The sequence below is a fragment of the Mesocricetus auratus genome, unplaced genomic scaffold, assembly GCF_017639785.1.
Source record: "Mesocricetus auratus isolate SY011 unplaced genomic scaffold, BCM_Maur_2.0 Super-Scaffold_4256, whole genome shotgun sequence".
Classification (NCBI taxonomy): Eukaryota; Metazoa; Chordata; class Mammalia; order Rodentia; family Cricetidae; genus Mesocricetus; species Mesocricetus auratus.
The window spans coordinates 8356951-8429039 of NW_024429182.1; the positions used below are offsets into that span (position 1 = coordinate 8356951).

Below are 72089 nucleotides of genomic sequence, written 5' to 3' on the forward strand. Positions count from 1 at the left end.
GCTGTGAAGAAACAGGGGCTGTAGGGTCCTGGGACACACAGACATCACCAGTTCATTCCTTCATTGTAAGGGATCTCAGAGCTAGGTGACCCCAGCATCCCTTCTGACTCTAAAGGTCATGATTTTAAATAAAGTTGAAACTGGTTTTTGCTACTTCCCTGACCCCATTTGGCATGCAGGCATAAATCCTCATTCTTTGTTCTTAAGTGGCTTGATCAGAGCCGTGATCTTTAATGGGCACCCTGGGCACAGCTAAGTTCTACGTAATTCTTTAGTAATAAAGTGCCTTTCCTTGTTACACATACTCCTTCTTGGCCACCCTGCATCTCAACATCTCTGATAAATTTAAATATAAAATGTTAGGGAAAAAACCCTTTCCAGCTTGGGATAACCTCTTAGTAGATGCCAGCTAAGCTATTTACCTCTTGATAAGAAGTTAGCAGGAAAAAACTGCAGGGAGAATGTTTATTCCATATTTCCTTTTTGATCAGAGTAATTGGTTTTATAATTGCTAGACCTGTGTTGGCACCCATGAACAACTGCCTGCCATTGAGAAGCAGGCCTGGGTTTTAGCGGTTTAATGAATGTTGACAAGTGCTAGGCTTATGTGGCAACATAACACCTCTGGTGATGCAGTGTGCAATTTCCTAGCTTTTCCTACACAAGTCTAACAAATCCAATAAAGGCTGCCTCCTCAAAAGGTGCCAAGAAGCAGGCCTCACTGGTTGCAGCCATTGGGAAAAGATACCGGTTATACTGGCAAGGAAATTACTCAGGCCTTCAAATCAGAATACCCTTGTGGCCCCATGTGATTGAAGGGGAGGAGTTCCCATCCTCCCGAACTTCACAACCACAGCTACCTTAGTCCTGTTTGAAGGACCATCACAGGGACGTCTCTCAGGCATTGCTTGTGGCAGCTGTGTGTTCCTAACTGCAAATTGCAGGCCCAGAGCACAGATTTACCAACACATTGTCTTTGAAAAAAGCTTTTATTTCTTTGTAATATAAACTATATTATAAATATGGATTATAATATAGTTACAACACTTCCAGCTTCCCTTTCCCCCTCAAACCCTCCCATTTACCCGTTCCTCCTTGGTCTGTATAATGTTACTTGCACGATGTTTTCGGGGCTGACCATTTGGTGTTGGATAACCAGTAGCTGTGCTCTTCCCTGGAGAAGACCATTCCCCTCACTTTCAGCACTCCTTAGTTGTGTGTTGTTCTTTGTGTGGGACTGTGGTCTCCTGGTCTTCCCCGCCCACTTCTGCATGACTTTTGGTATCTTCCTTGTTTAGCTCGTGTTTAGGCAGTCTTGTTAGTGAGACTTACCAAGGACGTTGCCTAATGTGTCCTCTCTTCCTGGGATCACATGGCGAGTCTCCACTCTTGACTACATTTCCCAGAATCCTCCTGGACTCCTAGTCCCGCCTATCTTGCTTCCCTATTGGCCAACAGTGCTTTATTAACATACGCACAGAAGGACTTCCCCCATCAGGTCTGTCTTATTTCTGGTCTTTCTCTAAGTGTTAGATACCGGTTCTTTGTCAGACGTGTGCAGTGCATAGATTTCTTCCACAATATCACTTGTGTCTTGTCTTCAGTGGAACCTTTCAATGAGCAGCAGTTTTTACATTCTCTTTCCCTTCTCGCTCCAGGCTCTCAAGTGCGCCAAGAATTTGCGTTTTCTGTTATTGACAACCTTAGCTCTAGAAGCTTTAAATTTGAGTTAACGCTGATTTCTCCCTTAATACTTCATGGCTCATACTTTTGTGTCTTCTCTAAGCAATCACTGTCTCCTACAGCCACAATTCCTTTTTACTGGTTTTCTTTATGCAAAAAGTTGTAAACTTACCATGAAAGCCTCTGATCTGTTTCATGTTAGTTTTAAAATTTTACTTTTAAAATTAAAAGTTTATTTTCAACATGAGACCTACTCTCTTAAGTGTGCAGTTGAATGTCCTTGACTATAAATCCAGTGTTGAACAGTCAATCTCTAAAATATATTTACCTTGCTTAGTAAAACTTCAATCCCCTTGTTTATTAACAGCATGTTGCCTTTCCAACAGCCCTGGACAACTGCAATTCTATGCCCTGATTAAAAAATTTGAGTCTTTTAGACACTCCATTTAAATTCAACCATGCAAGATTTATCTTCTGTGGTTGAATTATCTCACTTAGCACAATGTCTTCAGGGTTCATCTGTGCTGTTGTATACTGTAGAAATTCCTTTTAATTTTGGAATAATTAAAATTTAAATATGTATACCACATAGGTTATTTAGGGTTTATCACTTAATTTTTAGTTATTTGGAGATTTTCAAAATGTCTGCTATTAATTTCCAGTTTAATTCCTTTGTGGCTAGAGAATACACTTGCTTTGATTTCATGTTTTCAAAATACACTGATGCCTGTTTTATGCCTAATATGCAGGCTGCTATGGTGAATGCTATGTGCAAAACTGAATTAATGTGGGTTCTGCAGTTTTGGAAGAAATAGTCTAGCAATATCTGTTAGGTCATGTTGGTTATAGAATAAAACAGGTAGAATCAGCTGTAGCTGCTCCACTGTGGCTGGGAGTAAAAAGACCTTCATTTGCATCTGACAGCAGACGCTGTAATTAAATAAGATTGAAACAGGTTCCAGTGCCAGCTTGAATCAAGCTGCACTGATGTGTATTAGAGATTGCTTCTCACTCAGTGCCTTTAGTTGCTTTTCTTGCTGAAAAGAATGGCTTCTATATAGCAACTTTTTTTTTTGGTCACTGAAAGAAAGTAAAAGAAACATGTAAATTACTTACCTTTTGTCTGATATCGCTTAGAACTGATACATTTGAAATGACTAGAGAGAACTTTACAACTTCTAGATAGTGTTATTTTTTCTGACAGAAAAATTTAATTGTACTCATGGCTAAAACCTGTGGCTGGTTTCTTCCACTCAGCCCAGATGGAATTTTGAAACAGAGGAGGACTTCCTTAATGACAGTGGTTCCCAGTGGTTACAGGTCTTACAGTAGTAAGGACCCATGCACTAAACAGACAGACAAACAGACCCAGAGGCTTAGCCTCTGAGTCCTGAAAACTAGAAACGTACAGTTCCAACCTCTAAAGACTGGAGACTTGCAGCTCTGGATGTGCAGGTGCAGCTCTGGATATGGTGTCAAGTGAGGAGGGAGAGAAGAGGAAAACAAGAGAGGGAATATGGGGAGAGACAGATACAACTAAAGCCATTTGAGTGGTAGTATGGCAACCTAATATAGCAGAGGCTTCCTACAACATGTAGATATGTGAAGGCAATCAAAATGAAATTGTCAAATAATGGGGGAGGCAGAGTCCCAAGTGCGTATCTTTTGCCACCAAATAAAGCTTCTAGTACTGAGATTGGGTTACATCTAATTGAATTGTTGGTCAAAGAGGTCCCATAGGAATAATGGGAATACCAAAACAACCAACACTGTTGCCAAGACGCTAGGTTGCTCTCCACAAACTGACAAAATGGCAAGATCCCATTGCTGAAGATAATACCTACACAACTCATTGGACGTGGAAGGCAAGCTGGTGCCTTCACAGAGCCGTCACACCCCCTTGCTAGCCCCTTAAGTACAGGAAGATACTCTGGATGCTGCCCAAAAGAGAAACATAAACCAACCCAACCCCAAACCCTTTGATCCTCCGTGGTGTCCCACCTGCCACATACTCTGGTGTGAGGTGACACAAAGTTGGTGACAGAAACCAAACAGTATCTGATCTGACTAAGGCCTACTCCAGGAGACGGAACCCATGCTTGGTACTGCTTGGATGACAAAGAATTTGACACTAGATAGCCCAGAGACCTATTGTTAAAGTCAAATACTACTTTTCATAAAGAAGTAGCAATAATATAGAGAAGATCAACCACACTAGACTAACAGTAGAAACCAGACAGAGCCTGTGTTGGCCTTCAGACTGGGTGTCCGACAGTGCAGTCACGTGTGACCCTGCTAGTCAGACTTCTGATCAGTGAGGAAATGGCTAGACAGATCAGGGCAGGCACAAGACATTGTCCATAACACAACCTGCCTAACTAAGTATCCCAGAACTGTAGATGATGAGTAAGCCACAGCTTCAATCCCCAGGTGTGTCTCTACACACCGAGGTAGGTTTTACTGCTTCCTGTTCTCTGGCTCCAGAGATGTCAATATTAGAGTATGGGAAACAATGTTCTCAGATGATAGGAAAGAGTGAGTGAGCTGGAGAAGGAAGGGAGGGAGGAAAAAGGAGACCGTGGCTACTGCTGTCTCACCCCCATAAGAAGCGAAATTACTTACGCATTAGGCTGTAAATGTGCTTGTCTGCAACGTGTTCCGTAAACAGCTTTATAAGATCATCTTTTAAGTCTCTGTTAGGCTTTGATTCTATGTAAAACTTATTCTGAAAAAAAAAGTTTCTATATGTCAACAAGGGAAAGTAATCATCCCCATGAGTGGGAGAACTAATCACAGTTTTAGGGAACAATGTATAAGGGTATCGGTTTAAAATCAATAATAAAATACCCAGCAAACAGCAAAACAAGGGTTAGGGGGTCTGGGTAGTCTATAGGGACTCTGGCAGTGGAACCAGTATTTATCCTCAGTGCACCAATGGGCTTTGGGAGCCCATTCCCTATGGAGGGATGCTCTCTCAGCCTAAATACACAGGGGAAGGCCTATGTCCTGTCCCAAATGATGTGACAGACTTTGATGATCCCCCATGGGAGGCCTCACTCTCCCTGAGGAGTGGGATGGGGGGCTGGAGAGGGGGGATGATTGGATAGGAGGGAGAGGGAACTGAGTTTGGTATGCAAAATAAGATTGCTTTTAATCTAAATAAAATTTAATTAAAAAGGTAGCAATAAATTGGCATTCTGCTCTACTCATAGATCAATGACTTGCTGAGCCACCATCAGAGAAATGTTCTCCTGCCACAGATGGGAGCAAATAGAGAGACCCACAGCCAGACACTATGCAGACAATGAGAGGCCTTGAGACGCTCAGCCCTAAATGGGTGTTTCCATTGAATCCCATGGGACCCCTGCAGAAAAAGAGGCAGGAAGAAGGTAAGAACCAGGGAATGGTGGGCACCAGGAAAACTAGGCCGCTTAAGTCAACAGGGTTGACAGGTGTATGAACTCACAGAGACCGTGGCATCATGCACAGGGCCCACATGTGTCTGCTCCAGATGTGGTCCTATGGCTGGAAGGAGACGTGGACACATGCCCAATCCTTAACTCAGAAGCTATCTCCAATTGATAACTACTTGTAAATGAAAATTTAGTTTTCTCTCAGGAAGTCTTGTTTTTTTTTCTATTTTTCACTTATTTTTTATTTCAAGATAGCTTCATATGTCAATCCCAGCTCCCTCTCCCGCCCCTCCTCCCCTGCACTCCCATCAACTCCCCCAGGTCCCCACCCAATCCCCACTCCATTCCCCAGGGAGGGTGAGACCATCTGTGGGGGATCCCCAGAGTCTGCCATTTCGTCCAGGGCAGGGCCCAGGTCCTTCCCCAAGATAATAGGCGGAGAGAGCATTCCTCACTGTGGGAGGGGCACCCAAAGTCCATCTGTATGCCTGGGACAAACACCAATCCACTGCCCAAGGTCCCACAGATTGTCCAGCCCTCCTCGTTGATACCCACATTCAGGGGGTCTGGATCAGTCCCATCAGATGGTGGTCCAAGAGTTCCCCCTTGTTCAGGTCAGCTGTCTCTGTGGGCTTCACCAGCTGGGTCTTGACACCTTTGCTCATCACTCCTCCCTGTCTGTCACTGGGTTCCAGGAGTTCAGTTCAATGTTTTGCTGTGGGTGTCTGCCTCTGTTTCCATCAGTCACTGGATGAAGGTTCTAGGATGGCATATAAGGAAGTCATCAAACTCATTATCATGGAGGGGCATTTAAGGTGGTCTCTCCACTATTGCTTAGTCAGTTAGTGTCATCCTTGTAGATCTCTGGAAATCTCACTAGTTCCAGGTCTCTTCCCAAACCTATGAATCCCTCTATTATGGTACCTCTCATCTTGTTCTCCTCTATTCTTCCCTCAACTTAATCTTCGTGCTCCCCCATGTTCTCCCCTTCCCTGTTCCTCTTCCTGACTCCCATTCCCTCCCCCCATGCTTCCAGTCTGCTCGGGAGATCTTGGCTCATTCCCTTTACCTGGGGTACCATGCATATCCCTCTTAGGGTCCTACCTGATTCCCAGACTCTCTGACGGTGGGATTGTAGGCTGATATTCCCCTGATCCATGTCTAAAATCCATATATGAGTGAGTATATACCATGTTTGCCCTTTTGTGACTGGGTTACCTCACTCAGGATGGTTTCTTCTAGCACCATCCATTTGCCAGCATTTTCTCTATCCACTCTTCAGTTGATGGGCTTCTAGATTGCTTCCAGGTTCTGGCTATTACAAATAATACTGTTATGAACACAGTGGAACAGACATCCTTGTATAAATGGGCATCTTTGGGGTACATGCCTAAGAGTGGAATGGCTGGATCTTGTGGTAGACTGAGTCCCATTCTCCTGAGGAATCTCCATACTGATTTCCAAAGTGGCTGTACGAGTTGGCACTCCTACCAGCAGTGAAGGAGTGTTCCCCTCTCTCCACATCTTCTCCAGCATAAACTGTCATTGGAGTTTTTGATTTTAGCCATTCTGACAGGAATGAGATGGCATCTCAGTGTTGTGTAGGAGGAAGCCTGTATGCCGCCATTAACCATGTGACTTAATAGAGGCACATACAGATGAGGTAATAAAAGAGCGGTTTATCACACCGCTAACCACACCCACTTTCGGCATGACTAAAGACGTATACAGATGGACGTAAAGACGTATACGTACGTAGGCGGTGAACTATGTCACTAGCCAGGCCCACATTTGGGCATGGCTAGGGAGCGTTACGGGGGAAGGCATAAAAGACAGAAGAACGGAAGTCTTGGTCTCTTTTCCGGATTTCAGCTTCCAGTTCGGCAGCGGAAAACTACTGGGCTCATCTGGGTTACTTGTTTGTTATCTTGTGAGTAATTTCTACAATAAATACTTAGTTTTACTTTCAGTAAGTGTGCCGTTTATCGTTACAGCATCAGTGTTGTTTTGATTTACATTTCTCTGATGGCTAAGGATGCTGAGCACTTTCTCTAGTGTCTCTCAGCCATTTTAGACTCCTCTATTGAGAATTCTCTATTTAGTTCTTTTTAATTGGATCCTTTGGTGTTTTGGAGACTTGCTTCTTGAGTTCTTTATAAATTTTAGAGATCAGCCCTCTGTTGGATATGGGGATTGTGAATATCTTTTTCCATTCTGTGGGCTGCCTTTTTGTCTTGTTGACTGTGTCCTTTGACTTACAGAAATTCTCAGTTTCAAGAGGTCCCATTTGTTAATTGTCGATCTCAGAGTCTGTGCTATTGGTGTTATGTTCAGAAAGTGGTCTCCTGTACCAATTCGTTCAAGGGTACCTCCCACTTTGTCTTCTAAGAGGTTCAGTGTGGCTGGATTTATGTTGAGCTCTCTGATCCATTTGGACTTAATTTTTGTGCATGGTAATAGACATGGATCTATCTGCAGTCTTCTACATGCCAATATCTAGTTATGCCAACACCATTTGTTGAAGATGCTTTCTTTTTTCCATTGTATAGTTTTAGTTTCTTTGTCAAAAATCAAGTGTTCGTAGGTGTGTGGGTTAATATCAGGGTCTTCAATTTGATTCCTTGGTCTGCCTGTCTATTTTTGTGCCAATACCAAGCTGTTTTCAAGACTATAACTCTATAATAGAGCTTGGATTCAGGGATGTTGATGCCTCTGGAAGTTCCTTTATTGTACATTGTTGTTTTGGCTATCCTGGGTCTTTCATTTTTTTCATATAAACTTGATTATTGTTCTTTCAAGGTCTGTGAAGAATTGTGGCGGTATTTTGATGGGGATTGCATTGAGTCTGTAGATTGCTTTTGGCAAGATTGCCATTTTTACTATATTGATCCTACCTATCCAAAAACATGGGAAATCTTTCCATTTTTTTGGTATCTTCTTTAGTTTCTTTCTTTAGAGACTCAAAGTTCTTGCTATACAGGTCTTTCACTTGTTTGGTTAGCGTTATCCCCAGATATTTAATGTTGTTTGGGGCTATTGTAAAGGGTGATGTTTCTCTGATTTCTTTCTCAGTCCATTTATCATCTGTATATAATAGGGCTACTGATTTTTTTTTGAGTTAATCTTGTATCCTGCCACTTTGCTGAATGTGTTTATCAGCTGTAGGAGTTCCCATGTAGAGTTTTTCAGGTCACTTATGTAAACTATCATATCATCTGCAAATAGTGAAAGCTTGACTTCTTTCTTTCCAAATTGAATCCCCTTGATCTCCTTTTGTTGTCTTATTGCTCTAGCTAGAACTTCAAGTACAATGTTGAAGACATATGCAGAGAGTGGACAGCCTTGTCTTGTTCCTGATTTTAGAGGAATTACCTTGAGTTTCTCTCCATTTAGTTTGAGGTTAGCTGTTGGTTTACTGTATATTGCTTTTTATAAAGGGAAACTTTTTCCTTGAGAGCAGCCTTCCCACTAGCCTGGTTCTAGAGCCGCATCAGTCCCAAATAAACACACAGGAGGCTATATTAATTATGAAGCTGTTGGCCTTGCTTGTTTCTTACTGGCTAGCTCTGACTTAAGTAATTACCCCATAATTGTTAATCTAAGTATTTCTCTTACCAGAGAATAGTTCCGGGCTTCCTACCCTATGACGTTACATCGTGACTCTCTTGTGTTTCTCCTTCCCAGAGTCCTCCTGGACTCCTAGTCCCACCTATCTAGATTCCCTATTGGCCAGACAGTGCTTTATTGACAAATGCACAGGACTTCCCCAACAGCTTTTATTATGTTCAGGTATGTTCCTGTTATCCCTGATCTCTCCAGGACCTTTATCATAAATGGGTGTTGGATTTTGTCAAAGGCTTTTTCAGCATCGAGTGAGATGATTATGTTGTTTTTCCCTTGCAATTTGTTTATATGGTGAATTACGTTAATAGATTTTCTCATGTTGAACCATCCCTGCATCCCTGGGATGAAGCCTACTTGATATGGTAGATGATTTTTCTGATGTGTTCTTGGATTTGATTTGCTTGAGTTTTATTGAGTATTTTTGCATCAATGTTCATGAGGGAAATTTCTTTGTAGTTTTCTTTCTTAGTTGTGTCTTTGTGTGCCTTGGGTACCAGGGTAATTGTAGCCTCATAAAAAGAATTTGGCAATGAACTTCCTGCTTCTATTTTGTGGAACATTTTGAGGAGTATTGAAATTAGCTGTTCTTTGAATTTCTGATAGATTTCTGCACTGAAGCCATCTGGACCTGGGCTTTTTTTGGTTGGGAGACTTTTGATGACTGCTTCTATTTCAATAGGGGTTACAGGCCTGTTTAGATTGCTATCTATTCTTGATTTAATTTTGGCCAGTGATATCTATCCAGAAAATTGTCCATTTCGTTTAAATTTTCAAATTTTGTGGAATACAGGTTTTCAAAGTATGACTTGATGATTCTCTGGATTTCCTCAGTGTCCGCTGTTATGTCCCCATTTTCATTTCTGATTTTGTTAATTAGTATGCTTTCTCTCTGCCTTTTGGTCATTTTGGATAAAGGTTTGTCTATCTTGTTGATTTTCTCAGAGAATTGACTCTTTCTTGATTCTTTGCAATACTTTCCTGGTTTCTAATTTGTTGATTTCAGCCCTCAATTTGATTATTTCCTGGCATCTACTCCTCCTGGGTGAGTTTGCTATTTTTTTGTTCTAGAGATTTCACTTGTGCTGTTAATTCTGTAGTGTAACTAACTATTCTCCAGTGTATTCATGTGGGTACTTAGTGCTATAAACTTCCCTCTTAGCACTGCTTTCAAAGTATCCCATGAGTTTGGGTATGTTGTGTCTTCATTCTCATTGAATTCTAGGAAGTCTTTAATTTCTTTTTTTATTTCTTCCTTGACCCAGGGATGGTGTAATTGCTCATTGTTCAATTTCCATGAGTTTGTAGGGTTTCTGCAATTTGTGTTGTTGCTGAATTCTAATTTTAAAGTGTGTTAGTCCGATAATATACAGAGGGTTATTCCAATTTTTTTTATATCTGTAGAGGTTTGCTATGTTTCCAGTTATGTGGTCAAATTTTGAGAATGTTCCATGTGGAGCTGAGAAGTTATATCCCTTTGTGTTTGGATGGAATGTTCTATAGATGTCTGATAATCCCAATTGGGTCATAACTTCTGTTAGTTCTTTTGTTTCTTTGTTAAGTTTCTGTCTGGAGGTTCTTTCTAGTGGAGAGAGTGGAGTGTTAAAGTCTCCTACTGCTACTGTTTGAGATTTTATGTGTGATTTGAGCATTAGTAATATTTCTTTTATGAACGTGGGTACGTTTGTATTTGGGACAGAGATGTTCAGAATTGAGACTTCATCTTGGTGGACTTTTCCTGTGATGAATTTGAAATGTCCTTTTTTATCTCTTCAGATTGATTTTAGTTTGAAGTCTAAATTGTTGGATATTAGGTCCGTTTGATTGGAAAATCTTTTCTCAACCCTTTACTCCGAGGTAAGGCCTGTCTTTGATGTTGAGACGTGTTTCATGTATACAGCAGAAGGGTGGGTTCTGTCTTTGTATCCATTCTGTTAGCCTGTGTCTTTTTATAGGCAAGTTGAGACCGTTGACATTGAGGGATATCAATGACCATTGATTATTGATTCTTGTTTGTTTTGGGATTTTTTGGTGGTTGTGTTATTGTGTATGGATTCCGCCCCCCTTTTCTTTTTGGTGTTTGGTAAAGTGGGATTATATACTGCCTATGTTTTTTGTTGGTTTGAAGTTTGTCTTCCAGTATCTTCTGTAGGGCTAGATTTGTGGATATGTATTGTTTAATCTGGTTTTGTCATGCAATATCTTGTTTTCTCCTGATGTTGCAACGATAAACGGCACACTTACTGAAAGTAAAACTAAGTATTTATTGTAGAAATTACTCACAAAAGACCAAACAAGTAACCCAGATGAGCCGAGTAGTTTTCTGCTGCAGAACTGGAAGCTGAAAGCCGGAAAAAGAGACTGAGACTTCCGTTGTTCAGTCTTTTATACCTTCCCCCGTAATGCCCCTAGCCATGCCCAAAAGTGGGCCTGGCTAGTGACGTAGTTCACCGCCTACACCTTTAGTCATGCCTAAATTGGGTGTGTTTAGTGGTGCGGTAAACCGTTGTTTTATTACCTCATCTGTGTGCACCTATAGTAAGTCACATGGTTGATGGCAGCACACAGTTTCACAATGTTTCCCCCCTACATTCTCCATCTGTCATGTCTATTTGGTGCTCTGTAAGATTCTTGCAGTTTCATAGGCATATCCTTCTTTAGGTTAGGGAAATTTTCTTCTATGACTTTGTTGAATATGTTTTCTGTACCGTTGAGTTGTATTTATTTTTTTATATTTATTTTTTATTTTTAAATTTCAATTTAAATTAGAAAAAAGGTTGCTTCACATGTCAATTCCAGGTCCCTCTCTATTTCCCTCCCCTCCTCCTGTGCCCTCCCACCAACCCCCCCAATATCCCCTCATTTCCCCAGGGAGAGTGAGGCCCTCCATGGGGTGTCCATAGTCTGTCATTTCATTCAGGGCAGGGCCTAGACCCTCCCCCAAGAGTTTAGGGTGAGTGTTCATCTCTCATTGTTGGATGGGAGTCCGAAGTCCATTTGTATACCCGGAATAAATACTGATCTACTACCCAAGGCTCAATAGATCACTTAGGCCTCCTCACTGACACCTGCATTCAGGGGGTCTTGATCAGTCCCATGCTGGATTCCCAGGCATCAGTCTGGGATTCAAGACCTAACCCTTGTCAGGTCAGCTGTTTCTGGGGGTTAAACCAGCCCAGTCTTAATCCCTTCGGTCATCCGGCCTCCCTCTCTGTCACTGGATTTCTTGTGTTCAGCTCAGTGCTTAGACGTGGGAGTCTGCCTCTGCTTCCATCAGCCACTGAATGGAGGTTCTGTTTCCCAGACTCTCTGGCCATGGGATTGTAGGCTGGCACTTCCCAGATATAGGTTTAAAATCCATATATGAGAGAGTACATGCCATGTTTCTCTTTTTGTGACTGGGTTACCTCACTCAGGATGGTTTCTTCTAGTGCAATCCATTTGCCTGCAAATTTCAGGTATTGTTTTTTTTTTCTGCTGAATAGTACTCCATTGTGTAAATATACCACATTTTCTCTATCCACTCTTCGGTTGAGGGGTATCTAGGTTGCTTCCAAGTTCTGGCTATTACAAATAATGCTGCTATGAACATAGTGGAACAGACATCCTTGTTGTATGAATGGGCATCTTTTGGATATATGCCTAAGAGTGGAGTTGCTGGGTCTTGTGGTAGGTTTATTCCCATTTTTTCTGAAGAATCTCCATACTGATTTCCAAAGTGACTGTACAAGTTGACACTCCCACCAGCAGTGGAGGAGTATTCCACTTTCACCACATCCTCTCCAGCATAAATTGTCGTTGATGTTTTGAGAATTCTCAATAGACGAGTTTAAAATGGCTGAGAGACACTTGAGAAGGTGCTCAACATCATTAGCCATCAGGGAAATGTAAATCAAAACAACTCTGAGATACCATCTTACTCCTGTCAGAATGGCTAAAATCAAAAACACCAATGACAATTCATGTTGGAGAGGATGTGGAGAAAGGGGAACACTCCTCCACTGCTGGCGGGAGTGCCAACTTGTACAGACACTTTGGAAATCAGTATGGAGATTCCCCAGGAAAATGGGACTCAGTCTACCACAAGATCCAGCAATTCCACTCTCAGGAAGTCTTAACTGGGAAAACAAACTGCTCTTAAGGATTGGCTGCATGCCAAGGACTAGATGTCCAAGAGAAAATGAACTCAATGGCGTCATTGAAGAGCTTTGTCTCACATGCTATCACTACTGGGGGTCAGCCTTCAGCATTACAGGGCTCAAAGAGACTCCACAGAGTTGGCAGTGTGTACTAAGACTTTTTAATCTGAGGGTGTTAAGAGAAAAACACACTCATTCTCTTTCTTGATGGTTTCCATCTTTATTCTTCTATATTCTCCATTTTCTATTATTATCTCTATCCAGAAATGTAGTGTCCCATCTGTCTCTTTTGATGTTTTCCTTCTAACTCTCTCACTCTTGATGTTTTCCTTCTAACTAATTTTACCTCTCTCTAATTCTATCTCTATTCTGTCCCTCACAGCTTATATTCTCCTACAAAATCTTTCAGGCAATATAAAAATTATAATGTGGTTATATTATGTTTTCCAAGTGAATGAATAAAAGTAAAAAACAGGATAAACAGGATATTTTCCATATCCTTTACATGATTAAGCATTTTATGTATTACAGGTGAAAAACAAATTTTTCCCAAGAACCCACATACATTCATATCCAAGCAACATGTTATAAATTAGCCATGTTGGCAAGCAAGAAACCCTTCTCAGTCAGGTCTGACAGGCTGGGTTTTACAGTTACAAAGACAGGGCCAATTACTTTATTACTTATCTTTTTTATTTTTATTTAAATTTGGAACAAGTCTGCTTCACATGTCAGTCCCAGCTTCCTCTCCCTTCCCTCCTCCCCCACCCCTACCAACTCCCCATCCCCCCAGGGAAGCTGAGGCTCTCTATGGGGGATCCCCAAAGTCTATCATATCATCCAGGGCAGGGCCTAGGCACGCCCCCATGTGTCCAGTGTGAGAGAGCATCCTTCCACGTGGAATGAACTCCCAAAGTCCATTCATTCGCCAGGGATAAATACTGATCTACTACCAGAAGCTCCATAGATTATTGAGGCCTCCTCACTGACATCCACGTTCAGGGGTTCTGGATCAGTCTTATAAAGAATCTTAAAGGAATCACAAACCTTAACTTTCATATATGAAAAAAAAGCCAGGTGTACCTTAAACCTTTAGGGTGCATACCCACTCATCAATAGCTTTTTTTATATCAGGAGATTAAGGGCAGAAATGGGTATAAGGAATTAATCATCACCTTTGGTCATCTATAAGTCCTCACAAGAAAAGTGTTAGGTAGTAATAATTGGGCTGCTTTGCTCTTGTTCCCTGACCTTAAAGAGTTCCTCACTCAACTATGTACTTTTCTAAAAGTTTAGATTGTCTTCTTGGGTTCTTTACCTCAAAGCTATTTGACATAAACATCTTAGTCTAACTTTAACTTATTGTAAAATCTTTGTTTCAACTTGATGCACTCTGAAACTTGTGAACACAGCTCCCAACATTTAGTTTAAAAGAATTTAAATAGTTGGGCTGCTGTGACTCAGTTGTTTTTCTTAACCATTAACCTAAGCCGCAGTCCATATGGCTCCTCAATAGAAACCCCTGTGTTCTAGCTGTGTGACACTTCCTTGTCTTATTTATTTTTAATCATAAAACTCTATTTAAACTAAATCATTCTTATCAGCTTAAGAAGATGTCATCTTCATAGTAAAAATGCCCAGTAGGACGGGATGTTTCCATGAGATAAACACACTACATTTCAGGCAGTGGGGATCTCCCCATACCCGTTCACACATGCCGGATACCAGAGAAAGATGACAGCGGCAAACACGTAAAGCCACAGCAGAAGCAAAAAACATCTTGGAGTCTGTGGTCTCTGGCCTTTCCCATCCAAGACTCACCCATTGGGAAATCTCCTCCTGGTGGGCTGACACCTTGAGCTTCAAATGCCTCCTGCGGCTCCTCTGACACAGCCTCAGGCAGTATGTTGTGTGGGGACTTTTCCTCCTCCCTTTGTCTTTAATTTTATCTCATTTTTGTTTTTGTTTTTACTTACATCTCGAGTTTTAATATATATATATATATATATATATATATATATATATATATATATATATATATCCCTTCTCCTACAGGTCCTTTGCATATTCATCATGGCTTCCAGTTTAGTGTTTTTATGGGATTCCTGAGTGCGATCCTTCTCTTCTGTTCTGTAGCATTCCCTATTATTATGTATTAGTTTTTGTTTTATCTTACTATATTGTATATTATTTTTTATCTCACAGAATACGGTTTGTTTTCTAATGAGAGACACAAAGTGGGTGGATCTGAATGGGAGGGGAGGTGGAACTTGGTGGAGCAGAGGGAAAGGAAATATTAATCAGGATTTGCCATGTGTAACAGAAAGCTATTTTCAAAAAAAGAAATACGTTACAAACGAGTTAGGTTCTCAAGAGAAATGGTATCAACAGCACACACTCTCACACACATATTCACAAACAGGCACCTGAACTGATGTATATGATGGCGGATGTTAAATCCCTTGATATGCCATCTGTAAGCTAGAAAGCCAGGGAAGCTGGCTCTGTAACTTGTGTAAATTTTAAAGTATGACAATATATGGTGTTGCTCATGTTAAGTCTTGGAATCTAAAAACCTGAAAAACAGTAGCTCTGATGTTTGATGTTGAAGAGTAGAGGACTGTTGCTCTGAATGCGCAGGTGCAGCTCTGGATGCACAGGTGCAGCTCTGGATGTGCAGGTGCAGCTCTGGATGTGCAAGTGCAGCTCTGGATGCACAGGTGCAGCTCTGGATGGGTAGGTGCAGCTCTGGATACTCAGGTGCAGCTCTGGATACTCAGGTGCAGTTCTGGATACTCAGATGCAGCTCTGGATGGCCAGTTACAACTCTGGATGTGCAGGTGCAGCTCTGGATGTGCAGGTACAGCTCTGGATGTGCAGGTACAGCTCTGGATGCGCACATGCAGCTCTGGATGTTCAGGTGCAGCTCTCGATACTCAGGTGCAGCTCTGGATGCGCAGGTGCAGCTCTGGATGTGCAGGTCAGGGGCTTTACTGCTCTGAATTTGACTATCACCAGTTCAGCACTTAGCAACCAGTGGTCCACAGCTTGTGCAGCAGCTGGAACTGGTAGCAGTTATAGCTGCTAGTGTTCTGAAATCTCTAGCACCCAGTGTTTGGACTACTGGTTCCAATGGAGCCCAGTGTTCCAGCCTCTGCGCCTCAGGCACTGCAGCTTCTTAGAATTCTCCTTTTGACTGGGGCTGCAATTTCCTGTCAACTCTTCACAGCTTTCTGCGCCTACACTCTTGGTCTTCTGTCTCCTTTTGACTCTCTCCATGGTTTGCTATCTTAACTACCTCCGTTTTCCACAGTTCTGCTCCAATTTGGCTTCCAGAACCCTTCATCTCCTTTCTTGATAGTTCGCTACTGCAATCAGTGTCATCAGCACCATGGCTACCACCTCTGCCACAGCCTGGGCCACCTCCCCTTTATGTTATCAGCCTAGTCTGCTCTTCCAGCGCTGCAGGAGGCAAGAGAAGATTTCTGGGATGAACAGCCTAACACCGGAAGCATCATGGGAGGGCATGTTCCTGTTGATTTGAAAATGAGCTGAGTCTATGGCCATACCACTTCTGAATGTGCGTGTTCTCATCTGAAAATGAGCTGCATAGCCTGTGAGGTATGCATGTGGAGTGCAAAAAAGGGATTTTATTTTCATTAATAACAGCACAGCTCCTAATTCCACTGAACACAGTGGAATAGCACATGAAGGATAGTCACACATCTCTCATCTCACCAATCACTGGCTTCTTGGTGAATTAATGAGGAGGTGAACCCTCTCATACTGAGTGATAATAATGTATATACTATATACATTATATATATGTAAGTGTATATATACATGCAAGAAATCACTTTATCTAGTCTACTATTGATGGGTATTTAGGTGAAATAAAAATAAAAGTGAAGTCTATAGAATTAATTTTTTTTTTGTGAACAGGGTTTCTCTGTGTAGCTTTGGAGACTATCCTGGAACTAGCTCTTGTAGACCAGGCTTGTTTTGAACTCACAGAGATCCACCTGCCTCTGCTTCCAGAGTGCTGGGATTAAGGGCTTGTGCCACCATTGCCTGGCTTAGAATTTTTTTAAATTGTAAGGTTAAAAGTTGATGCTACATAAGATATCTCTGTGTATTGGTCTGTGTATATGTGGGTATATCGAACTCATATGTTTCATACTCTCTGTAAAAGAGTAGAACATATTTCAAAATACTAATCCTTAATACTATCTCAAACTGATTTTTGAAATTTCCTTTCTCCCAGGGGGTTATTAACAACAAAACAACAAAAGACAATGTTTCTTTGAGAATGTTATGGTGTGGGAGATGATAGAAGGAGTTTGGGCAGGTATTGGTGAGGCAATATGATCAATACACATTTTATAAATCTATAAAACTTTCAAAGAATATAGAATATTAAAGAAAAAGTTGCCTTTCCTTTATCTGTAATTCTAATTTTCTCCAGTATCTATGCTCTTAGTAGTCAAACAATAAAACACACATTCATAACATAATGGATGACAAAGTAACACAGACAGAAGTTACTGGCACCTGCAAATACTTGGTGACTCACTGGGCCACACCATGCATGACACACTGCAGATTTCCCCCTAGAGGCAGAAGTCAGTAAACAAGAGACATCTGCTGGGCCATGTAAATAAACATTTACAGATCAGTCTGAGAGGAGTTTGCCAAAGAAATTGGATGATCAGTCCTAGGATCTTCCCATCTAATTATTACAAAAATAAGACGGCTATTACTCACCATAGTGCAGCATATGGAGAAAGAGGAGATGTGGCAAACAAATCAAAACAGGCTCTGTTCCAAGGGTAGAACTTTTACCTTTCTGAACATCACTGTCATGTAATTGCTTTGCTTAATTAAGTATAGCCAGAAATTTATTTGGCTTAATTCCCCAAGGCATCTTTTTTTATTAAGTTAAATTACTTATGAGATAACAGAAAATAATTCCTGTTTGTTTCCAAACAGGCAAACAAGCATACCATAATTAAAACAAAAACAAAACAACCCCCCCAAACCTGAGAAAAAAGACAAGATTCTTAGTTGGGGTCATCCTTGTAAGTAATATTGGAGAGGCTATCTTTTTTGTTTTGTTTTTTTGTTTTTCAAGACAGGGTTTCTCTGTGGCTTTGGAGGCTGTCCTGGAACTAGCTCTTGTAGACCAGGCTGGCCTCGAACTCACAGAGATCCGCCTGCCTCTGCCTCCCAAGTGCTGGGATTAAAGGCGTGCGCCACCAACACCCGGCTTGGAGAGGCTATCTTAAATGTCCTTCCCCTATCATGAGACTGATGACTACCTTAAATGCCATCCTAGAGCCTTCATCCAGTAGCTGTTAGAAGCAGGAACAGACACTCACAGCTAAACACTGAGCCGAGCTCCTGGAATCCAGTTGTAGAGAGGGAGGAGTGATGAGCAAAGGGGTCAAGACCATGCTGGAAAAACCCACAGAAACAGCTGACCTGAACAAGTGGGAGCTCACAGACCACAGTCTGACAGCTGGGAAACCAACATAGGACCGAACCAGGACCCCTGAACACGGGTGGCCTGGGCAGTCTATGGGGCCTCTGGCAGGGGAACCAGGATGTATCCCTAGTGCATGAATGAACTTCAGGAGCCCATTCCCCATGGAGGGATACTCTCTTTGCTTAGATACATGGGAGAGGGCCTAGGTCCTGCCCTAAATGACTTGACAGATTTTGATGATTCCTAAAAGAAGGCCTCACCCTTCCTGGGGAGTGGATGGGGCATTGGATGGGGAGATTGGAGAGGGGCATGGGAGGAAGAGAAGGAGAGGGAACTGGGATTGATAAAGTAATATTTTTTATAATATAAAATACACAAGAAACACACACACACACGGGCATCCAGAAAAACACAAGATCAAAAAACACGAGATGAGAAAACAAAGCAACATGAGATAAAAAGGCTATAAAAATACCATTGAGTTAATTTTGTATTGGCCATCTGCTGCTGGGACCTACCCTTAAGTGTTGTTAATATACCCAGTGAGACAACACTGGAGAAAACTGAACTGCAGATGGCATCTTGGTTGGGGTGGAAAGCCATGCCTACTTGCCCGTCTCAGTGTTGGCGCCCCATCTGGCTTGAACATGTGAAGGCCCTGTGCCTGCTGCCACAGTCTCTGTGAGCTCATATGTGTGTCTGTCCTGCTGTGTCTGGAAGACACTGTTTCCTTATCTCCTCTGGCTCTCGCAGCCCCTCTGCCCTCTCGTCCCTGTAGCTCCCTGAGCCCCGAGGGAAGGGGTTTGATGGAGACGTCTCATGTGGAACTAAAGTCTCTCACTCTCTGCACACTGTCCAGGTGTGGGTCTCTGGCTCAGTCCCTGTCTACTGCAAGAGGAAACTTCTCTGGACATGCCCGAGCAACATATGGACCTGTGGGTATAGCCGGATGCTGTTAGGAGTCATTTTATTGCTATGTTCCTTTAGCAGGACAACATTATTTGGCTTTCTCCTAGGCTCATGATCCATTCAGTCTCAAGTTCTTGGCCACCTGAGCAGTGCCAGACATAGGTTGCATTTTGTACTGTAGGCCTTAATTCTAATCAGAGAATGGTTGATTATTTCCACGTTTGTGCTGATATTGTACCCGTACAGCTTGTGGGCAGGGTTAGTAGCTGGGTTGGTGGTTATCTCTATCTGGGAGCATGCAGAGCAACTTCAAGTATAATACAAATGTTCTTTAAAATCTATTCTGTTTTAAAAAAAACATTCATATGAGCTGGGCGTTGGTGGCACATGCCTTTATTCCCAGCACTCGGGAGGCAGAGGCAGGCGGATCTCTGTGAGTTCCAGGCCAGCCTGGTCTACAGAGTGAGTTCTGGACAGCCTCCAAAACAATACAGAGAAACCCTGTCTTGAAACAAACAAACAAAAACAAACAAACAAACAAAAAACCTACTCATATGGATTGTGTCACCAGGTATTTGGAGAAATTTTTTTATTGTCAAGTATACTTATGCAACGTTGAATTAAAAAAGTTTGAACATGTTTCTTCTTGTGTTTCTAGAATCATGAATGAATCATAGTATTCTAAGTGGCTGAGGATTTATTATGACACATTTGCTAAAGCATGTGACTATGGAGAGGCTGTCTCCAACCTGTCTGTGTGCACACATGTCTAAAATACGTTTGTATATTCAGATCTGAATTGTGAGAAAAGAAAGAAATACAGATTTTCACATAAAGTGTCCTAAGTTTGAAGTTTTGGAAATTAATTAGGATCTTAAGAAACACTGCTTTTGGACCACATAAACTATGCTTGCAAATAGATTTAGGCCACAGGCTGACAATTGCCAACTCCAAAGTCCACAATTGAATCTCTAGCACTTCTGGATGTCTATTGACCATGCATGCTTTGTCTTGTCCATTGTATTTCAAAATATTAAGCATCATGTATATGATGATAACTGTTAATTCACTGAATAATTATAATCAAACATAGTAGTAAGTGCTAAGGGACTTAACTGAAGCTTTTCCACATGGTGAAAAAAAACCCGAGGATGCCAAGATCATTCTTGGATGCTCACACTCAGACTGAGTTAGTCAAGTGGTAGTAGGTAGGAGAGGTAGATGTAAATCCGACCTGACTGCAAGACTGTGGGTATGCTGATAATTCAAGGTTCTCCTTTTCTGTCTTCAGCTGAGATGGAAAATGTACAATAGATGTTCAGTAGATGCTTTTGCACTTCTGTGACTGGATGTTTATAAACTCTTTGAAAATGGGAGCAACACCTTCTACTCTTATAATTTCTTCTACATATAAAGGTCATAGCAATAGAGCATGGTAAATAAATAGTTGAACAGCTGATATTTATTGACAGATTTATCTACAAAGAAGATCCCATAACTCTGAGCCCATGGTCATTTATCAAAAATCACTAACAGATTATTACTACATTACTGAAGAGGCATGGAGTAGTGCAAAAATTACTCAGACTTCAAGTCAAGAAATGTGACCTTGCTACACATCTTGCAACCAATTAGTTTGTCCTTTTCCAATCCATTGTAGATGCTAAGTTATCCAATCCATAAACTGAGCATATTGGAGTAAGAAATCAATGAACTCTTTCCCCAGTATTTAAAAATCCATAACTTTAATTGATCTATGTTACTGTGGAAATCAAGCTAGTTGAAACTAGACTTATGATCTGAATTTGCCTCTGGCAATGTATTAGTTATGGAAGTTACTGTTGCAAGTAATAGAATAAAAAAAGACAACCTTACTATTGCTCCAATTATCCCAAGCCAAAAGGAATGTAGTGGCTTATATAAATCAAAGTCACTGTTGGTGTTAACACCACAGGTATCTCAGAACATTGTCAGAATTTATCATTCTCTCATCATTGAAATAAATACATTTAAAAGTCCTAGGTGACTATACTGTGAAGCCAGAAGGCAAAACCATTGTTGAAACACATCAGTGCAAACTGTGTGACAACTTCCGAGGACAGGATCTCAGCACAGCCTGGGCTAAATAAGGAAGGTAGCTAAATTAGCCAGGGAATACAAGCCAGTAGTCAGCACTCCTCTGTGGCCTCTGCTCCAGTTCCTGCCCCCAGGTTCCTGCCTTGACATCTCTCAATGGTGGGCTGTAAGTTATGAAATAAACCCGTTCCTCCCCAAGCTGCTTTTGGTGATGGTGTTTATCACAGCACTAGAAAGCAACTAGAACGTTCTCTATTTGGCACACCAGAAATTGTTTGGGGGACGTGTCTGAAACACTTATTTTTGGTTTTTTTGAGACAGGGTTTCTCTGTATTGCTTTGGAGGCTGTCCTGGAACTCACTCTGTAGACCAGGCTGGCCTCGAGAATGCTGGGATTAAAGGCACGTCACCAATGCCCGGCTGAAACACTTTCTGTTAAAACTTTCATCTCTCTTCAGGACCCCAAAGATGGACTTGATGGCTCCCTCTGTGGCCATGTGTAGTAGAAATGGTTTCCATTTCCACGAAACTCTGGATGGACAGATAGCTAGACACCCAAATTAAAAGTGAAAGTGAGGAAATTGTCTTGGAACATGAATCTTATGCTCACTTCTAGTCACCTGACCCCATGACCATCTGTCATCGTTTACGCAGTAATGGGGAAGAGAGACTTTTCCAAAGAGGACTGGGGGAAAAGTACTTTGTTTTAAATTACAAACTAGGGCAGTGTGGTCTATTGTGGGAGACCCAGTCATTCTCATCTCAGGCACAATGGCTTCAGATCCTAAGATTTGCCTTTTCCAAGATTAAAGAACACATCAGTGCCACGAAGTATAGCCGCCTGAGGACACCTTTGGTTCACTTAGAAATTTGGGTCTTCATATTAAATAAGAACAGAAACCAGTGTGTGTCCAAATCTAACCCAATTAGCTGCTGACATCTAATTGAAAATTATCTGGCAATAACTATGTGATGGAGGTTCTTGTCATAAAGATAGTAAAATTGGCACAGTAATAATGGCTAAATGAAAGCACTTCAACTTAATGAAAATTGATAAAATAATACGCCTTAAATGAAAGTATAGTACTTACCAGCATTGACTGAAAACTCAGGTTCTGCCCTGCCTGTCTTGGATGCATCCCAAGGTGAACGTCATGACCGATGCCTTTCTGTGCCCTCTTTCATGGATAAAGGCCTTCATCCATGAAACTTCATAACTCGTTTCTAGTCAAAAGAGCTTGGCAAAAATGAAAGGGCTTCTTTTGACACAGGGTCTTGTTACAGAGCCAAGCTGGCCTCAAGCTGGTATTCCTTCTTTCTCAGCCTCCTGAGGGCTCGGAGTATAACACTGTGCCTATCTTAGTATGATGGGATTTTTGGAGATGTAATTAACATACCAAGTATATTGGTTTTGAAAGAATCAAAAGGGATCTTGAGGCTGTGTTGGTAGAGTACTTGTCAACATGCATGGGGGCCTGGTTTTGGTCCCCAGGACTAAAAATGAGGGTAGTGTCACATGCCTATAATTTAATACTCATGAGGTGGGGTAGCAGGATCAGGAGTTGAAGACCCTCTTAGACTCCATACAGAGTTGGAGGCCTGACCGGGTTCCAAGGGACTCATATCAAAAGAAACAATCGAGTAGATTTTTGTGAGTGGGATGGGGACAGGTGAGGATGGGGACAGGAGGGATCAGGTGGGAGAGGGAGGGAAGGAGGGAGACAGTATGGGGAGGGGTGGCTGGAGCTGGGAGGCATTTGGTGGGCAAGGTGGAAACCTAGTGTAGTAAAAATTTCCTGGAACCCGTGAGGGTGACCCTAGCAAGGACTCCTAGTAATGGAGGATACAGAGCCTGAAACAGTCATCTTCTGTAACCAGAAAAGGCTTCTAGTATTGGCACTGGGACACCACCCAAACCACAAAATCTTCAGCCTACAATCTATCCTGTCTACAAGCTGTGCCAGGGCAATGTTGCCTTAGAGCTTGCTGGAGTGGCTAACCAGTGACTGGTCTAACTTAAGGCCCATGCCGCAAGAGGGAGACCATGCCCAACACTGCCTGCATGCGCAGAAGCCAGAAGCTGAATGGCCCAGAGAGACCAAGTGTAGAACTAAATCCGACTGGTCGAATATACACTCTGCTATACACGTATTGATGCCTAGCCCAGTCATCATCAGAGAGGCTTCCTCCAGCAGCTGATGGGAGCAGAAACAGAGACCCACAGCTAGACACCAGGTGGAACCAGGGAACCCCACAAGGATTGTAGGAGCCAGAGGTGTTGAGGACACCATGAGAACATGGGTCATAGAATCAACTAAGCAGGGCTCATAGAGGCTCACAGAGACGGAAGCATCAATCATAGAACCTGTATGAATGTGAGTTAGGCCCTCAGCATCCCTGCTATAGTTGTTTAGTTTGGTGTTTTTTGTGGGACTCCTAAAAGTGGAAAAGGAAATGTTTCTGACTCTTTTGCCCGCTCTTAGGACTCTTTTCCTCCTTGCCCAGCCTTGATGTGAACATTTCAGTATGTAGCCCTGGCTGCCCTGGGACTAGCTGTGTAGACCAGGCTGGCCTCCTGAGTGCTGGGATTAAAGGCATGTGACATGTGATGCCGGTATCTTGCAATTTTTCTATTTTATTGACAGGAATCTTTTTTCTGTGGTCATAGGACCAAGAACCAGATCTTTATAGACTTTAGGAGCCCATTCCCTATGGAGGGACTCTGTTGCAGCCCAGATACATGGGGGAGGGCCTAGGCCCTCCCCAAAATGGTGTGATAGACTTTGATGATCCCCCGCAGAAGGCCTCACTATCCTTGGGGAGTGGGTGGGGGATGGGTTGGGGGGTTGGTAGGGGTATGGGAGGATGGGAGGGCGCGGGAATGGGAGATTGATATGCAAAATAAGATTGTTTCTGAAAGAAAAAAGGAGAAGTATTCAGTTGCCATCTCTCTGTCACAGCTTGGCGTCTCAGTTGTCAGGGTCCTCAGCTCTTGGTGACTTTGGGCTTACCTTCTTACTGCCACTGTTGAGTCTCCAAGCCCCAGGATCTTGGGTGATTTTTTTACGACTGGTAAAAACCTGTTCTTTACATCATAAGACCATAAGCTGCCCACAAGTGAGTGTGGCATGATTGTATTTTGGCTGCTCTTCCACCAATCATAGCCTTGGACATCCTCAATTTCCAATTCTTACCAATCGTATGCTTTGTATAAGGGCCAATCACAAGCCTTGCACAGGGACAGTCTACTTTGCATCAATTACATACTTTGTGCTGAGTCATAGGGGAGGTATCTTTTTTCCTCCCAAATCTTGTTGAGACCTGTTATTATAGCAGATGAGCCCTCCCTCCCTCCCTCCCTCCCTCCCTCCCTCCCTCCCTCCCTCCCTCCCTCCCTCCCTCCCTCCCTCCCTCCCCCCTCTCTCTCTGTGTGTGTGTGTGTGTGATGGGTAGATGCTTTCTTGGAGCAGCTTCAGAAAGGGTCATTGGAAAGTCATAGCTGAAGTAAAGCTTTCTGACACTGGTATAGACTGGAACAGGGTTGACTGGAGGCAGGACTCATCAAGTAGAAATGAATGATATCTGCAGCAGCCTGGATTGTAGTCTATCAGTGGTTGGAGTATAGTTTCCTCAAGGTGTTTGTGGAATGTTCAGGAGGGATACCATAATGACATTCTGACTAGTTGTTAAACAAGTGGTCTTCCGGGCTAATAGAAAACCCTTAAGTAACATGGGCACAAGGTAAGGGTCTGGTAGATGCCAAAGAGTCAAACCAGCCTTCCCATATAGTATAGTTTATTCAAAGAAAAATAAAACTAAAGGATGTTTGTAATAATAATCTCATTCTTAATAGTATTTATCAGTGCTTAACTCCCAGTAACCTTAGGGAAGTTTGGGTCCTTCTCTTCCTATCTCAAATGGGTGGAGGTGGGTCTTGTTATGCCTTTTGTTGAGGCCTCCTGTATGAAGCTATTGGTTCTATGATATTCGGAGTTGGATTTTACACTCCTTAGCACATCTAAAGTCACTTTTCTTCAGTTTTTGATGGTCCTTGGGACTGGTCATGAGAACTTGTTATCTGCAGGAGGCAGAGGGCTCCCATTTGAGCTGCTTCTAGAATCTGATGCATCTTCTGTGTGTTCAATATAAGCAAAAGTGAGATGACAATGCTCTAAAACACTGCCTTTTGCAGGTCCAGGGAAGCCCTGTAGATGCTCTGACCTGCTGGAGCCGATGGAGTCAGATTCGGAGGTCAGAGGAAGGGCACGCTGCAGAAAGAGCAGGAAGAATGGACCGAGGTTTTGAGTGACCAGGTGAATGCTTAATTCCTTCAACCTGGGGACATAAAGTCCAAATTAATTTCCTTGATTGGTTCCCTCTGAATGAAAAATTCTTGGAAGCAGACATGAATCTGTTTCATCTGGGCTGATTAAACTACTGTTTTTATTAATCCATTGTCTCTCCTTGAGCGTGAAGTTTTTTTTTTTTCCTGACATTTTAGATTCACATTCAGCATGCAAGACTTAAAAGCCCCAAGGAGGAAGGTTGTTGGAAATGAAGAACCCAGGGGTTTGGAGACAGATCTTGGATTGTGTGCCCCTGAGAAGATTCTCCCCCTGTCTTGGGCTTCAGAAACTCTGTAAAATGCACTTAATCATGCCCAAACTGAAGAGCCAAACCGTGGATTATTGTGAATGAGCTTATGAAGTTCAAGTGCTCTGTGAATGAGGCACAACTGGTAGGTTTTCCGTCGGCATTTAGAGTAAAGTCAAGCATATGTTGCGTCGACGATGCCAGAGTAGAACACTGCAGGCCATTCCTTAGCCCCTGAAGCACTTGGCGGTAAAGACAGTGATTCGCCCGTGTGACGGTGCTTATACATTATGAATTTCTTTTTGAAAGAGGGCCTCACTATGCGGCCCTGGCTGGTCTGGGACTTGCTATGTCAATCAGGCTGGCCTTGAACTCATAGACATCCACCTGCCTCTAACTCCCGAGTGCTGGCATTAAAGGTGTGTGCCCTCATGCCTGGCCTAGGATATTTCTTGACAGCTGAAGGAAATACACTATACTAGTCCGTTCCCTTGATGCTACTTTCTGATGGATTTGGACACAGCAAAGCAATGAATTTCTGTGTGATTTCATCACAAGTTAAAGAATTCAGTTTGAGAGGAGTGAGATGAGGAGAGAAAAAAAAAGATCATAAAATTAAAAAAATAGCAATGATCATTTTCCTCATTCTAACATGTCTGAATTCGGAGCTTTCCAGCCAGTACATCCTTGGTAACTTGTCCAGCTTATTTTTAAATACCTTGAAAGATTGTCCTACCTTATTTCTCTTGAGAATTCATCCTTCCGTGTAATGGAGTTGCCTTGTAGGATGTTCTCCTTGAGATAATAATATTATAGTGTGTAATTTCTTCATAAATTTTCATTTTATTCAATTTTCCTTCCATAAAGGAATCAATAAACATGAAAGGAAATAGAAAAGGGAAAAATAGGTGATGGGCAAGGGAGAAGCAATTTCTGGCTGGTGGAAGGAGTCCGTGGGAACAGGCAGCATCAGGGTATGTGTCTTGGTTACTTTTCAGTTGTTATGAAGAGACACCATGACCAAGACAAGTTATTAAAAAAGTATTTAATTTGGGTGTTCATGGTTCTTCAGAGGGTATAGAGTTTATGATCATCATGGCAGCACACAGGCAGGCATGGCACTGGAGCAGTAGTGAAAGCTTACATCTGAGTCACAGGCAGGAGGAGCCCACAGCACACACACATGCACACATGCACGCATGAACATGCACACACACACACGCACGCATGAACACACGCACACATGCCTGCATGTATGGAGAGAGGAAGGAGGAGGGGGAATGAGGGAGAATGAGTTGGAGAGGGAGAGAGGGATAGGAAGAGGCAGGGGGAGAGAGAGGGAGAGAAAGCAGAAGGGAGAAAGGGGGAAGGGAGAAATGGAGAGGAGAGAGAGAAAGGCAGATGGAGAAGGAGACGGAGAGGGAGATGGAGACAGAGAGGGAGAGGGTGAGTGAGGGGAAGAGGGAGGAGGACAGGGAGAAAGTTAACTGGAAATGGCATGTTCCTCAGAGCCCACCCCTAGTGCTACACACAAGCCACACCTCCGAATCCTTCCAAATAGTTTCACCAATTTCAGACTAAGCTTTCATGTACGAGTCTATTGGATCCATTCTTGTTCAAACCACCACACTATGTTGGCAGCAGAGGAAACATGGTCCTTATGATGGGTCTGAGGAGATAGCAGGAGGCAAGGATGGAAACCAGACCTCTCTCCAAGCTGAAGTGGGCCTCAAGATGCCGAGGAATCCCTAGGGGTCTGGGCGTGGCTCAGCATGAGAACTTCAAACTCGCATTTGGAAACTCCATGTTGGCCTACGTATTTTGAAAATGACTTGAGGTTTTAGAGAGATGCTGGGGAGGGCAGACACAAACTTTCACATTGGGCCTTAACTGTTGCTTTCCCCACAGACCTACCTGCCTCTCCCCTCTTGTTCACTCCATGATGTCCGCTGTTGAATTCTGACTTGCAAAGTCATGGCTATCTGAAGGAAATAGCCGAGGCCGGGGATGTAGCACACAGAGGACTCTATTGTCTGTTGAGCCCAAACACAGCCAGAGACAGCCCCACATTGCCTCGCTCAGCGGTCAAGGGCTGAGATTTCAGATGGATAGTAAAAGGGTAAAGGCTTCACACGACAGTTTTAGAATTCTTTTGCAAAAAGACATTCATGAGTTGAAACTATATTAAAAGAAGCCTATTCAGTACCAGCCATAGGTGAGCATGCTTTAAAAACTACAGGCTTTGCTCTATTTTTCATTGTTACTGGACCCCCCAAGGTCAATTATTTAGTACTCCTGCTCTGATTTGCTATTGATTCCACAATAAAGTTAGAATTGTCCACATGAGCCACAAGACCCTGCTGCTTGCTTGGCTATATCCAAGTCTGGTCAGTCTTGCTTGAATTATGACCATAGTAAGCGTGAGTATGTCTTTACAAGTGTTATCCTTCCTATGCTGTGGGACCTCTACAGCCCATGGGCTACCAACCGGTCATTCTTTTCCCATCACCTCTGACACCATTGTTTAATTACTTTATTTTCAGAAGAGGCATCTCTGGTGACTTCAGCCTAGAGTCTAGGTCAAGTCCTTGCCAGAAGCTTCACAGGGCTTTGTTTCCAGGACAAATCTAGTTGTACTCGTAATCACACTGTAAGGATGTCCAGGCCACTGACTGTAAGCCCTACAAAGACAGAGAAGTCTGCTGTGCTCAGCCATGTATCCTACGGCCTTCTGGTGTTGCCATGTGTCCTGTGGAGACTCAGCCTTTCCTGCAGGAAAAGTACCTGCGTAGTTCCATGCTGTGGAACAGGCCAGTTCACAGCCCTGTGATGCTGTTCCAATCACTTAAAACCACTAACAGCTACTGTTAACACCGAGCACAGGAAGCCTCTCCTAGACAAATGGCTTCTTTGGAGCTAAAGTCATCCAAACAACATGCCAAAGGACTCACAACTTTCTTCTGGGTTGCTTGTAGACACATGATCAGAGAGGCACAAGTCTCTCTGTGCCAGTTAAAAGCATGCTTGCAAAGTAATTGCCAATCTCCTGGGTTTTTAAAAGTACTTTCCCTGATTTCTTAGGGAAATATATGAGCGTTTTCTGTCTTATTTAAGTTGTCAAGTAAACTTATCTTTGTTCCTTTTAGTTTCTTCGTGGCAGCCAGCTCACTGTTAATAGTGCTTACAATAATATTTAAGGATAACAACCATAGCATGTCTTGGGAAAATTCTGAGGCTCTTAGAGAACCCTTTTATTTTTCTTAGATAGTGACAGACTCGCTGGGATAGTTAAGTGTAAGTTAAACATGGTTAGGAAGAGTCAAGAGCCTCATTGGTATTCTCTAGATAAAACACGAACCAATTATCCAGACTCGGAATCATGCAAAACCACCAGCAAAGGGAGCTGGTGAGTGGAAAACGCACTGTTTACAGTCCCCGAGACAGATGCACACACTAGTCTTGTTGGTAGAAAGTGGACAGTCCCGGCGCTTTGTTGGGGGAAAGAAGTCTTGAAGATGGGAGCGAATGGTGTAGAAGGCCTTGAGAACAAGACAGGGGCTTGGGGAGTGTCTGCTCAGGACTGTGATGGCGTCACCATTGTGTGGGGCTGCAGCCGTGCTGGCACTGGGAATGCAAGGAGGTCACCCAGAAACCTTAGCTGTTGTTTCTGACGTTTTAAATCATCCCTGACAGGAAGATCAAGACAAACAACATGACCCGTAATCACGAGGGGTATAATGTCCCAAACTGAACTGACAAGATTAAGAGCAAGACAACCAGGAGAGCGGGTACCTCATGTCTGAAGTCCTTCTTCATGCCACCCGGGGCTTCTCTCCAGCTGGACTCTATCTGATATCTCTGCTGGTTCACTTGCCTAGCATGGGGATTTGATATTTCTGCAGCTCAGTACCATGATTATGGCTTTGCTGTCAGATTAAGGAGCTGGTGGCCACTGCTTTGGCCTCCTCTGTGCACGGTACAGTGACAGCTGCTGACAAGTCTCATTTCTGATAGTGATCTTGCCCTACATTCAGGTCACAAAGCAGAGAACGTTGGGCTTACCCTACATAGTCTCTCACGCTAACATTTCATCCCGATACTGACTTCCCAAATGAACAACCCTGTATCTTGTTTATTGTTGCAACCTGCAGAAACCATCATCTTCCTCTTTTGGAATCAGACTGTAATTGAGGAATTGTCTTTACCTTTTTATGCTTTCCTTCGTGTTAAAAAATGGCATAATTTCTTGAATATATACGCTCCCCTGGCGCAGAAGGTCAAGTGTCTTTGTCTTGCGTTTCTGTGACCGCTGGATATCTATTTCTTGCAGTTCTGTGGGCTGAAAAGCCCAGCACAGAGGAGCCATTGCCTGGTGAAGGCCTCCCCATTGTGTCATTCTGTCCCGAAAGGTGAGAGCGTGGCAGGAATTGATGGAGAGGAGGAGATGAACACACTTTTAAACAAATCCTCTACTGTGACAACAGCAGCAATCCTTTTACAAGGGTTCTACTTTCACGACGTATTCACCTCTTAAAGGGAGATAAATATCCCCGGTTTATCCTGCTTTGTTGATGATTACATTTCTAGCATATGACCTTGGGAGGTAAGGGACACACCTTCAAACCCTAGCATAATGAGATTGATGACTGTCATAAATGCCATCCTAGAGCCTTCACCCAGTAGCTGATGGAAGCAGAAGCAGAGACCCACAGCTAAGCACTGAGCCAAACTCCTGGAATCCAGTTGCAGAGAGGGAGGAGTGATGAGCAAAGGGGTCAAGCCCAGGCTGGGGAAACCCACAGAAACAGCTGACCTGAGCAAGTGGAAGCTCACGGACCCCAGATTGACAGCTGGGGAACCAGCATAAGACCGAACCAGGCCCCCTGAACATGGGTGTCAGCTGGGAGGCTTGGGAAGTTTATGGGGCCTCTGGCAGTGGATCTAGTATTTATCCCTAGTGCACAAATGGGTTTTGGGAGCCCATTCCCTTTGGAGGGATACTCTTTCAGCCTAGATGCACGGGAGAGGGCCTAGGTCCTGTCCAAATGTGTGACAGACTTTGATGATTCCCCACCCCCATTGGAGGCCTCACTTTCTCTGAGGAGTGGATAGGGGGTGGGATGGGGGATTGGTGGGGGGAATGGGAGGACAGGAGGGAGAGGGAACTGGGATTGATATGTAAAATAAGATTGTTTTCAATTTAAACAAAAATTAATAAGAACTCTAGCATCTGTTTTTGTTTCCTGCCATGTGCACTAATTAGTTTCCAGTTGGGTGTTCTGGTAGGCAGTGTCTCATGGGTGGTCAAGGATGGGACCAGACTCTAGGGACATTACTGATGCTTGTATTACTTTTAAAATTTTAGTTAAAATGTTAATCACATCATTTCCCCACTCATATCCTCCTCCTCCTCCTCCTCCTCCTCCTCCTCCTCCTCTTCCTCCTCCTCCTCCTCTTCCTCCTCCTCCTCCTCTTCCTCCTCCTCCTCCTCCTCCTCCTCTTCCTCCTCCTCCTCCTCCTCCTCCTCTTCCTCCTCCTCCTCTTACTCCTCCTCTTCTTCCTCCTCTTCCTCCTCCTCCTCCTCCTCTTCCTCCTCCTCTTCTTCCTCCTCTTCCTCCTCCTCCTCCTCCATGTCTGCCCCCTCCTGCATTTGATGCCTCCTCTGTAGCTATTGTTACATATGCATATAAATGAATTAACATAAACACAACCTACTGAGTCTGGCCAGTGTTTCCTCTGTGTGTATTTTAGATCTGGCACTGGACAACCAAGGATTACAATTTTTTTCATTCTATTTTTTAATAATTTATTTTTTACATTCCAAATCTAGTTTCCCCTCCCTCCTCTCCTCCTGTTCCCCCACTCCCCTCCTTCTCCCATCTGCTCCATGGAGAGGGTAAGGCCTCCCCTAGGGAGTCTACTAAGTCTGTCCCATCATCTAGTTGAGGCAGGACCAAGGCACCTCTCCCCCTACACCCCTGTGTCTAGGCTGGGCAAGTTATCTCTCCGTATAGAATGGGCTGCACTAAGCCAGTCTGAGCATTAGAGTTACATCTTGGATCCACTGCCAGTGACCTCATACATTGTCCCAGTTGCACCATTGTCACCTGTATTAAGTGAGTCTAGTTCGGTCCTATGCAGGTTCCCCATTTCAGATTACTGATCTTCAAAGACCTTAAGTTCCAAGAAATTTGATTTTCTAACTGCTTAAAATAAAACCACAATCATGCCTGATCCAAAATACTCTGATATAAAAACCTAGGTTAGGTGTACAATACAGAGCCAAGACGCATTGGGAACAAAGTCAGATTCTTTCTTCATTTCTAAATTGAGCATTTGGGAGGGAAAACCCCAAGCTACTGCTGCAGCATCTTCATTTTTAGCTATTGGGTTGGACGACCAAGAGGGGAATGCAAAGGAAGGGATTTTGGTCTGTGCTTTGCTTCCTTGCCAAATGACCATGACCTAGTATCTCAGCTTCTGCGGTCACTGTTTTTTCATCTGTAAAATGAAAGAATTGTATTAAATAGACCTAGTCTAAGGTCTTTCTAGCATTAACGTTCTAGGAAAACAGTACTCAAGCCTCAAAGAAGGCTTGGAAAGGCCCTTGTCTGGTAGGAGATTTGGACCCAACGAGAGCAAAGGTCACTGGAAATTTGAGCAATTACAAAGCTGGGTTCTTCAGCTTCCCCGAGATAGAAAGACTCTGGGTTCCTATGTGCGAAGACATTCTATTATGCAAGGCAGTAGCAGGCAGGGCAAAGGGGTGCTCACCTTGGAGGCAAAGCTCGCAGTAGGAATGAGCACTTTGCACGAATCCCCCTCTCCCACTCCGTAATACAGACGCGGTGCTCTCCTCCTAAAGATGAGAAGCTGAGGTCTAGGAAAATTAACTAAGGCTAACTAAAAAATCGCTTAAGATTACAGATTCAAGTTCGTCTCTTTCTGCTTCCAAAGTTACTACTCTAAAACTTTTAAGAAACAAAACAAAATACTGCAAAGCAACAGCAGGCTTGTGAGTCCACAAAGAGAGACTGGCAAGAGATGAGGAATGTTGCCTTATTTTTTTTTCCATAAGAGAAAGAAATTCCTGGAGGAAACGCTGTTTCAAGAGTGTTAACCATGTCGGTGCGGTACATCTGTCTGAGTACTGTGGAGAGACGTGGCTTTCTTATGGCACTGCCTCATCATCATCAGGATCGTGTCATTTGTTCCCCATGGAGTGGCACAGTCTCCAAAGTGGTGTTGCTGGGAGACAGTGTGAAACGTTTCAGAGACACGGCCTTCTGGGAGGACCTTAGATCGTTGGTTGACATTGGTTGATGCCTTTGAAAGGGGCTGTAGGATTCCAGCCAGCTCTCTATCTCCTTTTTTTTTTTGGAGATGATATCTCACTTTTATTCACAAGGTTGCTGCTGTGAAACCATCCGTTTAGCTCCCACCAGAGGCCAAACCAGTGAGGACTCACCCAGTCTTGACTTTGAACATCCAGAACTGTGAGCTAAATTTTCATAATGTTAGCTTGACTGAAGTGTTTTATTATAGTAGTGGGAAATTTACTAGTGGGTTGTTCTCATCCTCTCGGATTAAGTGGCATATATTAAGTAGCTCTCTGAGCCCTGTGGTAGGAAATTATCTTTTACTGTAGCTCAGGAAAATACAGATGGACTGGTCTTCTGTCTGTCAGAGGAATCCCAGTGAATGATGCAATCGTTTCCTGCAGAAGGAAGAGAAAAATATGGGCTCCATGGCCCCTTGTAATTGTGTGGAGAGCGGTGTCCCCGTCTAGATCCCTGGGAAGTATTCTCAAGCTGAGAGCGGTGTCCCAGTCCAGTTCCCTGGGAAGTATTCTCAAGCTGGAGGACTTGTGACTTCTGCAGGGTCTGCCTTGACTAGACAACCCATGCTGTGGCCTCTGCAGGATGTACAGGAGATGCAGCACACCCCAAGAGACACACCTTTGGGGACAGCTTTGTGCAGGACATGCACTACAGTGCAGAATTTCACAGCCTTCAGGGAGCCTCAGAATCCCCAGAGGACTCATTAAGGAAGATTGCTGTGCCCCGTTCCCAACAATTCTCATTCAACAGGTCTGAGGTGGGACTTGGCATCCCCCTAGTTCTCATGTAATACCAAGGCCCACAGGTATGTTAACTAGAGGCCTCTTTGGCTCACCTGGTGTGAAGACGATTAAGGAAATTCCATGAATGTTTTGTGGAAGAGAGCTGGAAGAATCTTCCTCCACCCATAGACTATTTTGACTGAGTACGAAACAATCACGGATCTAATCATATGGTGGCGTCCTGCTGAAGTTATTATGTCCAATCATATGGTGGCATCCTGCTGAGGTTATTGTGTCCCTTCCGGGGTTTGCTGAATTCCTCAGAATAGCCCTTGAGTTTCTTATGTCTATTCATCAAAAAACAAGTTATTATTATTTTTTAACTTGTGAGTATGCGTGCGAGTGTGTGTGTGCGCGTGCGTGTGTGTGTGTGTGTGCGTGTGCGTGTGTGTGTGTGTGTGTGTGTGTGTGTGCCTACAGAAGCCAGAAGAAAGTGTCAGATCTCCTGGAGCTGGGATTACAGACAGTGTGAACTGCCTGATGTGGGTGCTGGAAACCAAACCCGGGTCCTCTGTCAGAGCAGCAAGAGTTCTTAACCATCAAGCCATCCCTCCAGTCCCCTTACTTGTATTTTAAACTTTCTGTTTCCCTGCTGGAGGAAGTTAAAAATGAGTAAAGACGGTTGACCGGTAAGTCTGGTTTGTAGAGTTTGACAATTTTCCCCCGCCCCCATTAAGAACGTCTCTCACCGTGTACACACAAAACTTTGATTTGTTAAAAATACACACAAAGATAATAAAGGTGCAATTTTCTCTTTCTAGCTCAGTGTCTGTGCATAGACAGTGCTACTTACAAGCTTACTTCAGTCTATAAAGTAAATTCTCTCTGTCTTAGCCACATACATGCATACATCTACAACCCTAAACCAAAGTGCTCATTTTGAACCCAAAGGGAAAGATGAAATGAATCAATGACTAATTAAGTACTCAAAGTAGAGTGTGGTGCCTGTCCTGCAGCTTCTTGAATCAGATTCACAGAGGCAGTATTTGTTCCTCACCCTCATGGAAGGGTTCTCACAGGTCCAGCTTGGGCCATGGGCTGCTAATTATCCGATTGGTCTTGAGTTCTTGCTACCACTTCCAAGATTTATACATCTAAAATCTTTGCGTGTTTCTTTTTTTTTTTTGGTGGACAAATGACAGGATATGGAGATAATAGAAACTCATTTTTATGTGTGGGCCAAAATTTTGTAGAACACTGCTTGTGGAGTCTGGGAAATAGTGTTTTCAATGAACTTGAGTACTGGGGTGGTCAGTCTGCATGCCAGCAGCACTGTCATCAGCTACATCTGACAAAAACAGTGCAGGGCAGAGGTCAGCTTCAGGAAAGAAGGCTTGGAAACAGTTTCAGTAGACACAGAGGTCTCAGAGATTTGCAGACCTGCAGGGTTGCGAAGTGAAATTGCTTTTGGTTTTCCAAAGGCATGATCATTAACCATAACATTGGTTGAGGCCAAATTTTGAGCACTGCCATAAAGACATCTTGGAGCAAACAGCCCTCACAGAAAACCAACCAAACAAGGGAGTACCAGGTAGACACCAGCATCTAGATAAACACATTGCTAGAAATGCCAGGGATGTGGTTCCACCTAAGCCCTGTGGAGTGGACACCATAAGTGCCCCGTCTTTTCCCTTGACCAATGCTGTCTTCTTCCAGCAGCTACAGATGCTGGCTGCTAATAGCACAACCTACATCCTTCCCAAATGTTCCCTCTTAGTTGATTAGAACTGTCCCGAACCTCCCACCCATGGTTCATCATATGGTGGCCTTTCCACAAACAATTCCCAAAGTCCATTTGTATGCCAGGGACAAATACTAATCTACTACCTGAGGCCCCATAGATTTCCTAGGCCTCCTCACTGACACCCAGATTTAGGGGGTCTGGGTAAGTTCTGTGCTGGCCTTTCAGCCATCAGTTTGGGGTCCATGAACTCACCCTTATTCAGGTCAGCTGTTTCTGTGGGCTTCACCTGCCTGGTCTTGACTCCTTTGCTCATCACTCTTCCTTCTCTGCAACTGGGTTCCAGGAGTTCAGTTCAGTGTTTAGCTGTGGGTATCTGTCTCTGCTTCCATCAGCCACTAGATGAAGGCTCTAGGATGGCATATAGGGTAGTCGTCAATCTCATTATTGGGGAAGGGCATTTAAGGTAGCTTCTCCACTATTGGTTAGATTGCCAGTTGGTGTCATCCTTATAGATCTCTGGAAATCTCACTAGTGCCAGATCTCTCTTCAAACCTATAATGACTCCCTCTATTATGGTATTTATCCCTGGCATACGAATGGACTTTGGGAGCCCATTTCACATGGAGGGATGCTCTCTCATCCTGGACACATGGGGGGGGCCTAGGCCCTGCCTGGGATGATATGACAGACTTTGGGATCCCCCATGGTGGGCCTCACCCTCCCTGGGAAGCAGAAGGGGGATGGGGTGGGAGGTCGGGGATATTGGTGGGGGCAGGGGAGGAGGGGAGGGAGAGGGAGCCGGGGTTCACATGTGATGCAAGCTTGTTTCTAATTTAAATAAAGAAATTAAAAACAAAACAAAACAAAACAGGAAAAAACAATTCCCCGTGGTTTTAAAGGGGATGCAGGAGGCAGAATTTTGTGTGGTGAGCTAAAGCAGCCTTTAACATTAAGTGGCCAGTGAAGCGTGGAAATGTGGCTGTGCTTTGCATGTTAATAGAGTGCATGTGACACCAGTAAGACTGCCTCACAGAATTTAAGCAACCTTCCTCCTGGAATGTATATAAAAAGGACACAGCTTGCAGGCATAGTCCTGTCTCCCGGTTTTTTTTTTTCCCTGATATTTTTGCTGGTTTGAATGAGAATAGGAAAAGGGCTGAACGTTTCGGTATACAGGAGAGTTGCTACAAAGCTGTGTCACAGTCGCCACAAAAGAGAACTGATAAGAATAGCATGGGAGGGGAATCACTACCCAAAATATCTTGGCAGGTGAACGTGGCTGACCTTCTGAGTCAGAATTCTGAGAACCGTAAGAGGGGCTACAGCACCAACTGTGTGGCCCCATTCAGTTAAAAGCCATGGGTCTTTCCCTCTGGCCACGCCACAGCCTCCATGGCTTGGCTTTTCTCTTAGCAGTTGGTATGGAGGAATGCAGTTGCTGCGAGAGATGCCTGAGTAACACCTGCCGGGGTCTTCTCATCGCGGCCTTGGCTGACACAGCTCTCCAGCCTTCCGTCTCACGAAACGTCCTGTCCCTCTGTGTATGATCTCCCTGACCTCACCGTCATACTTCCCAACAGGCCAACAATGTACATACCATGACACGCACGTGCATCCACGTTCTTTGTGGTCAAATGCCTTTCAATCACATGACCTCTGCCCTCCCAATTTGGCCCTTCAAGGGAACAAAAGTGATCTGAGTTATCTAGGACGTTTCCGACAGTGGGCTTTGCGTCACGTGGAAGATAAAGCCTAAGACCTTTTCCATGTTGTGCAGTGTCCTGAGTAAGCTGCGTTGATTTCCTCTCCCTGTTCCACCTCGTGTTACTTCTGTGTCTCACAAATCCCCAGCCTCAGTGGCTTCCTTCTGTTCTCTCTACACATGGAAACCCAAGAGCCTCCATCCACCCCACTCTTGGAGCTCAGGGCAAGCTTGTTGCTAACCTCTGTTAGCTTGCTACCCGCTTTCCCAAGGGCTTGGCCATCTTTCAGTGCAGCCTTGCAGAGCCGTTGGTAATGTGTGCTTCATGCGCAAAGAACCTGGGTTTGTATCCGAGTGTTGCTTACAATGTTTGACCTTAGGACATTCAGCTCTCTCTCTTGGTGTTAGTTTCTTCATCTGTGTAATGGGAATATCTCAGAGGGTTGTTAAAGGCTTAAACATGGAACCTAGGGGAGTCTGGGAAAATGGCTATGCTGGTATGAAGTTTAATTTTTCTAAGCATTTAGATGAAATTAAATAGGGTTGCTGAGGTAGAATAAAACCCCAAACCTGTCAGCTCACAATCTATGGTGAACATTTACAATAGAATTAGTGGGCAAGTTAGTCTCATGAACTCTACATGTAAGTATGAGAGGTAAAAGAGTGGGGAGTGTGATCAGAATGCATTATAAACATGTATTAAATCGCCAAGAACAGATTTAATAATAATAACATGAATAGTAACAGGAAATCTACAACGATGGGGAAACTCAAATGGAAATAATTCAAACCAATTGTATTCGAAGTTAATTCCATAATTAGATTAAAAAAAGACTTAAAAATGACTAGGAAACAAGAACCAATCACCTGCATATTACGTTAATTGTAGCAACACCCGTGCTGAATGGAGAACACACAGGAAAGCAACCGGCGTCCAGTGAACATCTCAGCGCCTAGAGCGGGGAGCAGGTGTCCCCTGCAAGCTCCAGACGCCCGTTTGAGAACGGTGTTCACCTCTTTGCAGACTCCACTAGGGGTGAGTGACCAGATCTGAAAGGGCCTGGGAGTTTGGGCCCCACGGATGTTCAGTACTCACCAGACAGAAGTGCGTTCTAAGACAAAGCCCCACAGTAGCAGAGCTGCTGGGGATAAGATCCAAAGCGAGTGGCAGGAGGTCAGGAGAAACGAAGAAGAAAGAAAAACCCCCGAAAGGAGGAGGTGAGGAAAAAGCAAGGTACTGCGAACATTCTGCAGTTTCAGCAAAAGAGGGCGCTCGTGAGCTGCGGAAACCACCGCATCTCATATTTAAAAAAAAAAAGCACAATGTAAGATTAAGATCTGATTCCATAAAAAGATGTCAGAAATAAAAAGGAGGGAATAACGAACATAATAGCATTTCGGCAAACAATTAAGGCATGCCGGAAATAACATGTTTACAAAGTTGACGGAAAATCCTCTCAAGAGCTGAGCGGAGCAGGCTGAGGAATTCTTCAGTGCATCTGTGGGAGGCATCCTGAAGGAAACCGTGGCGTTTTTAAGATCCTCTCCCCTCGGAAAAGCCATCTGAGGTGTCAGGTGGGCAAGCCATTTAGTTTCAAGGAGCTGACTGGAGCCTTAATGACCATCCAGGGCAGGAGGCAGGATCTTGCGTGGATAATGGAGCCAAGAATGTAAACGACGCCAGGATACAAGAGCCAAGAGGAGTGCAACCAGGCCAGAACTCAAGCAGAAAACAGCATAGAGAAGTGCTTTGGTAAGGTGCTTATACATTCTGTTGGGCTCTTTCAATCCCTCTTAATAGTTAGTACATGAGCATTAAAATGGCTTAAAGCCACCGAGCATGTGACAGTACTCACAGATGCATTGGTGTCCAAAAGGGGGAGTGTGGCGGAGGCTGGGGGGGGCAGGTCTAGGATGTGAACGCTAGCTTTAGTAGACAGGCCTGCAGTGGGTGTCTCCGCCCCCTTAAGTCCCCCCTGATCTGTGCTACTCATTTGTCCCTTGGACCCCTTGATATCTTACACTTGAGCAACTGCACACCCCCACTGTGGCTCTCAATCTTCTATCCCATCACTTTCGCCATATTCTCCTCACCGGGGTAGGCTCCACGGGTGTGTTCCCACACATGCAAGGGCCACTGATATCAGGGCCTCCCTTCGCTGGGCTCCTGTAGCAACAAAGATTCTGCAAACCTAACTACAGGTCAATGATTGCCCAATGCGTTTCCCTAGCTCTGACCTTTCTTAGCAATTCCTCCTGCTTTCTTGACATTTCTAGTTGGACATCTAAAAGACGCTTCATGTTTAGCTAACCAACCCCCAGGCCTTGAATTCTTCTTTCCGCACTCCTCCCTTTGTTTTCTCCTGTGTTTACTAGTGATCCACCCCAAAGCTAGTTTTAATCAGCATACTGTGGTGTCTCCTCTCTGAACCCACAGTGTCCACTGATGCCTCTGCGTTTCTGCTAAGGAGTCGTGACACTACTAAACATCCCTGCAAGACAACTGTCTCACAACTGCTCCTGAACTCTCCTGTACCTCAATGTGTGTTCCCACATTAGCTGACATAACAGGGCCACACAGACTGTGTCTTGCTTCAAACCGTGAATATTTCCTGACTATACTTGGAAGAGAAAGCGACATTTTGTCTGTTTATCTCTGTCCCCTCATCACCCTGGCCCTCATTAGGTAGCTGAGAACTGTAAAGGGTCCTTAGGACAAAAAGAGATGATTCTGTGGGGGTGTGGTGCTTGGTGCTGGGGACACTTGTGCAGAGCAGCCCCCGACAGAGGTCGAGGTGAGCTGCTGACTAGGTGGACATCCACAGAGGAGAGGTAATTCTAAGAGGAAAGCCTGCGCAAAGTCCCAGTGCCAGAGGCGATGGTGGTGTGCTTGAGGGGCCAGATGAGTGTCACAAGCAGTAGGACGTAAGTCCGAGGTTTGAACAGAGGCCACCTCCCATAGGGGTTTACATGCCGGGTAATTTTACTGGGCCTACTCATTAGACTGGTTGTCAACTATAATAATTCTTAACAGTTTGTTTAGATTTGGGGTTTGATCATAATTAAAATGAGGAAAGAGAGGGGAGGGAACTGTTCTGACACTTTGGTGTAATTGTGTCTCTGAGAAGAGGTGCATGTGGGTGGGTGGGGGTGGGAATGCTTCCTCTTAGGAGGTCCTTGGTGAAAGAAAGGAAACACCAGGGACATCTATCTTGGGCCCATTAGGCCAATGCTTCCACGGGAGCATGAGAGGCAAGTATCTCCTAGCTGCCCCTATTGGTCTAAGCCTTCCTCCTGTTTGAGGGGGGGTCAGAAACTCACCATTCAGTTTAGGAAGTGAGCACCACAAAGCTGCCTCTGTTGGAAGAGTCAGGGGGAGCTCAGAATGGTGTAGCATGGAAGGTATGAGTTTTTCTTTCCCCATGTATTATGGTTTAGATTGGAATGCCCTCCAAAAGCCATTGCAGAGACAGGCTTTCTCAGCGGTCCTTTGCCTAGAACCTCCAGTTTAGGAACATGGGATGGCAGATGCCAAGGATCCCGTTTGGTAGATAGGATGTCTTTTCTAGGGATTTATCATTTACCATAAGTGATGGGCATGTGTTTCTGCCGAGGCCAGTGCGTTATGTGGAAGCCATTAACCAGCAAAGCCCCCCCCCCCTTCCTAGTCTCTGCACGGTGCTGATGCTGTTCAAGTCCCAGAGAAATACAGGGATGCTGTTTGCAGTGATGATACCTTCCTTGGAAGCAGATTTTCACCTGCTGAAGTCTCATGGTGGGAGACTTTGAGGAAGACCTGCCACGGTGTCAGTCTGGACAGCCTTGCTTTCCTCTGTTCTCACGAAGGGTGGAGGCTTGGCTGGGGTTGCCAGCAACGTTCATGGCATGAACTGTACAAATTAGAGTGGGAGGGGGAAGCCTCATCTATCCCTTCCCCTTCCATCTCTCGGTCTGGTTTTGGTCACTGAAGGGAGAGACAGGGGAGACAGCGAGGCAGCCATGTGATGAGGACTCTGTGGGGGATGCAGGCTCAAAGCTCTCTACTTGGGATCCACGACAGCAAAGGCTGGGTTGACTGAGAGTTTCTCATTTCTCATATTCCTGTTGGGGGCCTCTTTAGCAGCACCAGCACTGGAACCATAAGGCGCAGCATCCCAGGTGTAGACCTTGGGATTTTCATAAACACAGGAGACGAAAAGAGAGAGATCAGGACAGATGTCCTACAGGACAGCTTAGGATGTATTCACTCTCGTTTCCTGATAACCAAGGCAATATGGAGGACTTGAGAAGCAGTAAGCAACTGTTGGAAACCAAGGGGTCAAGAGATGGAGGTCCAGTCTAGGGGCCTGGTACTCTTTAAAAATGTCATTGAGGTTTTGGGGAGCTCCTCTTTTCTGTGTTTCTAATTTCTCATCTCTGAAATGAGGAACCTGGGCCTAAGAGACCTGCTTGACCCCCCCTGGATCTAATATTTCGTGTCATTCTTGTTTGCCACAGGGATTAATTACAGTTCTAAGATCATGCCTTTACGTTAGCTCAGCCCCTAGCCTCAGACTCCTGGGCGGCTCCCCACGACACACTCGCATGCCGTGCCCCTGAGCTCCGCGGTCTGCACAGTCTCTCCGCTGCCCAGCCTCTTATCTCCCAGTCATCTCTTCACGAAATCTCCATGCTCACGTCAGTCCTTAAGACGGACGGAACCTTGCGACATCGTTACCAAGACGGATTTTACCGCACAACCGCAGCTTTGAGGCTTCCTCCTCAGACATGTCCTCGCACGCTACACCGTGCGCAGCACTATCCCCGGCCTGAACGCCGTGCTTCTCTCGCTCTCTCTGTCATCCTCATAGCCTTTGCGACTGTCTGAAAAAGGGATCAACATTTACTTTAAACGGGGTAAACGCCAGGACAGTAGGACTCCTGCTTGTTTTACTTACCGCTATACTCCTCGTGTTTGTCTTACATCAGATACACGTAACCCTTTATTGGTAGGAAAATAACACAAATGCTTCTCCAGCAACAGTCCAGTCTTTGAACAGACATGGCAAAGGGAGTCTTTGGAATTAGCTGTGGGAACTTTGTTTTTTTCTAGTTTGAATTCTGAGATAAGGGAGAGGTTTTCTCCACATCAATTCCAGCTAAAGATGAGTTAGAAACAATATAATGTCTGGTAAGATCCAGAGAAGGAAGTGCCAGGCACCAAGCACCGGAAGGCTCTATGGCACGAGACATCTTTCACTTCCTACAACTTCACGGCAGGCACTAGGCCCTTGGTTTTGAAATGAAGGAACTGGATTGCGATGCAATTCAGTTACCTGCCTGTGGTCACCCTTCTAGAACTTGTTGGGTTGAAATGCAGGCACCAAGTCGTGTTAATTGTCTCTACCTCGTTGTGTCTGTAATGGGTGTCTCCAAGGCAGCCATCAAGATTAGATTCCTTTCTTGAATGATGGAGAAAAGCTGGTTAGGTTTTATTACAGGGGGGAGATACATAATAGACAATTAGCAACGGCAACGAAAGCATAGATCGGAGTCTTGGAATGATGAGACCACACACTTCTTGTTCTGTTTGTGTGTTTTTTTGTTTTTTTGTTTTTTTTTCTGAGACAGGGATTCTCTGTGTCGCTTTGAAGCCTGTCTTGTTCTTTCATGGGTGTGTCAAGTGGGTGGCTCTTCATTCTCTCTGACTGATGCAGGGTTTTGCAGGTTTTGCAATATGTGCTAAAGCTTCTCTAACCAGAGATGCTCCTTAGGGGAGGCTTTCTACTGGAGAGCAACCTGACAGGAACAACAAGCCTTGCCACTGTCCTGTACCACTCCATCTCCAGCCAGAAACGGACACAGCATTGGGACAGAGATGCCTGGGAACTGGAGAAGTCCATTGATGGGGAAGTCCTGTATATATGTCACTAAAGCACTGTTGGCCAATAGGGAAGCAAGATAGGTGGGACTAGGAGTCGAGCAGAACTCTGGGAAGGAGAAACACAGGGAGTAATAATGTAGCCCGCCAGAGAAGTAAGATGTCCGGACCCCTTTCTCCGGTAAGAGAAATACTTAGATGGGTTAAATACTTAAGTCAGAGCTAGCCAGTAAGAAACAAGCAAACAGCCAACAGCTTCATAATTAATACAGCATCCTATGTGTTCATTTGGAGATTGCAACGTGGCAGAGCCCAGGCGACTGGTGGGGAAAAACCAAAGCGGCTGGCAAGGAAAAGGCTTCTCTCTACAATCCATACTTGCGGTGGACCACGTCTGGGTGCTGGCCAGCTTGAAGATCTGAGACTCAGTGGGAAGGGCTTGCTGAGGTTTCCACGAGCTGTGGTGTGAAGTTGGGAGGATACGGAGGAGGAAGCTGAGGTCGGCCTTGTCCTTTCACGTATCTTCCCTGCCACCCAAGAGCCAGGGAAAAATCACACTGGGAAGAGCACTCATTTCACAAAGGAATAAGCACACCTCTAGTTGTCACAATTCTGTCTATTTGCCTCTGTAACAACCAACAGTTGGCTTTGACCGTGAATGGAAGCTAAGCCCAACAGCCTTAGCAGGGATGGCCCATCCCAACGCTGAGTTTGGTCATTAGTCATTGTCAAACCATTTACTGTAGCACTGTTAATATAGTGGTTCCTTTTGGTGGCAGGATACCCAGGTGTACTGTATTATTCCATAGTTTCTGTTACCTGTTTTGTTAGAAGAAGCTTAGTACAAAGTTTGAGGTGCAATAGGACCCCAAGCCTACTTGTGTGAATTTAAATTGAAATATAACATAAATGATATACTTTGTAAAATTTTACTGAGTCAGCAAAAGTCAACTGCCTTCATGATGAGAAGTTTGGTTTGCTTTGTTGAATGGGGACTGAGCTTCATTTTTTCAGGGGTATTTTCAAGTCTCAAATGGCAAACCATTTAGTGATTTAATATGCACAATCATCCAGAGGAGTGCTCAGGTGTTTGAATGGGATGACTGTATATGGATGACCTATTTTGAAATTATAGATGCAGGGAAGACAAGCAGACTCTTCTATCTCAGCATGAAACTAGGATGCATTTCTCAAGCACATTAAAATGATTATTTTCCTGGGCCAGCAAGGTGGTTTGGTGGGTAAAGGCATTTGCCACCAAGCTTGAGGACCTGAGAATGGGCTAATATAGTGTGAAATACTCAGATGGTAGTGATTAAAAAGCAGGTATTTGAAGGATTAGTTCCGATTTCCTGCTCAACCATTCTGAGATGACAAAGAAGCCTCTCTCCCCTTCAACTCTCCCCTCCTCATCTCTGTTCTCACAGAACTGATGCTTGGTCCAAGCAGAATGAAATAGTCCCTAGAGTCTGTTTCTACAGAAGCTTTATAGTCTACTCTACAGACATAAGAGAACCACTTCAAATGCTATCAAAATCAAGTAACTGTGGAGACATGTCTAGAGGACATTGCTACCCAAGGGCAGGTCCTCTCACAATTGCATCATTGACTGCCCTCCCTGTTCTGTGTTTGTCTTGTAAATGATGTTGGTTGGCACACAGTTTAAATGTGTATATTTATTTAAAAAATTGGTATATTGTGGCTGCATTCAGTTTTATTCATGTAAGAAAATACTTTTCTTTTACATCAGAAAAGAGAGCAAAAGAAGAATGGTCAAAAGGTTTTACAGCCTCCATCAAATCCTGAGGTTAAGTAAATAGTGGTGCATATATTTTGTGGGCTATTGTGCAGTAATGTTATCTATGTATCTGTTAGAAGATAATAGGAAAAAGTTGTCAAGACATACATTAGCAAGAAAGTCTATATACCTTATGAAATTATATATATATATAATATATTATTATCTGTGGATACATATATGAGAGTCTAGACTGAGAAGAAAATATGCCTAGTCTTTTTCTGGCAAGAGTATGGTTTGTTTTAATTTTCATCTCAGTGCTTTTTTCCTCATTTAATTTCAGTGAATTCTTCTGTAAATATGAATTATCTTGTTAATCATAATTAACTAGTAATATATATTAAAATAAAAGGCTGTTCTAGGCCAATTTTCCTTCTGTGTGTTTCCCCATCTTAGTCACTTAAAGGTAGCCAGTAACATAAAATAACTTTTTGTTCTGCTTAAACTGTAAAAATAAAATCCACTCTGATTTTATTTTCTAGAGAACTTAATTATAGCTGTTATAGTATATATCTTCTAATTATGTTAGGCATGTATGTATACATATATATTCTTTTTGCTTGAAAGAGAAATAATTTCCCGTCCTCTGGTGCAGAATCACTGTATTTCTTTTAAAGGCAAACGATTTAAGTATTCTGAAAAGAGAATAATGCAATTCTTTTATGATCAAATACAAAGGCACCCAAGTTCATAAAGGAAACACTACCACAGCTTAAATCACACACATTGACCCTCACACACTGATAGCCACTGATAGCAGTGGACTTTAAAACCCCACGCTTGCCACAGAAAGGTCATTCAGACAAAGCTAAACAGAGAAACGGTGGAGCTAATGGATGTTATAAACCAAATGGACCACACAGATATTTGCAGAACTTTTCACCCGAATGCAGAAGATTATACTTGCTCAGTACCTCATGGAACTTTTCCCAAAATTGACCATATACTTGGACACAAAGCATGACTCAACAGATACAGGAAAATTAAAATAACATCCTGCATCCTATCTGATCACCATGGATAAAGTTGGATATCAACAACAAAAGCAACAACAGAAAGCTTACAAACTCATCGAAGCTGAACAACCTCTACTAAATGAAAAATAGGTCAAAACATAAATTTAAGAAATTAAAGACTCTTTTAGAATTGAATGAAAATGAATATATAACATACTCAAGCTAAGTTTCTTATTTTTATTATCTTTTTAACATTTTCCTTGCATATATTACATCCTGATCTCAGTTTCCCCTCCCTCCTCTCCTCTAGCCCCCCCTGCTTTCCCTCCCCCCCCCAGATCCACTCCTCCTTTCTCTTCAGAAGGATCAGGCCTCTTAGGGATATCAACCAAACACGGCATATCAAGTTATAATAAAATAGGCACAGTCCCTCATATTAAGGTTGGACAAAGCAACCCAACAGGAGGGAAAGGGCCCTCAAAGCATGCAAAAGAGTCAGAGACAACCCCCATGTTCTCTGTTAGTAATACCATAGGAACCTTAAGCTACACAACCATAACATATATGTATGTATATATGTATGTATATATATATATATATATATATATGTATGTATTTTCCAGCCTCTTCTGTAGGGGAGGTACTCTGAATGCTACCAAAAGAGAAATGTAAACCAACCCAGCCACAAACCCTCTGATCTTCCGTGGTGCTCTGACTACAAAATACTCTGGTGCAAGGTGGCAAAGGCTTGAGAGAGCAGCCAATCAATATCTGGCTTAAGGCCTACTCCATGAGACGGAACCCATGCTTGGCACTGCTTGGATGACAAAGAGTTTGACACTAGACAGCCCAGGGACCTATCTGTGGTTAAAGTCAAATACTACTGTTCATAAAAAAGTAGCAATAAAATGACTCCTAATGACATTCTGCTCTACTCATAGATCAATGATGAGCCACCATCAGAGAAACTTCCTCCTGCAGCAGATGGGAGCAAATAGAGAGACCCACAGCCAGACACTATGCAGACAACGAGAGACCTTGAGACACTCAGCCCTAAATAGGTGTTTCCATTAAATCCCTCCCCCCAGGGCTCATGGGACCCCTGCAGAAAAGGAGGCAGGAAGAAGGTAAGAACCAGGGAATGGTGGGCACCAGGAAAACTAGGTCCCTTAAGTCAACAGGTTTGATAGGCAAATGAACTCACAGAGACCGTGGCCCACATGTGTCTGCTGCAAATGGGGTTCTAGGGCTGGAAGGAGAACTGGACACATGTCCTATCCAGAGCAGAGGGAAAGGAAATATTAATCAGGATTTATTATGTGGAACAAAAAGCTATTTTCAACAAAAGGAAAAAAGTTATATATGAGTTAGGTTCTCAAGAGAAATGGTACCAACAGCACACACTCTCACACACATATTCACTTACAGTCACTGGAGCTGGTGCGTATGATGACAGATGCTACCTCCCTTGAAATGCCTTCTGCAAGCTAGAAAACCAGGGATGCTGGTTATGTGGTTTGTGTAAATTTGGAGGTATGACCATCCATGGTACTGCTAGTGTTAACTCTTGGAATCCAAATACCTGAATAACAGTAGTTCTGATATCAAGGGCCACCTCAAAAGAGAGGGACGAAGAGAGGGACTAGAAGAGGGGGCAAGGTGGAGAGAAGGAAGGGCTGAGGGGAGAAGGATGTTAATATTTGTTTTCTCTTTGTGTTTTTCTTTTTTTGTTTTTGTAGTCCTCAGCTGATCGAACAATACCCATGTACACTGGTGAGGGTGACCTTTGCCCAGTCTACAGACTCAACTTACGATCTCTTCTGGAAACAACGTCGCTCATGTACAAAATTAATGCCGTATCAGCTATTTGTGCGTGCCTTAGCTCAGTCAAGTTCACACACACTGTTAACTTTCACATTACCTAGGAGAAAAATGTAGTATTTCTTATTGTGTATCATTGCACACACAAAGACTCCTGAACGGCTGTCTTAATTACTGTCCTATTGCTGTGCAGAGAAGCCATGGCCAATGCAACTCTTATAAAGGGGAACGTTTAATTAGCAGCTTGATTGCAGTTTAAGAAGCTTTGTCCATAATCACCGTGGTGAGAAGTAGACATGCGTGGCACCGGAGAAGTAGCTGAGAGCTTTACATTCTGACCTGGAGGCAGCAGGCAGAGATGCCCCGCCTCCAACAACAGCACACTCCCCAGCCCCCCCCCCCCCCCTTTAACAGTTCACTATCTGGAGACTAAGGACGCAAATGCATGAGCCTCTGGAGGCTATTCTCATTCAAGCCACAGGGACAGACATTTAGGACAGTGGCTCTCAACCTTCTCCATGATGTGACCCTTTAGTACAGTTCCCCAGATGTGGTGACCCCCCCAACTATAAAATTATTATTATTATTTGGTTTTTTCGAGACAGGGTTTCTCTGTATTGTTTTGGAGGCTGTCGGTCCAGCCCAGCCTCGAACTCACAGAGATCCGCCTGCCTCTGCCTCCCGAGTGCTGGGATTAAAGGCGTGCGCCACCACCGCCCGGCTCCCCAACTATAAAATTATTTTTGTTGTTACTTCAGAACTGTAATTTTGCTACTGTTATGGATCATAATGTAAATGGCCGAGTTTCCGGATGGTCTTTGGAGACCCTTGTGAATGGTTCATTCAGCTCCCAAAAGCGTCATGGCCCACAGGTTGAGAACCACTGATTTAGAAAGGGCAAGCCAGACAATGATGTTACAAGATACCAAAGAGGATTGTTTCACATGAGGGATGGTTAAAATGTCTAATGTCACTAGGATGCCAAATAAGATACAGATAAGATCTGCCTCCCAGGGCAACGAGGCAAGTTATAGTCTTCCGTCAGTCTATTTAAATTATTTAGACAACCCTCGCTCTTAGTTTAATGCAATGCAGGGTCAGAGAGATAGTTCAACAGTTAAGAGCATTTAGCTGACATTGCAGAGGACCTGAGTTTAGATCCCAGCACCCACAAGGTGGCTCACAGCTACCTGTAACTCCAGTTTCATGGGTTCAGTGACCTCTTCTGACTTCAACAGTCTCTGTGTGCATGCACATGGTGCCCCTACTTGCATTCAGGCAAACACCATAGAAACAAAATAAAATAAAACAAAATAAAATAAAATAAAACACTCATTTCTGCCAGGCTTTAATGGCACACACCTTTGATCCCAGCACTCGGAAGGCAGAGGCAGGTGGATCTCTGTGAGTTCAAGGTCAGCCTGGTCTACAGAGCGAGTGTCAGGATAGGCTCCAAAGCTACACAGAGAAACCCTGTCTTGAAAAAACCAAAACAAAAAGCAAGCAAACAAACAAACAAAACCCCCACTCATTTCTATGGGGTTTGCCTGAGTACAAGTGTGGGCATCATGCACATGCAGTGCCTGCGGAAGCCAGAAGAGGGCACTGGACCCATGAAACAAACATGACTGTACAGCAAAGGATAACCACCAGGCTGCAATCTGCCCCAGAGAAGCCAGGTAACAAGGAGGACCTAAGAGGGACGGATGGATCTCCCAGGGAAGAGGACATAGATGAGGTGTCCTGGGTAAACTGAGGGTGCAGGAGGGTAGAGGGGGAGGGGATGGAGGAATGGCAGCATGAAGGATCAGGATGGTCCAGTTAGGAGTGGGACGGAGGGGGCAAGTCATGACTGTTGATAGAGGGGGGCACTATGGGGTTAGGGAGTAACCTGGTGTTAGGGAAACTCCCAGGAACCCGCAAGGACGACCCCAGCCGTGGAGAGGGTGTCTGAACAGCTCTTCACCTTCCATCGATTGGCGACTGCCCTAATTGTTATTTTAGAGCCTTCATCCTGTACATGATGGGAGCAGATGCAGAGAACCACAGCCAAGCACTGGGCCGAGCTCCAGGAGTCCAGTTGAAGAGAGGGAGGAGGGATTATATGAGCAAATGGTGGCGGGGATCAAGGTCATGATTGAGAAGACCTCCAGAGACGGCTGACCTGAGCTTGTGGGAGATCGTGGACTCTGGACTACAGCTAGGGAGTCAGCATGAGACTGACCTAGAGCCTCTGTATCTGGGTGACAGTTGTGTTGCCTGGTCTTTTGTGGGGCCCCTAGCAGTGGGACCAGGACCTGTCCCTGACGCATGAGCTGGATCCTTGGAACCTATTCCCTATGGTGGGATGCCTTGTTCAGCCTTGATGCAAGAGGGAGAAGTTTGGTCCTGCTTCAGTTTGACATCCCACGCTTTGTTGACTCCCAATGGAGGCCTGACCCCTTCTGAATGGAGATGGAGGAGAAGTGGGTGAGGAAGTAGTAGGGAGGTGGGGGGTGGAATGGGAAGAGGGAAAGACGGGAAAACTGTGGTTGGCATGCAAAATAAAAAAAAATCTTTGAAGTGATTGCAGTCAGCCATCGTCTTGGAATAAAGTAACCAGGGCTTATATGGAATTTATTTGTCCTAAGCAGAAAACTTCTCATGATACTGGTCCAAAAATTTCTCAGACATGTCTTTTTTTTTTTTTTTTTTTTTTTTTGGTTTTGACTTTGAATCAGGGTTTCTCTGTATTGTTTTGGAGGCTGTCGGTCCAGCCCAGCCTTGAACTCACAGAGATCCTCCTGCCTCTGCCTCCCGAGTGCTGGGATTAAAGGCGTGCACCACCACCGCCCAGCCTCAGACATATCTTCTAATAAATACTTGTCAATCAGCTCTGGTGTATGCATTGTGTATGTATACGTGCATACTCGTGTATGTGCACATGTTTGTAGAGGTCCATGTCAGGAGCTTTGCTCTCTCATTTTACCTCAGTTTCTGGGACAGGGTATCTGGGTTGACCCTGGAGCTTCTTCACTTACTCAGTTTGACTGGCTGGCCAGTGAACCCCAGGGATTGAGGCTGTTATGAATGGTGTTGTTTCCCTGATTTCTTTCGCATTCAGTTGTATATGGGAGAGTTACTGATTATTGTGAGTTAATCTTGCATCCAGCTAGCTTGCTGAATGTGTTTATCAGTTGTAGGAATTTCCTGGTAGAATTTTTAGAGTCACTTATGTATACTATCATATTATCTGCAAATAAGGATACTTTGACTTCTTCCTTTCCAATCTGTATCCCCTTGGTCTCCTTCAGCTGTCCTATTGCTCTAGCTAAGACCAAGTACTACCCTGAACTGGTAGATAAAGAGTGGACAGCCTTGTCCTGTTCTTGATTTTAGTGGGATTTCTTTGAGTTTCTCTCCATTTAATTTATAAGTCTTCTGTAAGCTGCTTTATTTTGTTTACGTATGTCCCTATTTTCTGCAAGACTTTTACCATGAAGGGGTGTTGGATTTTGTCAAAGATTCTTTATTCTGATGGGATGATCATATATTTTTTCTTTCAGTTTGTGTATATGGTGGGTTACATTTATTGATAAATTAGGCTTTTGAAAATACTTATTGGCCTTTATTTGTACACTGTAGAAATCTATCTTTACTATGAAGCACTAAACATTGGAAAAATCTAACAATGCAATAACTCTTTATGTGCTTCATATAAGCTAGGCACTACCAGATATGTTCAATCTATGGCCCATGGACTACATGTGGCTGAGGAAGGCTTTTAATTCAGCCTGATGCAAACTCCATAAATTTACTTTAAGCATCATGAGTTTTTTTCTGATATAGTTTTCCTAACTATGCTGTGCGATTCTCAACCTGAGCTTTGTAGGTGACCGTGTTGTCTTCCAGTGTTGAAGGCTGTTCACACTTGCTGGGCCAGCACTTGGCAGTCATTACCTCGTTATTTAAATTAAAAACAATCTTATTTTACATACCAATCCCAGTTCCCTCTCCCTCCTGTCTTCCCATTCCCCCACTACCCCCCTATCCCATCCCCCATCCACTTCTCAGGGAGGATGAGTCCTCCCATAGGGGATCATCAAAGTCTGTTACATCATTTGGGGCAGAACCTAGCTGGGGGCAACTCCCCCACCTGTATCTAGGCTGAGAGAGTATCCCCCTGTAGGGAATGGATTCCCAAAGCCCATTTCTGCACCAGAGATAAATACTGGTTCCACTGCCAGAGGCCCCAGAGACTGCTCAAACCCCCCAACTGACACCTACTGTCAGGGGGCTAGCAATTCCACTCTTAGGCATATATCCAAAAGATTCACATTCATACCACAAAGACATCTGTTCAACTATGTTCATAGCAGCATTATTTGTAAAAGCCAGAACCTGGAAGCAACCTAGATGCCCCTCAACCGAAGAATGGATAAAGAAAATGTGGTACATTTACACAATGGAGTACTACTCAGCAGGGGAAAAAAACAAAACATCTTGAAATTCGCAGGCAAATGGATGGCACTAGAAGAAACCATCCTGAGTGAGGTAACCCAGACACAGAAAGAAAAACATTGTATGTACTCACTCGTAAGTGGATATTAGACATAAAGCAAAGGATAACCAGCCTACAGTCCACAACCCCAGAGAAGCTAAGGAACAAGGAGGACCCTTAGACTGGACAAGATCTCCTGAGTAAACCTGGAGCACAAGGGCAGGAGGAGGAAGGTATGAGAAAGAGGAGGGGAGAAGGGGAGGGGGAACATGAGGGATCAGGAAGGTCAAACGGGGAGAACAGAAGAGAGCAAGGAAAGAGACACCTAATAGAGAGAGCTGTTACAGGCTTAATAAGAAATCTGGCACTAGGGAGATGTCCAGGAATCCACAAGGATGACCCCAGCTAAGAATCTAAGCAATAGTGGAATAGTGGAGAGGCTACCTTAAGTCCCCTTCCCATATGAGACTGATGACTACCTTATATGCCATCCTAGAGCTTTCATCCAGTAGCTGATGGAAGCAGAAGCAGACACCCACAGCTAAACACTGAACCAAACTCCTGGAGTCGAGTTGTAGAGAGGGAGGACTGATGAGCAAAGTGTTCAAGACCATGCTAGGGAAACCCACAGAAACAGCTGATCTGGGAGCTCATGAGCCCCAGACTGACAGTTGGGGAACCAGAATAAGACTGAGCCAGCTCTCATGAATCTATTAGCTATGTTTTTGTACATTTAGACTTACTCACGAAGGAGTTGAGACTAGTTGAGTGATTTCCTCAAAAGCACAGGTTGTTAACCTGACAAATCCAGGACAGAAAACCCATCTCCCTTTGTCACATGGAGATCATGGAAAGCCACAGAACAGATGTCATGATTCCCTAAGAACCAATGTAATTAAATTCGTCTCTGAAACTGCCAGTATGTGCAAGCCATAAACATCAAGGTTCTAACAGCCGCCTGACAAACTCTGACTGGTTTTGCCCCACCTGCCCTTGGGTCTATCCCAGATTAGTTTGTGGGCAGTTCTGACTAAAGTCCATTCCTGAGACAGATGTGAATGGCTCAGCTGATGCTTGGTGGCAAGAAACACGATGAAGACAAAAGCTAAGCTTCTGAAGGCTTGGGCTTTGGCTGCAAAGCTCACTCAAAGCCCTGACTTTAATCCCCAGTGCTGAAAAAAGGAGGGCTAAGAAGGAAGAAAGGAAAGATAATATTTCTGAAAACACATTTCCCCTGATCCTTCTAGATGGTAAGATCACCAAAGTCATGGCTAGGATTGAAAATAAGACAGCATCATCATCAAATTGGGCAAAGGTCTGATCGGCGTATCTGCCTCTCAATTTGTGGCCAAGGAAGCCATCAGAAGCTAAATGCTGACTGCCCTCAAGTTGGCCTTCAAATCTAGAACAAAATCTGAGGCTCTTATTGCCCAATGCAAAATGGATAGGAATAAGTAAGTAATGAAAATTTGGAGTCTCTCTCTCTTTTCTGCACAGTTTCAATGGAGGCATGATGTATCATTGTAATAACCTTTCAGTGGTTTTTGTTTTCATAGAATAGTTATGCAACCCTAAAAATATCTTTGCATTTTCTGGACATCTTTATATATGTGAATTCCCATGTAGTTGCTACGGAGAGTGCCAAGTAGGGGCTCAGACGTTAGTCCTGAGGACAGCTGGTCTGTTAAGGTCCTATTTGCAGCACCGCATTTCTCTAACATATATTGTGCCATCCCAGTGAGGGAACCAGCTATACACCCTTTTCAAAGATGTTTTCCCAGCTAATGATCCTATGTGGCTTAAAATTATACTGACAGAAAAACAACTGCAGTGACTTTCAAACTAATGATAAAATCCCATGGATAATTACCTCTAAATAGCTTGGAGATGTGAATGAATGAATCACATATCGTTGCAGGAAGCAGTTCTGTGAATGGATTCTACCTGATGGAATCTCAGTGCATAGAAGATTGAGTACAAGCTTTCAGTTGCAATAAGACTCTGGAGTTTCTCTGGAGCGAAACCCATACCCTGAGCGAGGTTGGCTACGCATATATGCGGAACTTCTCACTGTCCAGAAATCCTGTGATCCGAATGGCTGTCTTCTGTGCCTGGAAATATATTTTGTAAAGAAACAATGTTATAGATGTCTTTCCCTATCCTTCCTGAGTTTCTTTTCCCCAACCACACTTTTATGAAGCAGGAACTCTTTCTAGTCCAGGATGACCTAGAATTCATTCTATTGCCCAAGCTGGCCTCAGATTCACAACAGTCCACTTACTTCAGCCTCCCATTTGCTGGAATTTCAGGTGTGAACCCCCACACTGACTCATTCTCCTTTATCTCCATTGACTTCCTCTAAGAAGCTGACATTGTACCATATTTTAACAGTATTTCCCCAGAGATTTCTTTCTCACAGAATGATGTATATAATGAATTTTATTTATTTTATTCTCCCATTCTTCTCTTCTTCTCCCATTCTCCCTTCTTCCTAAGCCCTCCTATTTCATGCCATCTTTCCTCGTGTGATACACTGAGTTTGACTAGAGTATCTTGTCTGGGCACAGGTGTTGTTTACTGGAGCAAGGGCAACTTGCTGGTGGCTATACCACTGACAAAATGACACCTTTTCCCCAACAACAATTAACTGCCAATATACAAGGAAAGAATGATGCCTCCGGGAGCCCTCCTTGATCCATGATGAAATCCCACGATTATATAGCTATCCTATTTGGGGTTGAGCATGCCATGGTGATACAGCAATCCTACCTGGGGTTGAACATCCCATGGTGCTATCCAATCTGGCGTTGAGCATCCCATGGTGGTACAACTATCCTACTCGGAGATGAGCATCCCATCCCATGGCTACTTATTTGCATCACTTTGACCAGTTAACAGTTCATATGTAAAGCATCATCTGCTTCAGTAAGAAGCTTCCCTGATGAAGGCAGTGCACAATACCAATCTTAAATGGTGACCTGAACTGGGACCCAGAGGTTTCCTTTCCTGAAAGCCTTTTATACACCATACAAAGCAACATCTGGGGTATGGTTATCACTGAATGGGACTATTATTATTCTCCTTTTAACAACAATGAGATTAAGACTCAAAGAAGTTGATGACTATGCCCAGTCCACCCTGGTAAGGAGAGATAGAATGAACACATCACATGAAGTCATAAAGCTAGGATTAGGCCCGGCTTTCTTTGTTTTCCTCTGTCCTGTGTTGGTTTTACATTCTTTGGGACCAGGGGCCATCTGCACATTACAATGTTTCCTCAAAAGATCTATGGATTGTGATGCTGTGGCAGATAAGGGCAAGGTTAGATTCTCCAGCTAGTTTTCTGGAAGTAATATTGCGATGGGTAATGCTGATTGTCAGCTTGGTCTAGCATCATCCGGGAGATGGATCTCTGGGAGTTCCTGTGAGAGATTATCTTTTTTTTCAACTATTTTTTTATATAAATTAGAAACATGCATGCTTCAAATGTCAATCCCAGCCCTCCCATCCATCAACCAGCCCCATCCCTATCCCCCACCCCCAGTCCAATACCCACATCATTCCCCAGGGGGGGTGAGGCCCACCTTGGGGGGATCTCCACATTCTGTCATTTCATCCAGAGCAGGAACTAGGCCCTTCCCCATGTGTCCAGGCTGAGAGAGCATCCTTCCATGTGGAATGGGCTCCCAAAGTTAATTTGTATGCCATGGTGAACACTAATCTACTACCCAAGGCCCCAGAGATTTCTGAGGCCTCCTCACTGACACTACATTCATGGAGTCTGGATCAGTCCTCTGTTGGTCTCTCAGCCATCAGACTGGGGTTCAAGAGCTCCCCCTTGTCCAGTCAGCTGTCTTTGTGTGTTTTACCACCATGGTCTTGACCCCTTTGCTCATCACTCCTCCATCTCTGTCACTAGGTTCCAGGGGGTCATTTCAGTGTTTAGCTGTGAGTATCTGTCTCTGCTTCCATCAGTCACTGAATGAAGGTTCTAGGATGTCATATAAGGTAGTCATCAACCTTATCATCAGGTAGGGGATATTAATGTAGTCTCTCCACTATTACTTAGTATTTCAGTTGGTGTTATCATTGTAGATCTCACTAGTGTCAGCTCTCTACTCAAGCCTATAATGATTCGATCTATTATGGTATCTCTTATCCTGGTCTCCTCTATTCTTACCCCTACTCAACTTTCCTGCTCCCCCAAGTCTTCTTCTACCCTCCTCTTATCCCCCTCTCTTTTCCCTGGCTACCTCTCCCCTCCCTCCATGTTCCCAATTTGTTCAGGAGATCTTGGCTCTTTCCACTTCTCTGGGGTATAATGCATATCTCTTGTGAACCTCCCTGTTTCCCAGACTCACTGGCCCTGGGATTGTAGGCTGACACTCTCCTGATCCATGTCTACAATCCACATATGAGTGAGCACATACTATATATATCTTTTTGTGACTGGATTACCTCCCTCAGGATGGTTTCTTCTAGTACCGTCAATTTGCCTGCAATTTTCAAGATTCAATTGTTTTTTTCTGCTGAGTAGTACTCCATTGTGTGAATGGACCACATTTTCTCTATCCACTCTACAGTTGTTGGGCATCTAGGTTGCTTCCATGTTCTGGCTATTACAAATAATGCTGCTATAAACATAGTGGAACAGACATCCTTGTTGTATGAATGGGCATCTTTTAGGTATATGCCTAAGAGTGGAATTGCTGGGTCTTGTGATAGACTGATTCCCATCTTCCTGAGGAATCTCCATATTGATTTCCAAAGTGGCTGTACAAGTTTGCACTCCCACCAGCAATGGAGGAGTGTTCTTCTTTCTCCACATCCTTTCCAGCAAAAGCTGTCATTGGTGTTTTTGATTTTAGCCATTCTGATAGGAGTAAGATGATATCTCAGAGTTGTTTTGATTTGCATTTCCCGGATGGCTAAGGATGCTGAGCACTTTCTAAAGTGCCTCTCAGCTATTTTAGACTCCTCTATTTAGTTCAGTCCCCTACCTTTTAATTGGATCCTTTGGTGTTTGGGAGAGTAGCTTCTTGAGTTTTTTGTAAATTTTGGAGATCAGCCCTCTGTAAGATGTGGGGTTAGTGAATAATTTTTCCCAATCTGTGGGCTGCTGTTTTGTCTTTCTGACTGTGCCCTTTGCATTACAGAAGCTACTCAGTTTCAGGAGGTCCCATTTATTGATTGATGATCTCAGTGTTTGTACTACTGGTGTTATGTTCAGGAAGCGGTCTCCTGTACCAATTCATTCAAGGGTACCTCCCACTTTCTCTTCTAAAAGATTCAGTGTGGCTGGATTTATGTTGAGGTCTTTGATTCATTTGGCCTTAAGTTTTGTGCATGGCAATAGACATAGATCTATCTGCAATCTTCTACATGGCAATATCCTGTGTTGCCAGCAGCATTTGTTGAAGATGCTATCCTTTTTCCTTTGTATAATTTTAGCTTCTTTGTCAAAAATCAGATGTTCATACATGTATGGGTTAATATCAGGGTGTTCAATTTGATTCCGTTGGTCTACCTGTCTATTTTTGTGCCAATACCAAACTGTTTTCAGGACTATAGCTCCATAATAGAGCTTGAGGTTGGGGATGGTGATGCCTCCAGATGTTGCTTTGTTGAGCAGGGTTGTCTTGGCTATCCTAGTTTTTTGTTTTTCCGTATAAAGTTGAGAATTGTTCTTTCAAGGTCTGTGAAGAATTGTGCTGGAATTTTGATGGAGATTGCATTGAGTCTGTAGATTGCTTTTGGCAGGATTGCCATTTTTACTACATTGATTCTACCTATCCAAGAGCTTGGGAGGCCTTTTCATTTTCTGGCATCTTCTTTAATTTCTTTCTTTAAAGACTCAAAGTTCTTTCGATACAGGTTTTCACTTGTTTGGTTAGCATTACCCCAATGTATTTTATGTTGTTTGTGGCAATTGTAAAGGATGATGTTTCTCTGATTTCTTTCTCAGCCCTCTTATCGTCTGTATATAGTAGGGATACTGATTTTCTTGAGTTGAACTTGTAGCCTGCCACTTTGCTGAAGGTGTTAGTCAACTGTAAGTTCCCTGGTAGAGTTCTTTGTGTCACATACGTAAACTATCATATCATCTGCAAATAGTGAAAGTTTGACCTCTTCCTTTCCAATTTGTATCCCCTCGATTTCCTTTTGTTGTCTTTTTGCTATAGCTAGAACTTCAAGTACAATATTGAAGAGGTATGGGGAGAGGGGAAAGTCTTGTGTTGTTCCTGATTTTAGAGGAATTCCTTGAGTTTCACTCCATTCAGTTTGATGTTAGCTGTTGGTTTGCTGTATATAGCTTTCATTATGTTTAGGTATGTTCCTGTTATCCCAGATCTCTCCAAGTCCTCTATCATGAATGGGTATTGGATTTTGTCAGAGTCTTTTTCAGCATCTAGTGAGATGATGATGTGATTTTTGTTTCTCTGCTTAAGTGGTGGATTATATTGATAGATTTTTGTATGTTGAACCATCCCTGCATCTCTGCATACATGGAATGAAGCCTACTTGATCATTGTGGGTGAGTTTTCTGGGGTTTGATTTGCCAGTATTTTATTGAGTATTTTTGCATCAATGCTCATGAAGGAAATTTTTCTGAAGTTCTCTTTCTTAGATGTGTCTTTGTGTGGCTTGGGTATCAATGCTATTGAAGCCTTGAAAAAAGAGTTTGGCAAAGACCCTTATGCTTCTATTGCACGGAATACTTTGAGGAGAAATAGTATAAGCTGTTCTTTGAATTTCTGGTACAATTCTGCACTGAGGCCATTTGGATCTGGGCTTTTTTTGGTTGGGAGACTTTTGATGAAGCCTTGTATTTCCATAGGTGTTATAGGTCTATTTAAATTGCTTATCTGTTCTTGATTTAATTTTGGCAGGTGATATCTATCTAGGAAGTTGTCCATTTCCTTTAAATTTTAAAATTTTGTGGAGTACAGGTTTTCAAAGTATGACCTGATGATTCCTGAATTTCCTCAGTGTCTCTTGCTATGTCCCGCCCTTTTTTATTTTTTATTTTTAAATTTACATTTAAATTAGAAACAAGGTTGCTTCACATGTCAATTCCAGGTCCCTCTCCATTTCTCTCCCCTCCTCCCGTGCTCTCCCACCAACCCCCCATTATCCCCTCATTTCCCCAGGGAGGGTGAGGCCCTCCATGGGGTTGTCCATAGTCTGTCATTTCATCCAGGGCAGGATCTAGACCCTCCCCCAAGAGTTCAGGGTGAGAGTGCATCTCTCATTGTTGTATGGGAGTCCAAATTCCATTTGTATACCCGGGATGAATACTGATCTCCTGCCCAAGGCTCAATAGATTACCTAGGCCTCCTCACTGACACCTGCATTCAGGGGGTCTTGATCAATCCAATGCTGGATTCCCAGGCATCAGCCTAGGATTTGAGAGCTAACCTTTTTCAGGTCAGCTGTTTCTGGGGGTTAAACCAGTCTAGTCTTAATTCGTTTGGTTAGCAGTACTCCCTCTCTGTCACTGGATTTCTTGAGTTCAGCTCAGTGCTTAGCTGTGGGAGTGTTTCTCTTCTTCCATCAGCCACTGAATGAAGTTTCTGTTTCCCAGACCCTCTGGCCATGGGATTGTAGGCTGGCACTTCCCAGATCTATGTCTAAATCCATGTATGAGAGAGTACATGCCATGTTTTTTTTTTGTGACTGGGTCACCTCACTCAGAATGGTTTCTTCTAGTGCCATCAATTTGCCTGCAAATCTCAGGATTCCATTGTTTTTTCTGCTGAATAGTACTCCATTGTGTAAATGTACCACATTTTCTCTATCCACTCTTCAGTTGAGGGGCATCTAGGTTGCTTCCAAGTTCTGGCTATTACAAATAATGCTGCTATGAACATAGTGTAACAGCCATCCTTGTTATATGAATAGGTATCTTTTGGATATATGCCTAAGAGTGCAGTTCCTGCATCTTGTGGTAGGTTTATTCCGATTTTTCTGAGGAATCTCCATACTGATTTCCACAGTGGCTGAACCAGTTGGCACTCCCACCAGCAATGGAGGAGTGTTCCCCTTTCACCACATCCTCTCCAGCATAAACTGTCGTTGGTGTTTTTGATTTTAGCCAATCTGACAGGAGTGAAATGGTATTTCAGAGTTGTGTTGATTTGCATTTTCCTGATGGCTAAGGATGTTGAGGACTTTCTCAAGTGCCTCTCAGCCATTTTAGACTCCTCTATTGAAAACTCTCTATTTAGTTCTGCAGCCCACTTCTTAATTGGGTCCTTTGCTGTTTTGGAGACTTGCTTCTTGAGTTCTTTGTAAATTTTGGAGATCAACCCTCTGTCAGATGTGGGATTAGTGAATATTTTTTCCCATTCTGTGGGCTGCCTTTTTGTCTTGCTGACTGTGTCCTTTGCCTTAAAGAAGCTTCTCAGTTTCAGTAGGTCCCATTTATTAATTGTTGATCTCACTGTCTGTGCTACTGGTGTTATGTTCAGGAAGCTGTCTCCTGTACCAATTCTTTCAAGGGTACCACCCACTTTCTCTTCTAAGAGGTTCAGTGTGGCTGGATTTATGTTGAGGTCTTTGATCCATTTGGACTTAAGTTTTGTGCATGGCGATAAACATGGATCGATCCGCATTTTTCTACATGCCAGTCTCCAATTATGCCAGCACCATTTGTTGAAGATGCTTTCTTTATTCCATTGTATATTTTTAGCTTCTTTGTCAAAGATCAGATGTTCGTACGTGTGTGGTTTAATACCCGGATTTTCAATTCGATTCCATTGGTCTGCCTGTCTATTTTTGTGCCAATACCAAGCTGTTTTCAGGACTATAGCTCTATAATAGAGCTTGAGGTCAGGGATAGTGATGCCTCCGGACGTTGCCTTGTTGAACAGGGTTGTTTTGGCTATCCTGGGTCTTTTGTTTTTCCATACAAAATTGATTATTGTTCTTTCAAGGTCTGTGAAGAATTGTGCTGGGATTTTAATGGGGATAGCATTGAATCTGTAGATTGAGTTTTTGTAATATTTATTTTATGAATGTGGATGCCTTTGTTTTTGGGGTATAGATATTCAGAATTGAGACTTCATCTTGGTGGATTTTCCTGTGATGAGTATGAAATGACCTCCTTCATCTCTTTTAATTGATTTCAGTTTAAAGCCTAGTTTGTTAGATATTAGGATTGCTACCCCTGCTTGTTTCTTGCCACCATTTGATTGGAAAATCCTTTCCCATCCTGAGGTAATATCTATCTTTGAGGCTGAGGTGTGTTTCTTGCATGCAGCAGAAGGATGGGTTCTGTCTTCGAATCCATTCTGTTAGCCTGTGAATTTTTATAGGAGAGTTAAGGCCATTAATATTAAGGGATATTAATGACCTTTGATTGCTCGTTCTCTTTTGCTTTGGAATGGTTGTTATTGGTGGAATTGTATGTGGATTTCCACCCCTTTTCTCTTTTGGGTGTTGGTAATGTGGGATTATCTATTTCCTCTGTTTTCTGGTTGTAGTTAACTTCCTTGGACTGGAATTTTCCTTCCAGAACTTTCTGTATTGCTGGATTAGTGATTATGTATTGTTTAAATCTGGTTTTGTCATGGAATATCTTGTTTTCTCCATCTATGTAGTGATTGAAAGCTTTGCTGGGTATAGTAGTCTGGGCTGGCCTCTGTGGTCTCTTAGTGTTGATAGAATATCTATCCAGGATCTTCTGGCTTTCAGAGTTTCCATGGAGAAGTCATGTGTAATTCTGATAGGTTTGCCTTTATATGTTATTTGACCATTTTCCTTAGCTGCTTTAAGTATTCTTTCTTTATTGTGTATGCTAGGGGTCTTGGTTATTATGTGGCAAGGGGACATTTTTTTGTGGTCCATTCTATTTGGTGTTCTCTAAGCTTCTTGTACCTTCATTGGCATGTCTTTATTTATGTTGAGAAAGTTTTCTTCTATGATTTGTTGAATATGTTTTCTGTCCCTTTGAGTTGGGTTTCTTCACCTTTTTCTATACCTATTAGTCTTAGGTTTGGTCTTTTCACGGTATCCCATATTTCCTGGACATTTTGTGTTAGGGATTTGTTGGACTTAAGATTTTCTTTGATTGATGAATCTATTTCTCATAGTGTGTCTTCAACACCTGAGATTCTCTCTTCCATCTCTTGTATTCTGTTGGTTATGCTTGCATCTGTAGTAGCTGACCATGTACCCAGTTTTTCTATTTCCAGCATTCCTTCAGACTGTGTTTTTTTATTGTCTCCATGTCAGCTTTCAACCCTTGCACTGTTTGAATTGTTTATTGTAATTTTTGCTACATGTTTTCCTCCCTTTCTTGCATTTGTTAGATTTTTTGGTTTGTTTTTTCTTCCTTTTCTTTAACGGATTTTCTCACATCCTCTTTGAGGGCCTCTATCATTTTCATGAAGATGTTTTTAAGGTCATTCCATTCTGCTTCATCTGCATTGGCATGTTCAGGTCTCACTGGTGTAGAATCTGTAGATTCTGGTGCTGTCATATTTGTTTTTTTGTTGCTGAGTGCATTCTTATATTGCCTCTTCCCCATCACTTCTTCCAGTGGGTGTAGAAAGAGTCTCATTTCTCTCCTGGTAGGTAGGCAAATGGGGTTCCCTTTTGGTGGGTGCAAGCAAATCCAATACTCTCTGACCTCTGTTCTCTGTCCTCTGCCCTCTGCCCTGAGTGTGGGCAGAAATGGAGCAGCTCTCACAGGCTGCTGTTCTTTTGGTCATTCGTTGGGTGGGCATGGTGATGAGGCGTTGACCTGATTGCAGTTCCAAGCAAGGGGATCTGAGAGAGGGCGAATGGGAGGAATTTGGATCCCGAGGGATTATCTTGAATAAATTAATTTTAATCAAGATTAAAATAAAGATGTGGGAGGACCCAAATTAATGGTGGGGAACACCATTCCCTGGTCAGGGATCTTGGGCTGTATAAAGTTTAGAAGGAAAGATGATCACAGGCATTCATTTCTTCATCTTCCCGCTGTAGATACAGTGGGTCCAGTTACTGTGAGCTCCTGCTGGCTTGGATGGTCTACCATGAAGGATTGGACCTTGAAATCTGTGGTAAAATAAACCCTTCCTTCCTTAGTTGCTTTTTCCCCCAGGGCATTTTATTACAGCAATGGTAAAGGAAGCAAAGAAAGAAATTATTAAGTGTATGATAAACTCCACACTAGTGTAATCCCAAGAGATCATAACTTACAGTTAGTAAGGTTCAGGGAACCTGAACCAACAAAAGAAGATGGCTCTTACACAAGTCTGGGGATTTGTACCCTGGGAAAATCATACTTCCCATCACAAATATGCACCCAGGCATAACCCAAAGCATCCCGAGTGTCAGATGAACCAGTGCTGTGCAATTTGTCTACCCCACAAATGACCTGCTGGAGTCAGTCAGAGTGTGTAGGTGACTCTGATCTCTGCCTGGGTCCAGGTGGGAACTCCCAATGCCCTCACAAGTGACAGACATGTGTTTGTTTGAGTGGGGGCTGTTCTGGGCCCCAGTGGACTTACTGCTTAGAGCAGCTGATGTCTAACACAGAGGGAACAAAAATGTCCTGTGTCTAAAATAAGCGATGGGGATGCAGGTGCATTTGTGGTCACTCAAGGTCTGCCCATATCCAGACCAGAGGAAGCACAAGCTTACTTTTCCTCCATAGTTAAAAACCAACCAGCTAATCAACCAACCAGACAACAAAGCAACTCTGAATTCTGCTTCATTTTATTGCATATTTCAAGTGAAGTTAAATTTTTGTCCTTTAATTCTTCAGTTAATGCTCTTTACATTTCTTATGAATAATGCCATGAATCTTTACAAAGTCAACACTATTCAAACACTAGAGCTGTGTGCCCTCCACACAGAAGGCTGATGTTTTACTTGCCTCATCCCACCCAGGGGGAAAGCAACCATTCTATCATCTTTAGGATTCAGCACCCAGAGTACTGTCCCCCTGTGAATGAAAGACAAACTTATTTCAGAATCATCCCTAAAAGCCGCAAAGCTGAGTGAGAGTCCGGGTGGATCCCACAGCTACCCTGAGATACTACCATGGATCAATGTGGCTCCCTACTCTCATGGAAAATTTGCAGCAAGGAGCTGGGGGATGAAGGGAATTCAGCTGCCAGCTCACCTACTGTTTTTATTGTTTAAACCAGGGTTCAGTCTATGCATCTGAACAATGTGAGGGTTAGACTTAGGTTGTGAAGCTGTATCATATAAATTAATGTGTGTGTGTGTGAACATAAATAAGGCACTTTAAATTGTGAATGTGGGTAATATTATGTGACTATTTTTTTGTTCTAAATATGCAAAATAGGTGGTTAATGTAGGAATAGTACTATTTGTACTACAATCCACTCTGTTTTTTTTGTGTGACATTTAATAATGATGGACAACTTTGGAATTATGACTCAAATAAGTATGAATACTATTTTCTGTTTAGTTTATTGGCTGGTGCTTCTAGTATCATAGAAGAATAAAAGTGAAGGTTATTCTCTTTCCTCAGGTAACGGGATTGAGGAGCCTGACCTACACACTCTGCCTTGCACCTGCCTAGATATCATGACTAGTGGCATGTCCTACCTGCCCTGCACAAATTATTGTTAGTAAGATGAGTTGAAAGCTCCCAGAATGCCCTTTGCTTCACTCGTATGGGAGAGCACAGGCTCTCTCTGTCTAAAGCAATATCCTCTTTTATTAAGTACTCTGGGGGAAACTTCAAACGCAAGGCATAAGGATGGCTGATGAATACAGCCTCATCACCACTACATCTCCAAGAGAAGAACTGTGACATTTACGCTGAAAGGGAAGCACAACATAGACAAAAACACCCTTTGTGCAGATCTCAGCCATTGTAAAAAGTGTTTGAAACAGCCCAGGCCCAACCGGAAGCACTTGCCAAGTGAGTGGATTGCACAACATGCTAGAAAGACGAGAAGCAAGACACCATGGTGGGGTTTATGCCTTCTGCTTCGTGGAGTTGGGCTTGCTTCATTCTCGTAATCTCTTCCATTCTTAGCCACATGCCTGGGAGATAGTTGTGTGTGCTTCTGGTGGGAGCGGGGTGTGGGGGGGTCCTCTCTTTTCTATACAAACTCCTTCACTGTTACACACTAGCTTTGTTTCATTTTCCCTCTGTGCTTGCCATTCCAAATAGGTTATAAACCCTTCAGGTCCCTGTTTCAGTTTTCTTGTTTCCCTCTTTCTATTTATTTTTAATTTTTTGTTTTGTTTTGTAGGCCAGGCTGGTTTCAAACTTACTATGTAGTCAAGAATGGACTCGAACATCTGCTCTACCTGCCTCTACCTTACAAGTGCTAAGGTGACGTGTGTGCCACCGCACCCAGTTCCTATAGTTCTGGGGGAATATTTGCATGTACCAGGCAAGCATTTTATCTACTGGATTGCATTCCCAGTATTCATTGTCTTCCTAACTTCCAAGAAGGGCACCCAGCATAACATAGATGCTCATAACTACTTATGGAATAAATGAACTTGTGGATAGATGAATAGACAGAAGGACTGATTTTTAAGGACAGCCTGTGTTACAGAGTGAGACTCTGTCTCAACAACTGGCCAACTAACTGACTATCAGAGTAACTTAACAGCAATCATGCCTTACACTACAAATGCCTTATGCCTCTGTCTTCAAACTGTCATTACTTTTTCTCAAGGAATTCACTGTATTGAACTTGGTGTTCATTATTTCTGTCTTTAGTCTTCATTTCTTCACTACATATGGTATCTCACAAAATAAACTGCAGAATGTGGGCAATATTGACTACTATGCTTTTTCTATAAGTGTGAAAAATAGGTAGTTAATGTAGGAGTAATATTATTTCTACCATGAGCCATTTCTGATTTTTTTTGTTATTTAATGATGATAGACAGTTTTAGAACTGTGACTCAAATAGGTGTGAAAGTCATCTCCTATTTAGTTTATTGGTTGTTATTCTTTAGTACCATACAGAATGCAAAAATGCACGATATTCCTTTTTCTTATGTAACAAAATTAAGAATCTACCTTGTTCTCCTGGTTCACACTTGCTTTGATATCATGCAAGGACCAGTGGTAGCCCCTGTCCTTCCCTGAACAAACGACTGTCAGCGAGATGAATTGAAACTTCTTTTTTATATATAATAAATTTTTTAATTTAACTTTTTACACGTGTTCCCTCTCCCTCCCCTCCTGCCCTGGCCCCCCATTCCTCCCAACCCCTCATCCCACTCTGTCTCCCCATTGAAACTTCTTAGAATGCCTCTTGTGTGGGAAAGTACAGGCTCTCTGCCAGAAGCTTGCATTCTTCTGAAATGTATACTTGCAGTCGGTAGCATATTTGTGAGATAAATGTAAGCCACTATACTTCATTCTACATCAGAGCACACTCTGCATGGATGTATAACAGCATATCCATTCTCACAACAGTCCTAGGAACATTCTTATCCACATCTCCTCTAGCAGAATCCATCAAGGTACATCCTGAGGAACTGAACTGCTGAGCGATGGGGTCCCATAGGCTTCAAAGATGGCTGGAGAGTGATCTGGTGGTGTTGTGTCAGTGAGTGTTTTCATGCTCTGCATTTATGAAACTCCATTTTTATAGCATCAGTACTTACCTGCTTAAGTGTCGAGTCCTTCAAGAGGTCGCTTGTTGCTGCTGAGCTTGCCCGGGGTCCTCTGCAATATGCTGGCGGCTGTCTAGGGGCTGGGGACCCAGAACACAGGTGCTGCCATTTCATTAGCTGAAGCCTCCATGCTTTTGCAGCATCTGGGGTACTAAACGTCTTTCTTCTGATCTTCAGTTACCTATGATCTCTCTGCTGTAGCCATTTCCTTCATTGAAATGTGGTCTCTGCCAGTGAAACTGACCCCATTTCTTTCATATGTCCTCAGTCTCCTTGTGGTCAGACACCCTTCAATCTCATGATATTCTTCTGTGAGATCATAGCACCACAGGGTAATAGCATTACTTCCAAGATCCTGTGGTTTTGGGAACAGTAGGCTTCAGCTTAATGCCTTTCGACTGTAATTTATTAAAGTGTATAATGCTTAAATAGAGGGTATTAAAATTAATCTGGTCACACAGTATTATGACCATATTTCAAAAGAAAAATCCACATTCTGTAATTATGGAAGCAGCTATTTGTTGCCCAAAGTGTCATGATTTACAACAAAACGCTCTTCTATTAATTACTTTCTCTCTTCAAATGAATGAGAGTTCATATTCATAAATAGCACTAAAGATATTTAAAAGCACTTTCCTGTGTGTTTATATGTGGTCTTTTTTTTCTAACTAGAATTTGAAGTGATTAATTTCCTTTCGTTGGCCACTCGTTTCTGATGTAAACTGGTGTCTTCAAAGGTAAGGGACCATGAATACGCAGCACCAAGAAGCAGCGTGGAGACTGAGCTCTCACAGTAGTAGTCAGAGCGAGAAGCGGTGTGACGGATCCCCAGGCATGCATCCTTGCAAGCGTTACACACTTCCACCCAGAGCATCCATTGCCTGCTTGTTTTGAGTTCCTTGGACTAACGTCTCTGTGTTATACGTTAGTTCAGTGGGAGATTAAATTGACTCCCTCTGGATCTCGCAGAAAGGTAGGGTTGAAACCTGGATGCTTTGACATCCTACGCAATACCAGCTGTGTCATGGTTTATTACAACTGTTGCAATCCAAGCTGACCTGGCCCCGCCCTTTGAATCTGGCACAGTACCTCTGAGCACCCTGGCTCTGTGTGCAGTCAGGGAGGTCTCTTTCAGGGAAAGTGACAAACAAAGGGGTCAAGATCGCACTGGGAAACAGCTGTGACCTGAACAAGTGGGAGTTCACAGACCCCAGTCTGACAGATGGGGAACCAGCATAGGACCGAACCAAGCCCCCTGAATGTGGGTGTCAACTAGGAGGACTGTCAATCTATATGGCCTCTGGCAGTGGAACAAGTATTCATTCTTGGTACACGAATGGACTTCGGGAGCCCATTACCCCTGGAGGGATACTTTCTTAGCCTAGATACACGAGGTAGGGCCTAGGCCCTGCCCCAAATAACTTGACAGACTTTGATGACCCCTCATTGAAGGCTTCATCCTCCCTGGGGAGTGGATTGAAGTTGGGACGGGGGAGGGGAGTTGGTGGGAGGCATGGGAGGATGGGAGGGTGATATAGAAATGAATACTTTGTATTAGTATGGATTTTGACTTATTTATGCGAATTTAAAATCAATTTTGTTATATTATATTTCTCCTCTTGTTTAGGTATTGTATATATCTCATTTAAAGTGTATTGTATAATTAAACACAGATTATATATAGTTACCTATAATAGTACAAACTTATATAGTTATGTTCGTTAGGTTTTCTATATATACAGAGATATATTTGGGATGGATAGTCTTCAAACATTTCAAACACCTACTGAATATGGCATGTAAAATGGTTTAGGGTTTTTCGTAACAGTGAGACACAACTGTTCCTGGCAATCTGAGAGGAAGATGGTCATTGAAGAAACTCGTTATGGAGTTTGCTTTCAATGTGGTGAGACTAGCCATTTGGGCAAGAAACTGCCTGAACTGTATGAATGTATGCTGTGTAAACTGGACATGCAGGACTCACAAGAAAGTGACTGCTGAACTTGCTAAACAAGACGGACAGTGCTGCAGGGTCCCTGCTTCATGGAAGAGTATGCCAGACATTCTGCAGGACACAGAAAAATGACTGACAGACTGCCAATTCAGGGTGACAGTTTGAAATTTCCTGAGAGGCCAGCATGGGACTGATCCAGGCCTCCCCACTCCCACACGTGCCCCAAACCTGGGTGTCAGAGAAGAGGCCTCAGTAATCTGTGGGACCTTGGAGAGTAGAGCAGTATTTATTCCTGGCATACAAATAGACTCTGGGAGCTCATTCCACATGTAGGGATTCTCTCTCAGTCTGGACACATGGGGAAGGACTTAGGCCCTGCCCAGGATGATATGATAGACTCTGAAAATCCCTCATGGAAGCCCTTACCCCCATGGGGAGCAGAGGGGGGATGGAGTAGGGTGGGGGGCTGGGAGGATTGGGGGTTGGGCGAGGAGGGGAGGGAGAGGGAACTGAGAGTAACATGTAAAAAGTTAAATAAAAAAAGAAAAAAGCCAAAAAATTGTCTGCTTTGCTGAGAAGTCTGCCAGACACACTGTGGTCTATGGGTGAAAGATGGATGCTTCAATGTTACAAAAGAACTTCGTGTGACTGTCCTGGTAGTGAGATGTCTCTGTCAATTCTAGAGTTCATATATTATCCTTCTGTGGTCTTTGAAGGAGATGAAGACAGATATTTATGGTTATAGTTTTCATAGTTATGATAAAAGATAAGTTAAATATTAAGACTTTAGACTCATAAAGATTTGATAGATGTTAGAATATTTTCTTTAAATTTTGCTAAATGTTAATGGACTCAATATTGTTAACAATAGTTCTTATTTGGTAACTTTTGCTATATATGATTTTACTATGTTAAAGATAAACCCTTCTTTTTATTTAGGTAGAAAAGAGGAGATGATGGGATTGTCCTCCTGTATATGTTTATCTTATTGGTTGATGAATAAAACACTGTTGGCCAGTAGGGAAGCAAGATAAGCGGGACTAGGAGATGAGGAGGATTCTGGGAAACACAGGCAGAGTCAACGTGTGGGATGCTGGAGGGGTAACATCATGCTAGGCATCACTGGGTAAGTCACAGACTCAAGGCAGTACATAGATGGATAGAAATGGCTTGATAATTAAGACAGAGCTAGCCAATAAGAAGCCCTAGCTAGCGACCAATGGTATTATAACTAATATAGTGTCCTGCATGTTCATTTAGGGTTGATGCAGCTCTGGGACCCGGCTTTTGGGAAGAGTGCTCATTGTAACAGGGGGGAGAGGGAACTGGGATTGATATGCAAAATAAGATTGTTTCTAATTTAAATAAAATTTATATAAAAAAGACCTAAATAAAGGGAATTTAAAAAAGATTAAAAACTCTGTCAAGTTCTCTTCCTCTCCTTCTGTTGTCTCTCTGAGGAGGCGTCTCTTTTCTGTCTCTGTGTCTCTGTCTCTCTTTATCTCTTCTTTCTTTCCTTCCCTTATTTTCTTACTTCTCACACAACAAACTTTCAATATAAGTCAAGTCTACAGATGTCTGTTTCCCGTCCACGCAGTCCCTCACCTTCCTTGGTTTTAGCCTTTTGTCCTGGAACCCTCCAGGGTTCCCATGGGCTGTATTCCCACGCAGCCGTATTATAACAACAACTGCTCTTATTTTTTCTTTCATTGATGTGTGGCAAGAGATTCAGTGACCCCTGGAATGACATGCTTTTATGCAAGAAATAAACTGAGGGCTGAAATCAATGAAATAAAAAGCATTAATGAAACAAAGAGTCCTTTGAGAAAATCAATAATATTGACAAACCCTTAGCTAAATTAACTAAAAGGTGGAGAGAAGATCTGATTTCATGAAATTAGAGACAAAGGGTGATGTAACAACAAATACCAAGGAAAGAGAATCATAAGGACACATTTTAAAAATCAAATAGGAGAATCTAAGAGAAATAGATAATTTTCTTGATATATACTGCCTACTAAAGTTAAATTGATATCACATAAGCAATCCAAAGAGACACATAACTTCTAGTGAGATAGAAGCAGCAATTAAAAGCCTCTCAATAAGAAAAAGCTCAGAGCTAGAAGGTTTTAACACAGATTTCCAAATAAGGGCTAGTGCCAATACTCCTCAAATTATTCCATGAAATAGTAACAGAAGAAACATTGTCCAATTCTTTTTAGGAGGTCACAGTTACTCCGACACTGAAGTCACATGAAGACCCAACAAGAAAAGACAACTACAGACTAATTTATCTTATGAAAGTAGATATAAAATTCTACATAAAATATTTACAAATGGAATCCATGAACACACAAAATATCTACAAATGGAATCCATGAACACACCAAAAAGATCATTGACCATGATTAAGTAGGCTTAATCCCAGACAAGTTTCAATACATAAAAGCCAATAACTGTAATCCACCATATAATCAGACTGAAAGAAAAAAATGCCCACAAGATCATCTCATTAGATGCCAAAAGGGCCCTTGACAAAAATCCAATGTCCGTTTATGATGAAAGTTCTGGAAAGACTATGGCCACAAGAGACATACCTTAACATAATAAAGGCAATTTATAACAAGCCCACAGCCAACATCCACCTAGAATAACTCTCTTCATACCTACTCAATATAATACTTGACGTTTTAACTAGAGCAGTAAGACAACCAAAGAAGATCAAGGGGATACAAACTAGAAAGGAAGATGTCAAGTATCATTATTTGCAAATGATATGATAGTATGTATAAGTGAACACCTCAAAAAATCCACTAGGACACCTATAGCTGATAATCACTTTCAGCAAATTAGCTGGACACAAAATTAACTCCTAAAATCAGTAGCGTTTCTATATACAAATGACAAATGGACTGAGAAAGAAATCAGGAAAATACCATCTTTCACAAAAAGCCTCAAAAATATAAACTATCTTGGGGGTAATTCTAACCAAGCAAGTGAAAGATGTGCATGATAAAAACTTCAGTGGCGGGCTGCCCACAGACCTTCTCTTGCTCTGTTCTATCAAACTCAATCCCCAGTCGTTTCCCTAGCCCTGTAGCAGAACACCAGGCTGCAGCTCCCCTCTCCCACTTCTGTGGATTCCACAGATATCCAGTCCTAACCCCCTCTCAACTTGTT

General features: G+C 43.2%; 2 long non-coding RNA genes across 3 annotated transcripts; both read left to right on the forward strand.

The window, feature by feature from the left end:
* The first annotated feature begins 1466 nt into the window (after positions 1-1466).
* Positions 1467-26732, forward strand: LOC121139373. Of its 2 annotated transcripts, XR_005876333.1 has the most exons (4): positions 1467-1498; positions 4896-5072; positions 25519-25639; positions 25828-26732. It is a non-coding gene; the product is annotated as an uncharacterized LOC121139373 (long non-coding RNA). The 2 variants fall into 2 exon arrangements; XR_005876332.1 differs by lacking the exon at positions 25828-26732 and having other exon boundaries at positions 25519-25770.
* An 11759-nt stretch (positions 26733-38491) lies between these two features.
* LOC121139377 lies at positions 38492-48104 on the forward strand. Its single transcript, XR_005876337.1, has 3 exons — positions 38492-39180; positions 46983-47168; positions 47781-48104. It is a non-coding gene; the product is annotated as an uncharacterized LOC121139377 (long non-coding RNA).
* Positions 48105-72089: the final 23985 nt, after the last annotated feature.